Consider the following 72,089-nt stretch of genomic DNA (forward strand, 5'->3'; position numbering starts at 1 on the left):
AGCATAGGGATGGGTAAGGGGAGGCAATACAGAATGAATTCTTTTAAAAAAAACATGTTACAGCCAGGCACAGTGGCACACACCTGTAATCCCAGTGGCTCAGGAGGCTGAGGCCGGAGGATTGCGAGTTCAAAGCCAGCCTCAGCAACAGTGCTAGGTGCTAAGCAACTCAGTGAGACCCTGTCTCTAAATAAAATACTAAAAAGGGCTAGGGACGTGGCTTAGTGGTTGAGTGCCCCTGAATTCAATCCCCAGTACCCGCCCCAGCCAAAAAGTTACATGCATATATAAATATACCACAGGGGACTTCACCTTTATGTATAGGTACAAAGAACCAGTGAAATATAAAAAACTAAATGAGGGGAAGAAAGTCTAGCAGAGTAGAGGAAGGAAAATGGGGAGAGGAGAGAGAACAGGAGGGAGGAGGGGGGATCGTGAACTGAAATATGGAATTCCCTGCATGTACGATGCTGTCGGGATAAACCCAACTACTATGCATAACTATAAACCTCTAATTTAAAAAAAAATCAAAATTACTGGAGTTGCCATACCTATCCATAGATCTTGTTATAGAAATCAATAAATTCATTAATAACAAATAAAAAGAAAAAGAAGCCTAGAGTGGTACCAATATTTACTATATACATTTTTATCTATTTCTCCTATCTTCACTTGGATATCTTGATCTTAATCCAAATCTGGAGTTCCTCTATCAAAAAGCCCTCAATTTAAACACCAGAAAATAAATTTCCAGCCTTCTGCTATTGCATGTGGTAAAGGAGCAACAACCATGAACATGGAGGGCAAGAATAAGGATCTAACTGTGTCTCAGATGTTCAACCAATCTTTCTGGCTTTAGACTCACCTTCGCCTTTGCTTTCAGAAGCATTTGGGTCCGCCACTTCGGAGTCTTTGGGATTCTGCCTTTTTCTGGGTTGTTCTTCACTTTCCCACTGCGAGCCTGAAGGTCCACAGTCTGGGTTAACATTTCCCAGACTGCATTCCCCCTTTCCAGATGGGCTGCTGTGGCCCAACTTCCTTCATGCTCTCTGTCCTTGTAGATTTGTATTTTCCTAAAATATCCCTTTATTTCTATCTTACTGTGGTTTTAGAAGTGGTCGCCAGTGTATGTGTCCAACTTCAACTTGCTTTTTTTTTTTTTTTTGGTACCAGGGATTGAACCCAAGTGCACTTAACCACTGAGTCACATATTCCCAGCCCTTTTTATTTTTTATTTTGAGACAGTCTCACTCAGTTGCTTAGAGTCTCATTGAATTACTGAGACTGACCTTGAATTTGCAATCCTGTTTCAGACTCACTGGGATTATAGGCAAGCACCACTACACCCAGTTCAACCTGCTATCTCTGATGCAAAGTTTCAGTCCAGGTTTTACCAGTAATAAAACTGGTTTATCCATCAGGTTGAGTCAGTGATTTGAGATTTTCTACTTACGTTTTCAATTCTGTTTTTTCCTTGTTTGGTATAATATCTGCTGCATCTGTTTTTCTGTTAGATTGATGTTATATGAAATTAAACCAGTTGATGTTTTAGCAAATTCCCATGAAAATCATTTTAAAAGATAATTTTATGGAGGGGGGGATTGGGAGTGTAGTTCAGTGGTACAGCTCATGCTTAACATGTGCAAGGATCTGGGTTTAAATTCTGACACCAAATAAAATAAACTGATTGAACATGGAAATTTTTTATCCATGACTAAAATTAAAAACTAATACATGCATATAAGTTGCTATGGACTGAATGTTTGTATTCCCCCAAAATTCATATGTTAAATCCTAACCCACATAACCCCCACCTTCCTGGAGCTGGGATGTAACTCAGTGGTAGAACAGCTGCTGAGTTGCCTAGGGCCCTGGGCTCAATCCCCAGCACCACATAAAAACAAAACAAAAACCCAAAACTCTAAATACCAAGATGGTGATATTAAAAAATGAGGTCTTTGAGAGGGCTCTGCCCTAATGAAGGTAATTACTGTCCTTATAAAAGGGGCCAGAGAGACAGAGAGACCCAGAGGTAAGGGGTTACCCCTTCCATATTTGAGGGCACAGGGAGAAGTTGCCATCTATGAGAAGCAGCCTCAGCAGACACCAAATCAGCCTGTGCTTTCATCAGGGACTTCCCAGCTCAGAACTGTAAGAAGTCTATTTCCGTTATCTTGAAGCCACCAAGTCTATGGCATTTTGTTATAGCTGTCTGAAAGGGCTAAGACATACATACATAAAAACGGAAGTGAATATTAAGACATAGAACTAGGGAGTGGGACATCCGGCACACAGAAATGATTAAATTAACCGAAAAGCTTTAATTATTTAAATGCTCAAGTACATAATTACCTCAGCCTTTAACTCGAAGAGAAACCTGACTAGAGCAAATTATAGTTGTCAAACCATATTTTAATAAGATTTCATCAAGTCAAACTGACAGTATTTTTCAGAACAGATAATTACTAGTATTAAAGAACTGTGGACGTTTTTCTCCTATGCAGACTGTGCAGAAATCTTTATCTCTGTGCTAGTCACAGCAGTTTGTAAAACCAAATGTGATCATGGTGTCTGGAGTTTATTGAGAAACAATTGTTTCCTTACTATTAAGAGGGAACTGAGAACGCTGATTGTCCCTCACAAAGGACAAGGCGTATGTCCATAGTCCTTCTGTAAGGAAAGGGATGTGTGAGTCATCTAAATGCTCATGTAATCTCTAGAGTAGAAGAGATACAGAAAAAAAAAGAAAGAGAAGAAGAGAGATTGAGTACTTAAATTACTGAAAGAAAATGAGATTAGAAAAAAATTAAACAGATACAGCGCTGCAGTTTCTGCCAGCTGTGCAAGCACCGTACTCAGGGCTGAATTCTGGGTTCGAAACGGAGGAAGGAAGCTGTCCATCTCGGTTCTCCACACAGGTCAGACCACAGAGGAGGCCAGCAGCCACCATGTTGGAAAACTGACGTCACCATCCCTGTTTTCGACTGACAGCAGCTCATTCAGCCATAGAACAGGTAATTTCAGGCTGCCATTCGCCTGCGGCTTGCAGACAGATTGCTAGGGTTCAGTGCCTGGGGGCTTCTTAGAACCTGATCTTATCGTAGCGAACACCGAGCGCGGGGCAGCCGAGTTCCGGCTCCCGGAACCGCCCTGGCCCAGGGCTGGGGAGCCTGCGGAGGCTGCTTCTTGGACCCTGCTCCTATCAGAGCATACACCAAGCACTAAGCGGCCGAATTCCGGCTCCCGGAACTGAGCCCGTGGGGACTGCTTCTTGGAGCCTACTCTTATCGGAGCATACACCGAGCACGGAGCGGCCGAGTTCCGGCTCCCGGAACTGCCCTGGCCCAGGGCTAGGAGCCCGCGGAAACTGCTTCTCGGTCCGGGTCCTGCTGAGGGCCGGTCAGGACTCACCCGTTGCTTTGGTTGCCCGGCAAGGGAAACGAAATGCTGCCATTCGCATAGGATACCAACATGGCAGAGATCTGATGTCATCAGAAAGCAGCGGAGGAGAGAACTTCATCAATACCAGCGGCGACAGAAACAGTTGGTCTCCTGGTAGGGGGGGTGAGGCACAGACACCCCAGTCTCCTCAATTTGTTGTCGAGCCAGAGGGGAGGAGCCGGGCCGCCACCAGCGCCCGGAGCAGGCCCAGCGGATCGCCAGCGTGGTGACCGCGTGACCCCAATTGGAGAGGGGGCGGGGCGGAGCCGCCACCCGCACCCGCAAGGTGGGCAGACCCGCGACCCAGTGGTACATGGGCGTGGTAGGAGGGGCAGGGCAGAGCCGCCGTTCGCGCTTGCAAGGTAAACAGACCTGTGACAGACTGGCGGGTCAGGCCCAGTGGCCTGCCAGTGTGGTACACACGTCACCCCAACTGGAGTAGGGGCAGAGCAGATCCTTCTCCCACGCCCGGATCAGGCCCTGCCGGTGTGGTGGCCACGTGACCCCAATTGGAGTGGGGGCGGAGCGGAACCGCCACCCGTGACCGCAGGGTGAGCAGACCTGTGACCAACCTGCAGATCAGGCCCAGGGGTCCGCAGGCGTGGTAGGAGGGGCAGGGCAGATCCGCCGCCCGTGCCTCCAAGGTAGGCAGACCTGCGACAGACCGGCGGATCAGGCCCAGGAGCCTGCCGGCGTGGTACACACACCACCCTAATTGGAGTAGGGGCAGAGCAGAGTCGCCGCCCGTGCCAGGAACAGGCCCAGCGACCTGCAGGCGGGGTAGTCATGACACCCCAATTGGAGTAGGAGCAGAGCAGAGCCGCCACCCGTGCCCGAAAGGTGGGCAGATCTGCAACCGACCAGCGGTACAGGCCCAGTGGCCTGCCGGTACGACAGACACGTCACCCCATTTGGAGTAGGGGCAGAGTAGAGCCGCCGCCCGCGCCTGCAGGGTAGGCAAACCTGCAACTGACCGGCGGATCAGGCCCGGTGGCCTGCCGGCATGGTACACTCGTCACCCCAATTGGAGTAGGGGCAGAACAGAGCCGCCGCTAGTGCCCAGAACAGGCCCAGTGACCTGCCGGCGTGGTAGCCACGACACCCCAATTGGAATAAGGAGAGAGCAGAGCCGCCGCCCGCGCCTGCAGGAAAGATACGCAAGCAGTATGAAAAGACAAGGAAAGAAAGGACCACAAGCAATGCAGGTCAACGCAACTTTAGAAGAGGTAACAGCTGCAGCAGATGGAATGTCAGATAAAGAATTCAGGATATACATGCTTCAGATGATCTGGAGTATCAAGGAAGACATTAGACAGCAAAATCAGACAATGAAAGATCACTTCGACAATGAATTACGCAAACAAATCCAGGAAGCAAAGGATCAACTATACAGGGAGATAGAGGTTATAAAAAACAAACAAACAGAAATCCTAGAAATGCAGGAAGCAATAAACCAACTTAAAAACTCAATGGAGAATACTACCAGCAGAGTAGAACACTTAGAAGATAGAACATCAGACAATGAAGACAAAGTATTTCAACTGGAAAAGAACATAGACAGCTCAGCAAGACTGTTAAGAAACCATGAGCAGAACATCCAAGAAATATGGGATAACATTAAGAGACCAAACTTAAGAGTCATTGGGATACAGGAAGGTACAGAGCTCCAAACCAAAGGAATGAGCAGTCTATTCAATGAAATAATATGAGAAAACTTCCCAGACTTGAAGAATGAGACAGAATCCCAAATCCTAGAAGCCTACAGGACGCCGAATGTGCAAAATCATAAGAGATCCACACCTAGACACATTATAATGAAGATGCCCAACATACAGAATAAGGAGAGAATTTTAAAAGCTACAAGAGAAAGGAAGCAGATTACATTTAGGGGTAAGCCAATCAGGATAACAGCTGATCTTTCAACACAGACTCTGAAAGCTAGAAGATCCTGGAATAACATATTTCAAACACTGAAAGAAAATGGGTTCCAACCAAGAATTGTGTATCCAGTGAAATTAAGCTTCAGGATGGAAGATGAAATTAAAACCTTCCACGATAAACAAAAGTGTAAAGAATTTGCAGCTAGAAAAACATCTCTTCAAAATATCCTCGCCAAAACATTACAGGAAGAGGAAATGGAAAATAACAATGGAAACCAACAGTGGGAGGTAGGACAGTAAAGGGGGGGGAAATAATCAAAGAGGAAAACAAACCATGTTTAGTAACAGAAATAAACAAATATGGCTGGAAGAACAACCAATATCTCAATAATAACCCTAAAGGTTAATGGCTTAAACTCACCAATTAAGAGACACAGGCTAGCAGAATGGATCACAAAACAAGACCCAACAATATGCTGCCTACAGGAGACGCATTTGCTAGGAAAAGACATACATAGGCTGAAGGTGAAAGGTTGGGAAAAATCATATCACTCATATGGACTTCGGAAACAAGCAGGAGTGTCCATACTCATATCAAATAAAATAGATTTCAAGCCAAAGTCAATCAAAAGGGATAAAGAGGGACACTACATACTGCTTAAGGGAACCATACACCAACAAGACATAACAATCATAAATATTTATGCCCCAAACAATGGTGCAGCTATGTTCATCAAACAAACTCTTCTCAAGTTCAAGAGTCTAATAGACCACCATACCATAATCATGGGAGACTTCAACACACCTCTCTCGCCACTGGACAGATCTTCCAAACAAAAGTTGAATAAGGAAACTATAGAACTCAATAACACAATTAATAACCTAGACTTAATTGACATATATAGAGTATACCACCCAACATCAAGCAGTTACACTTTTTTCTCAGCAGCACATGGATCCTTCTCAAAAATAGATCATATATTATGTCACAGGGCAACTCTTAGACAATATAAAGGAGTAGAGATAATACCATGCATCTTATCTGATCATAATGGAATGAAACTGAAAATCAACGATAAAAGAAGGAAGGAAAAAGCATACATCACTTGGAGAATGAACAATAGGTTACTGAATGATCAATGGGTTATAGAAGACATCAAGGAGGAAATTAAAAAATTCTTAGAGATAAATGAAAACACAGACACAACATATCGGAATCTATGGGACACATTGAAAGCAGTCCTAAGAGGAAAATTCATTGCTTGGAGTTCATTCCTTAAAAAAAGAAAAAACCAACAAATAAATGATCTCATACTTCATCTCAAAATCCTTGAAAAAGAAGAGCAAAACAACAGCAAAAGAAGTAGAAGGCAAGAAATAATTAAAATCAGAGCTGAAATTAATGAAATCGAAACAAAAGAAACAATTGAAAAAATTGACAAAACTAAAAGTTGGTTCTTTGAAAAAATAAACAAAATCGACAGACCCTTAGCGATGCTAGCAAAGAGAAGAAGAGAGAGAACTCAAATTACTAACATACGGGATGAAAAAGGCAATATCAAAACAGACACTTCAGAAATACAGAAGATAATCAAAAACTATTTTGAATCCTTATACTCCAATAAATTAGAAGATAGTGAAGGCATAGATAAATTTCTTAAGTCATATGATCTGCCCAGATTGAGTCAGGAGGATATAGACAACCTAAACAGACCAATATCAATTGAGGAAATAGAAGAAACCATAAAAAGACTACCAACTAAGAAAAGCCCAGGACCGGATGGGTATACAGCAGAATTTTACAAAACCTTTAAAGAAGAACTAATACCAATACTTTTCAAGCTACTTCAGGAAATAGAAAAAGAGGGAGAACTTCCACATTCATTCTATGAGGCCAACATCACCCTGATACCTAAACCAGACAAAGACACTTCAAAGAAAGAAAACTACAGACCAATATCTCTAATGAACCTAGATGCAAAAATCCTCAATAAAATTCTGGCGAATCGGATACAAAAACATATCAAAAAAAATTGTGCACCATGATCAAGTAGGATTCATCCCTGGGATGCAAGGCTGGTTCAATATACGGAAATCAATAAATGTTATTCACCACATCAATAGACTTAAAAATAAGAACCATATGATCATCTCGATAGATGCGGAAAAAGCATTCGACAAAGTACAGCATCCCTTTATGTTCAAAACTCTAGAAAAACTAGGGATAACAGGAACATACCTCAATATTGTAAAAGCAATCTATGCTAAGCCTCAGGCTAGCATCATTCTGAATGGAGAAAAACTGAAGGCATTCCCTCTAAAATCTGGAACAAGACAGGGATGCCCTCTCTCTCCACTTCTGTTCAACATAGTTCTCGAAACACTGGCCAGAGCAATTAGACAGACGAAAGAAATTAAAGGCATAAAAATAGGAAAAGAAGAACTTAAATTATCACTATTTGCAGATGATATGATTCTATACCTAGCAGACCCAAAAGGCTCTACAAAGAAACTATTAGAGCTAATAAATGAATTCAGCAAAGTGGCAGGATATAAAATCAACACGCATAAATCAAAGGCATTCCTGTATATCAGCGACAAATCCTCTGAAATGGAAATGAGGACAACCACTCCATTCACAATATCTTCAAAAAAAATAAAATACTTGGGAATGAACCTAACAAAAGAGGTGAAAGACTTATACAATGAAAACTACAGAACCCTAAAGAGAGAAATAGAAGAAGATCTTAGAAGATGGAAAAATATACCCTGTTCATGGATAGGCAGAACTAACATCATCAAAATGGCGATATTACCAAAAGTTCTCTATAGGTTTAATGCAATGCCAATCAAAATCCCAACGACATTTCTTGTAGAAATAGAGAAAGCAATCATGAAATTCATATGGAAAAATAAAAGACCCAGAATAGCAAAAACAATGCTAAGCAGGAAGTGTGAATCAGGCGGTATAGCGATACCAGACTTCAAACTATACTACAGAGCAATAGTAACAAAAACAGCATGGTACTGGTACCAAAACAGGCGGGTGGACCAATGGTACAGAATAGAGGACACAGAAACCAATCCACAAAACTACAACTATCTTATATTTGATAAAGGGGCTAAAAGCATGCAATGGAGGAAGGATAGCATCTTCAACAAATGGTGCTGGGAAAACTGGAAATCCATATGCAACAAAATGAAACTGAATCCCTTTCTCTTGCCATGCACAAAAGTTAATTCAAAATGGATCAAGGAGCTTGATATCAAATCAGAGACACGCCGTCTGATAGAAGAAAAAGTTGGCTACGATCTACATTCGGTGGGGTCGGGCTCCAAATTCCTCAATAGGACACCCATAGCACAAAAGTTAATAACTAGAATCAACAAATGGGACTTACTCAAACTAAAAAGTTTTTTCTCAGCAAAAGAAACAATAAGAGAGGTAAATAGGGAGCCTACACCCTGGGAACAAATCTTTACTCCTCACACTTCAGATAGAGCCCTAATATCCAGAGTATAAAAAGAACTCAAAAAATTAGACAATAAGAGAACAAACAACCCAATCAACAAATGGGCCAAGGACCTGAACAGACACTTCTCAGAGGAGGACATACAGTCAATCAACAAGTACATGAAAAAATGCTCACCATCTCTAGCAGTCAGAGAAATGCAAATCAAAACCACCCTAAGATACCATCTCACTCCAGTAAGATTGGCAGCCATTATGAAGTCAAACAACAACAAGTGCTGGCGAGGATGTGGGGAAAAGGGTACACTTGTACATTGCTGGTGGGACTGCAGATTGGTGCAGCCAATTTGGAAAGCAGTACGGAGATTTCTTGGAAAGCTGGGAATGGAGCCACCACTTGACCCAGCTATTCCCCTTCTTGGTCTATTCCCTAAAGACCTAAAAAGAGCATGCTACAGGGACACTGCTACATCGATGTTCATAGCAGCATAATTCACAATAGCAAGACTGTGGAACCAACCTAGATGCCCTTCAATAGACGAATGGATAAAAAAAATGTGGCATTTATACACAATGGAGTATTACTCTGCATTAAAAAATGACAAAATCATAGAATTTGCAGGGAAATGGATGGCATTAGAGCAGATTATGCTAAGTGAAGCTAGCCAATCCCTAAAAAACAAATGCCAAATGTCTTCTTTGATATAAGGAGAGTAACTAAGATCAGAGTAGGGACGAAGAGCAGGAGAAGAAGATTAACATTTAACAGGGATGAGAGGTGGGAGGGAAAGGGAGAGAGAAGGGAAATTGCATGGAAATGGAAGGAGACCCTCAGGGTTATACAGTGGAGGGGGTAGAGAGAGAGGAGGGGAGGGGAGGGGAGAGGTGGGGAGTGGGGAGGGTGGAGGATGGGAAAGGCAGTGGAGCACAACAGACACTAGTATGGCAATATGTAAATCAATGGATGTGTAACTGATGTGATTCTGCAATCTGTGTATGGGGTGAAGGTGGGAGTTCATAACCCACTTGAATCAAAGTGTGGAATATGATATGTCAAGAAATTTGTAATGTTTTGAACAACCAACAATAAAAAATTAAAATTAAAAAAAAAAGAAAAAAATTAAACAGCAATTATAATGAAAAGTCAACAGATTTCCCCCCCTGAATTAAATACTAAGGTATTTTAATAAATTTAAACCAGGAGCAATGGGTGCACACCTGAGGCTGAGGCAAGAGAATCTCAAGTTCAAGGCCAAACTCAACAATTTATTGAGAACCTGAGCAACCCTGGTTTCAATCCCAGTAGCAATAAAGAAAGAAAGACAGAAAGAAAAGAAAAGAAAGAAGTCCAAGCTGTATAGTGGACCTTAAATTATGATTTGTGTGGGTTGGTTGTGTAGCTCAGTGGTAGAGCACTTGCATTAGGCCATGGGTTCAATTACCAACACCACCAAAAATATATAACAAAAAAGAGGGTAGATAGATAGATAGATAGATAGAGGTATGCACAATACACACATACATATAGAAGATTTTTTATATATATATTTATATACATATAAAACTTGTGGGTTATCTTTGATACACAATTCAAGGCTAATATTCTTTTAATAGTGTACCTACAAATGAATTTTCAGTTTTCCCAGCATTATTTGTTAAAGAGGCTACCTTTTCCCCAATGTGTGTTTATGGCGCCTTTGTCTAGTATAAGGTAACTGCATTTATGTGGGTTTGTCTCTGTGTCTTTGTTTTAGTTAGCTTTTCACTGCTGTGACTAAAGGATATGACCAGAACAACTGTAGAGGAGGAAGAGTTTATTTTTGGGTTCACGGTTTCAGAGGTCTTGGTCCATAAGAGGCTGGCTCCATTCCTCATGGTTTGAGATGAAGCTGAACATCATGGTGGGAGGGTGTGGCAGAGAGAAGCATTTCCCATCATGGTGATCAAGAAGCAGAGAGAGATTCCACTCACTGGATACAAATATATACACCAAAGCCACGCCCTAATTCCTAACTCCTCCAGCCATACCCTACCACTTCAGTTACCACTCAGTTAATTCCTATCAGGGGATTAATCCACTAATTGGGTTAAGACTCTCACAAACTATCATTTTTCCTCTGAACAGTCTTGTATTGCCTCACACATGAGCTTGGGGGGACACTTTACATCTAAACCATAAAAGTCTTCTATTCTGTTCAGTTGGTCTTCAGGTCTATTTTGGTGCCAATACCATGCTGTTTTTGTTACTAAAGCTGTGTATCGTAATTTAAGGTCTGATATTGTGATGCCTCCTGCTTCACTTTTCTCACTGAGGATTGTTTTAGTTATTCTGGGCCTCTTATTTTTCCAAATAAATTTATGATTGCTTTTTCTATTTCTATGAAGAACATTATTTGAATTTTAATAGGAATTGTATTAAATCTGTATGGCACTTTTGGTATTATGGCATTTTGACAATGTTAATTCTGCCTACCGAATAACATGGGAGATCTTTCCATCTTCTAAGGTCTTCTTCAATTTCTTTCTTTAGTGTTCTGTAGTTTTCATTGTAGAGGTCTTTCATCATCTATTTTGTTAGATTGATTCTTAACATTTGTTTTTGTTTGTTTGGTTGGTTTTATTTTATTTTATTTTGAGGCTATTGTAAGGAATAGTTTTTCTAATTTCTCTTTCAACTGATTCATCATCGGTGTATAGGAACACAATTGATTTATGGTTGTTAATTTTATATCTTGCTACTATTCTGAATTTGTTTATTTGTTTTTAAAGTTTTATGGTAGATGTTTTTTGGGTCTTCTAAATATAGAATCATGTGATTAGCAAACAGAGATAATTTGAGCTCTTCTTTTCCTATTCATATCCCTTTAATTTCCTTCTTTTGCCTAGTTGCAAATAGTTTCAAGGCTATCTCTCACCCTGCATAAAACTCAACTCAGAATGAGTCAAAGACTTAGGAACTAGAACAGAGACCATGTGCCTAATAGAAGAAAAAGTAGGCCAAATTTTCCTCATATTGGCTTAGGACCTGAGTCCCTGAACAAGACTCATAAAGCACAACAAAGTAAAATCAGGAGTCAATAAATGGGATGGATTCAAACTAAAAAGTTTCTTCTCAGCAAAGAAAACAATCAATAGTGTGAAGAGAGAGCCTACAGAATGGGAGAAAATCTTAACTACACACATCTCAGATAGAGCAATAATCTCTGGGATATATAAAGAACTTGAAAAACTTAACACCAAAAAAAAAAAAAAAAACAAATAACACCATCAACAAATGGGCTAAGGAACTGAACAGACACTTCACAGAAGAATACGTACAATTGATCAACAAATATATGAAAAAATGTTCAACATCTCTAGCAACTAGGGAAATGCAAATCAAAACTACTACTACTACTACTACTACTACTACTACTACTATTTCATCTCCCCCAGTCAGAATGGCAATTATCAAGAATACAAGTAACAATAAATGTTGGTGAGGATATGGGGCAAAGGTACACTCATACATTGCCAGTAGGAGTGAAAACTGGGCAATCACTACGGAAAGCAGTATAGAAATTCCTCAAAAAACTTGGAATGGAACCATAATTTGACCCAGCTATTTCACTCCTTGGTTTATACCCAAAGGACAAATTCAGTACACTACAGTGACACAGCCACATGAATGGTTATAGCAGCCCAATTCACAATAACTAAGCTATAGAACCAAATTAGTTGCCCTTCAACAGATGAATGATTAAGAAAATGTGGTATAGATACACAATAGAATATTACTCAGCCATAAAAAAATAATGACTTTATGATTCTTGCCAATAAATAGATGGACTGGAGACTATCATGCTAAGTGAAATAAGTCAACCCCCCAAAAAGTCAAAGGCCAAATGTTCTCTCTGATATTCATATGCTGACTCACAATATGGGGGAGTGGAGATTAGAAGTCCATTTGATTAGACAAAGGGTAATGAAGGGAAGGGAGGGGAATGGGAATAGGAAAGACAGTAGAATGAATCGGACATGACTTTCCTATGTTCCTATGTGAATACACGACCAATGACACTTCATGTCCAACCACAAGAATGGGATCCTAATTAGAATAAGTTATACTCCATGTTTGTATAACATGTTAGAATGCACTCTGCTGTCATGTATATCTAAGAAAGAACTAATAAAAATAGTGCATCAAGGTCTCCTTTTTAATATTGCTCGGTTCAAGAAGTACAGACATTCCACATTAATGCAGGTAGAATTAGAAATGAGAGATGAGAAGGTGGTAGATCAAAGTAATACCGATGAAAAACAAAAATACCGTGTATCAGGCAGCTTCATTTGGAGCACAATAATCTCCGCAGGGGCTACCCCAACAGACACTCTGGGTTCTGTGGGTTCTGACTTCAAAGGCAAGGCTGAGACAGTGATGTTTCAGAAACATCAGGAATTATGTGGTATTCAGGAAAAGCAAAAACAAAATACCCTGCTAATTCTCCTCAATTCAACACTTTGTGGAGACGTATTTGCTCAGCATGCTAACAGTTTACAGGGCATTGAAGTTTCCAAATGTGAATCTCTTAGGGTTTTGTCCTGTCCCTTCTGATGTGGTTAGGGTGTTCCTCTGATCAAGTAGAAACTGAACACTTGGTGATTGAAGACAGAGCTTTCCTAGGTTCACCAGATCATTTACGCCTGATCAAATACCCAAATCTCTCAGGCAAAAGGACACAATGATGGATGCTTAAGTGGCACCATCGCCTAAAGAGAATAAATGACACTTGTCTTGAAATCTAGTTGTGGCAGGCAAGGGCGGGTGGGGCGGGAGTGCTTGACAACTACACACCATGAGAGGAAAGGGAACACAAGCAGCCCTGGTATTAAATTTTTAATGATCAGAAAGCCTAGTGGGAACTGAAGTACAAGGAATTATTAAAATGAATAATGAGAGTAAATTGGCCGATTTCGTGAATGTAATGAAAATAGGCATAAATAATAGATATTTTAAATTTTCACAAAGGAAGTCCATTAAATTCCAGCTGATCTGCAGAAACGTTCACTGTTGGTGTACTTTGGGTTTATGGACAGCAATGAGTGTACTGATAAAGTCTATTGGCACATTATTTACTCATTCTTTAATCAGCCTTGAAATTAGGCCACTAGAGAAGGGTGACTAACAGTTCAATTTTCTTTGTTAAATTCAGGGAGCTTATCAGGTTTTAGAGAAAAAGTTGAAGTGATTTTATACCTGTATATTGTATTATTACTATATTTTGATTTATTCTTCATAGATGTAAGAGAACCAACCCAGTGATTCATTCTTCAACATGTATTATGAGCTCCACATCGTCCTAGATCAGAAAAAAAAAGGCAAGAAAAACAGTATTTTAAAAAATCATTTATAACATCATGGCACACAGTGAGTGACAAAACATTTGAAGAAAAATAGACTAAAAGGTTGGTGAATAAGAGAGTAGTGCCATGTTGGTGACAGGTTCTACCAGTTCATAAGGGCTCACTAGAACATTTTTAGGAAACTCAGAAACCAGATATAATATACAGCCATTATCAAAAATTAAATTGTATAAAGCTACAAGTTAGTACATTGTGTTAAAAACATAACAAATGCCCCCAAATTCACCATTTTTCTGTTTTGTTTACTACCTGTTAGCATTAACAATACTCTTTATGTTCCAGGCATGTGTTGCATAATGACTAGATAGGTTTGGAGAGATGTGTCTTTAGGTGATTTCATCACTGGGTGAACATCCAAGGATTCACTTATACAAACCTAGATTTTATAGCCTACTCTGCACCCAGACTATAAGGGATAAATATACATATATACACCTAGGGCCATGAAGAGCTTGAAATTAAATCAAGCACAAGAAGAAATGATGCGATCAGGAGTGGAGGTAGACACAAGATTTGTGGGGCTGCTGCCAAAAGAACAAAATGCAGCACAGCTATTTCACCTATTTACAGAAAAAAAAATTGGGGGGATGTGGGATACTGAGGATTGAATCCAGGGATACACTCTACTCTAAGCTACATCCCCACTCCTTATTTATTTATTTATTTATTTATTTATTTATTTATTTATTTATTTATTTGAGACAAGGTCTCTCTATGTTGCTCTTGTGACCCTTCTGCTTCAGTCTCCCAAGTTGCTGGGACTATAGGAATGTGCCACCAAGCTGACTAAACTTTTTTTTTAGTGCTGAGGAGCACTAGGGATTAAACCTAGGGATGCTTTGCCACTAAGCTACTTCCCCAGGTCTTTTTATTTTTTATTTTGAGACAGGGTCTCACTAACTTGCTGAGGCTGGCTTTGAACTTGTGATCCTCCTTCCTCAACTTCCCTAGTTGCTGGGATTACAGATGTGCACTACCATGCCTGGCTACTTTTTTTGCAAGTTGGCGGTAACCAGGGATTGAACTCAGGGGCACTCAACCACTGAGCCACATCCCCAGCCCTATTTTGCACTTTATTTAGAGACAGAGTCTCACTGAGTTGCTTAATGCCTCACCATTGCTGAGGGCTGGCTTTGAACTTGTAATCCTCCTGTCTCAGCCTCCTGAGGTGCTGGGATTATACGCCTGCACTACCGCATCGGGCTTACTTTTTTTTATAATAAGTAAAATGAATATTCTAAAATAATGATAATAGTATAGTAAATACATAAAGCAATTACATAGTTAATATCATTATGAAGTATTTGGTAATTCACATAATTGTATGTGGCAGATGCTTATTTCCAACTGCACAATAACCTGTTCACAGCAGCATAACCACAAACAGGTGAGTAGCATCTGGCACTGTGACATTCAGTGATTATTATGACATGAGGCCAAAGGAATTTTTCAAATCCATTATAATCTTATGAACCCACCACTGTATATGAGATCCATTCTTGATAAATATTGCTGTCATCTATTATATCTCTTTGTTAAAAATATCAGATAATGGTATGACACTCTGATTTTTTGTTTGATGATGTCACACAGTAACTTGAAATCAGCCACGATGGATTCATTTATACCATGGAAATGGGCAGGATTTTTTTTTTTAATCTCAGATAGTCAATTGTTAAACATTTACTAGCACTTTTCGGAAGAGAAGCCTTTATGATTAACTGATATTTAAGCAAAGGCCTGAATGAAATTTGCACATTTGTCACTGGAACATCTGGGGGAGAGCTACGCAGGTCCAGGCCTTAGACCAGCACTTGCTTGACACATGCAATGACTGGACCAGAGAACTTCAGGGCTGATCTCAGTGAGGGAGGGAGAAAAGTGGCAGACAACCAGGTTGGGGGTCATATGTAGTAGAACTGTGAAGCTCAGGGTAGAAGGCACAGATCTTATCCTAAGTGCGTAGTGAAGCCATGAGAAGATTGAAAACAGAGAGGGATGTGGTCTGATCTACATGACTAACAATCATGCCGTTGTATGGAGGAACATAGTTGGTTCTATACATACAGGAGAATGGATTGTTTCATCAAGTGGAGGTTCTAAACTTCAGCTAAGAATTGAAATGACTAATTATTATTCCTGCCAGGTACATTGGTGCATGGCTATAATCCCAGAGACTCAGGAGGCCAAGACAGGAGGATTGAAAGTTCAAAGCCGGCCAGGGAAAATTATCTAGACCCTGTTTCAAAAAATTAAAAATGGGGTTGGTGAGGTGGTGGGGAATAAGATGTGAGTGGCAGTGACATGTGCCACTTCCAGGCAGAAGCTTTTAAGAGACATTTTGTGTCCCCCACACTTTGGTCATTCCACAATGACTGCAGAGGCCACCTGATGGAGGCCTCCTGATCCCTGAGTGGCTGTGTGCAATACATATTGGTCATATAACAGGATTTTCTTTGACTAAATCCTAAAATTTATGGATTAATTTCTTACTTTAGCTTGGCTTAGCCTATCCTAATACAGAATGACAAACCAGTAGCACTTTCCTAATAATACCCAACTTCTATGGGCCACTTACTCTGCCAGACACTGTGTTAAGCCTTTTACATGTACTTTCTCATTTAAGCCACATCACTCCTATAAGGTGGACACACCTATTGCTTCCATTTTTGAAACCAGAAAACTGGGGCCAATAGAGGTTAAATGACTTCCCAGGGTTTCCCAAGAAATCAGGGTAAAACCAACATCAGGTCCCAGATACCTGACATTAGAGTCTTCCATTTCCTATGAGAAAAGAACCAAGAGCTATTCAACTATATTTATCTTTTTAGTCATTTATTGGATACTTACAATGCTAGGCTCTGGATAGACAAAGAAAAACAAGATAGCATTGCTGTCCTCCAAGAGTTCACAGTACAGTGAGGGAAAGACCACAAGAGAGAAATGTAATAAAATGAATTTATAGGAAATACAGGAGAGAGAGAGAGAGGAACAGGCTAAATCAGCAAAATCCAGACTAGAGAAAGCCTACAGGACAGGTGAGCCAGTGTCTTTGACAAGGAAATTGCAAGATAATTGAGCCAGAACATACAGATTAAAGGAGACCTAACAGACTTAGCAACCTGGCTCCTGATTCAAGCAAACTGGAAAAGAAAATCAAGACTCAATAGATAATTGGAAATTTGAACACTAAATAGACAATTGATTATATTAAGGAATTATTAACTTTAATGTTAAAAATTGTATGTGAGATAATGGTCTTGTGATCAGTGTCTTTGCATTTCAGAAATACATGCCAAAATATTAGCTGAGCTGGGTGTGGTGGCACACACCTGTAACCCCAGCGACTTGAGAGGCTGAAGTCCTGACAGAGGATCATAAACTAAAGGCCAGCCTGAGCAACTTTGTGAGACCCTGTCTCAAAATATAAATAAAAAAAAAAGAACTGAGAATGAAGATCAGTGGTAGAGTACCCCTGGGCTCAGTCCCTAGTACCACGCACACAAATCATTCTTGAAAACAAAATATTCGTAGCCAAAATGATGCTATGTCTGGAACCTTCTTCAGAGAAAATACAGGAGGGGCAAATAGATGGATGAAGCAGGACTGGCCATGGATTGATCATTGTTGAGCTGTGTGATGGTTACATGGAGATTGATTTAGTAAATATTTTAAACTTCCCATAATAAAAAGTGTTAGAAGAACTTTCCCTGGGCTGGACACAGAGGAACTAAAGAATTGCTGACAAGGTGTTTGGAAATGTTGGGAAGGCTTCCAAGGATATTGAGACATCCACCTGAAAAAGAGTTCTTAGGCCGCAAGGGAGGCTGCACAAACAAATCTAGTTATTTTGAGCATCAGCTCACATTATCAATGTCAGAGATGGTTAATATTTGCTTTTCATCAAGAGCAGGCTGTTATCACATGGTAACAGACTACAAGAGTTCATGGAACTTCCTTCTATGGACCTGTGTAGAAATGGGCTGAGTAGAGTATTGGATTGAGTATTGGATTAGGAAATCAGGAGACTCAGGGTGAGATTCTGGCTATGTTATTAGCCAGCAATGTGTCTTGGAGATAGGTTCAAATTTTCGGTGAATCTGTACCTCATCTATAAAACAGGAAGTCTGAATTCTTCCCTAAGGATCCTTCCTGGTTTTGTCTACTATTCAATGTGGAATAACTGTGGGGAATCAGCAACTTCAAGATACAATAGGATCATTGTCAGAAACCAAAAAACCTCCATGGTTGGACACCCCCCGAATGTCTCCTGCACGTACAACCCTCGCCCCACCCCAACATGACTTTAGAGAGACTTCTGCTTCACATGGGAAGCAGGTGGCAGTAATTCACTATTGTGCAACATATTTCGGCACAGGGCTTAAGATCTGGGTGCAGTCTCAGTATGGCAGGAAAATTTATTTACAGTCTGGCAACTTCCTTGTTAGAAGTTTCTTGCCGCTTGAAAATCTTACTTGCTTTCTTTTCTTGGTTTGATAAAGAAATATTGAGAAACCTGCCTATTGGTGTCTCTGATGAGGTCTAAACTATTTGATTGGACGTAACTCTGGTCTGCAAATTTCTAATATAACAAGATGTGTTGCCAGGTGCTGTGGCACACACTTTCAATCCCAGCAACCCAAGAGGCTACGGCAAGAGGATTGAGAGTTCAAAACCAGCCTCAGCAGATTAGCAAGGCACTTAGTAACTGAGCAAGACCCTGTCTCTAAATAAAATATAAAAAAGGGCTGGGGATGTGGCTCAGTAGTTAAGCATCCCTGGGTTCACTCCATGGTACCAATAAATAAATTAATTAATTAAATAAAAGATGTCGAAACATCTCCTTGCTACCTGACTCTACACAACTTTTGACCCCTAGCAGAGACTCAGCTGCAACCACTCCATTTATCACGGAGGGACTCATACGCATGCTGAGGCCTGGGACTGCTCATTTTTAGACACCTGACCCCACCCCCACCATGGGAGAAGGTGGGAATCTGAGAGCACTCTGGCAAGTAAATTGTAAGTAGTCCCTGCCTGGTCTTTGTGCCCTACAATTTCTGCCCCAGTGTAACTGAGAAGAACATTGGTCAGGTGCAGAGAAAGCAGAAAGCCCAAGTGGAGCAGACTGCAGAGTGATGGATGGGGAAGCCAAGACTGTCCATTTGCTATAGTTTGAATGTGCTCCCCCAAAGTTCATGTGTTGGAAACATAATTGTCAGAGTAATTTTGATCCTGAACTTGCAAGACTCTGGAACTATGAGTTAAATAGACATCTTTCTAAATTACCTAGCCTCTGGGACTCAGTTATAGCAACAGAAACTGGACTAAGAAAGCCTCTTCTTTTCTTCTTCTCTGTGCAAGGGAATGACCACACTTGCCAGGCTGCCTCCCAGACTTTAACCACATCCTCCTTCTTGTCTCTACTCAAGCTGCAAATGCTCAGAGAAACTTCCTGACCAGGGCAGCCTCTGTCAACCTGGGATCTCCTTGCTTCCTTTCCTGAAATTTTATCAGTTGATTATTATGAATTAACTTCTGACTATATGATTAATATGCCTTTTACATTACACTTAAATGATATTACAGATCCTGGATATATATATATATTTTTTTTTCTTTTTACAGTGTAAGTCGAATAAACAGGAAATGCACTATTCATAAAACTGCAGCTCAGTAAATTACTACACATGAACACACCACTGGGACCTTCACCCAGCTCAAAAAATAGAACAAGTCCAGAATCCGAGAGAGCAGTCTTTCTCTTTGGCTATAGGAAACCTCTCTTGATGGCCATAGACTGCATTTGCCCCCTTTTTCGATTTTAATCTTTTAAAACTTTTAAAAATTGTCATACAACTTAATTCAGTGACATTTACCTTTATAGTGCACAGTTCTGAGTTTTGATCAACCCATGGAGTTGTGCAACCACTACCTCAATCAAACTGCAACATCTCCACCACCCCCAAAATGTCTTTGTGCCCTCTATAGTCAACTCCATCCCCACTCCCAGCTTTTGAAAACCACTGATTTGTTTTCTGACCTTATAATTTCACCTATTCCAGAATTTCATATAAGTTAAATGATTAAAAAATTTTTTGGTGGGGGGTGGAAAGGTAGGGAGGATGGTTTTGTTTCCTCCACTTAACATAATGTTTATGAGATTCATCCATGATGTTGTGTATAACTATATAATTGCTATATAATTGCTGTATAACTATATAATTCAGCCTCCTGAATTACCGTAATTTATTTGTACAACTTGGTATGAATATACCACCATGTATTTATCCATACTATTGTTGGTGGATATTTGGGTTGTGTCTAGGTTGGGGCTTTTATAATTAATGCTGCCAGGAATAGTCCTGCACATGCTTTTTCATGCTGAGATACTGCATCTTTCAGGCTTAGTGATCCTATCATCAGGAAGAGGTACTCCTATGTTGGTTTCTAGAGCTTCATTTTACCTTTCACACCTAAAGTGACACCTGACCTGGAATTCAGCTGTGAGGTGGGTTTGAGTTTCTTTTTTCTTTTTCCTGTGTGGATTTCCAGGTCATCTAGCACTATGAACTGAAGACAGTCCTTTCCCATGCTCTGCAGTGCTGCCTCTGAAATAAACTGCACATGCACAGGTAGCCTCATTTCTGGACCCTCCATTCTGTTCCACCAGTCTACTTTTCTTAACACTGTAATTTTGTTCGTTTTCAAGATTTTTCTACGCTTTGGTTTCTTTTTCTTTCCCTTTCCTATCTTTTCTTTTTTTCCCTATCTTTTCTTTCTCTCTTCTCCTTCTTCCTTCTTCCTTTTTTTTTTTTTTTTGGTATTAGGGATTGAATCCAGGGTGCTTTTCCACTGAGCTACATCCCCAGTCCAGTCCCTTTTATTGATTAATTTATTTTTATTTTGAGACAGTCTTGTTGAGTTGCTGAGGCTGGCCTCTAACTTGTGATTCTCTTGTGTCAGCCTCCTGAATTACTGGAATTACAAGCATATGCCACCCCACCCAGTCATCTGTTCTCAACCTTTTGAATTCCTGTTACCACTGCAGAGCTGAGGCAACCACAGTGGTCAGTTACTGGTTCTTATAATGACACCTAAAAGATTTCAGACATGTAGCTCAGAGTAGCAGGCATAAGTTTATTAGACAGTCTAGGAAAAGGAGAAAAGGGGACACTCTCAAGGGAAAGAGTGGGTCCTCTCGGAAGGAAAAGGACAGTGTGCACCTTCTGCCCTCCAGTTTTCTTGGGGCTCACAGATAAGTTTCCAGGGGGTGCTGCCCAGGTCCACCTCTTGGCTTCTGACAGCAGCATTGTCTTAGATTTCCAAGTTCCCAGGTGTGTGATTTTATCCCATGGAGATTGTACTATTATAATGATGTGCTAAAGATCTAAGGCAACTCTTAGGCCTCCTCTGACCCATTTTGATTGGAAATTGGAGATTCTATGGTTAGGGGGCTTTGCCTAGCTCCCTGACTTCTGGAATCTGGTCTGTGTAAAGATCACAAAACCTCTCCTCTTCAGAGTAACTGTACTTATGGGCAGGGAGGAGAATTGGGGCCTGCATTTCTCTTGCAAACAACGGATTGTTTGCTGAAGAATGCAACAAAGAATTTTTTAAAAGAAAGCATGCTGGGGGTCAGCACAGTCGCCCTGGTTAATAGAATTATCCCCTTACCCTCATGTTCCCACTGTTCACGTCTGTCTTACTTATTGTTTCTATGATTTTTAGGCTCCTATCAGGGTGTACTCATCCGCGTGCCTGGCGCACAGGAGGAACTCAACCTATAGCTACCGCACGAATGCAGGTCTCGGGAGCTCTCAGAGATGATGGCAAAAAAGTTTTCACGCGCCAGCTGCTACCAGAGACCCCCACTCCCAACCCCCGGAGCCGCATCTGCCAACCGCAAGACAAGAAGCTGCATGCAGCATGCTGTGCGTCACTTTCCTCCGGCTGTGCGGCTGGCTGCTCCGCGGTGTCCCCGCCCTCTCCCCGCCCTCCGGCCCCGCCCTCTCCCCGCCCCGCCCCTCCGGAAGGGTCGTCCGGCCTCCAGCAGTCAGCAGTGGCCGCGCAGGAACCTTGGTGGCGACTACACCGGCATTAGGAGGCAGCGGTATAGCCATGGACGCCCGGCTGGAGCAGGAGGCCGCCCAGTGGCTGCGCTGGGACAAGGTGAGAGGTTAGCGGGACTGAGGGCGCCGGAGGGGGTGCTGGTTCCTCCCTAGGCGCGGCGCCGCGTTTCCTGCGGCGAGCGCGGGTGCCCAGCTTCCTTCCTTCCCTCCCCTGCCAGCCCACGCCCCTCCGGTCCCAGGAAAGATACGGATACGGCGGCCACCAAGCCTCCCCGGTTCCTGCTGGCATGTGGCAGCATTCAGATTAGTCCGGTAAAGGTTGTCCCCAAACCAGGCCAGCCATCTGGCCAGCCTGGACTGCAGGATGAGCCCGGGAGGTCCGAATGCCACATGACGTTGAGAAGCGCACGCCTTCTGTCACTCACACCCGCTCATCCTCTGCAGTGAGTGGGCTGTGCAGCCCCAGGGATCCAAAATAGTCCCTCCTATTCCTTTCGACTCTGGGATCTTTGCAGAGTAATGTTCCGATCCGCCTTTCCTTGGGGCTTTCTTACAAACAGGGCCCTCCCGAGTGGACCTGGCTGGCTCAGGAGTTTCCAGACAAGGACCCCTTTGGACATAGCGTCACTTTTTCTGTTTACTCTCTTAGAACCGAGAGTGGGACCCAGCTCTGGACAGCACTTCCTCTTTCCTACTTCAGTCTGTCTTTTGTTATCTGTTCCTTCAGGGTGCTGTTGTTTGCCCAGAACATTTCTCTGCTTTCTTCTGCTGAGCTTGTATCTTCTATTATAAAAGCTGTTTGGGGTCTGGGGCCTTACATTTTTGCTTCTGTTATGTAACTTACATAGAAAGGCTTCCCTAACTCCTAAGAGTAACTTATTTCTAATACTAACTCTAAACTGCCAGTTCTTTTCCATAGTGCTTCCTGCAATTGGAAGCAGCAACAACTAAACAAACAAACAAAAACAAAATAAAAAACACTTGTAGATTTATTTATTTCAGTATCTATGTCCAGGGCTGACTTCAGTGGGTGGTGACACTGTGCACTTGGACAGGATGTGATCCCAGAAGAGCCTGTTCTTAATGTCATGTTCTGCTGTTTTGTCTTCAGATTCTTAATTGTTGAACAGTTTCATTTTTAGTTGTTGAATCATTTTCATTTTGTGCTAGGTTCCTGAAAATTATTTAGCCAGTGCTGGCTGCTCTCACTTCCTGGTTTTAGTGCCTGAACAGAGCCTGGCACACAGTAGATGCCTGACATATTTGTTGAATGAATGAATCCAGGAGACTGCAATCCAGTGAGAGGGACCCTGTCTTTTGCTTTACTCGCCATTCTCTGGCTCCTGTGTATGAAAAGTCAGCAAATCCCATTTCCAGGATGCTATTTACAACTCCTTATAGGAACTTTTCTTTTCTGGAAAAAATAACTTTTTGATTCTTAAGGGAAGGAAAATGTTTCCATTTCTGATAACTTAGTAACTGCAGTATATAGCATTCTTTTAAAGTCAGAATTTGTCATTCATTTTTCCATAAAACTTTCCTTTTGAGGAAAAATAAAATATAATTTCTACAAAATGATGCATCCTGACAGAGATGGTAGCCTTGCTGGGTAGAAGTGAAAGGGATGTTGTCTTTTTATTTATTTATTTTTAAATTTTCACCCGTCCTTGATGCTCTTTTCCTCTCTGTTTCTTCTTTGACTTGACTCAGGCACCTCACCAGCCCATTCATGGAACTCCCACCAGCAAAAAGCATTGCAGCTGCTGGTCTGACACCATGCAAGGCTGGGGAAGCAGCCTCTGCATTTCCATTGTACCTTCATCCCTGTCCTTTTCCTGGATATTAGTTTTGGTCACTCCCAGCGCTGATTCTCATCTCTGCTGCCCTCTGACTTTTCATTATCTCTCTGTCTGCTTTATTTCTCTCAGGCTACTGAGTCCTTTATAGATATCCAAGGCCAATTAAGATTAACTACATCTACACTATGAATGAGAGAATCACTGGATATTGATGTGACTGTGAAGTCTAGGTTTTCTCATCCACTCAACAGATATTTATTGAGCCTCTTTTATGTACCAGTTCTGAGCCCTTCCTTGGGGGCACCTGACAATTTGATGGGTAAGATAATAGTATGTATGGCTTTTAATCAAAAAAGGGGGGTTGTACGCGATTTCTGTTGAATCTGGAACAGTCTGGAAAGATGGGCATAATTCCAGGAAGTCAAGGTTTTATTGCAATAGCATTTCAAAGTTTATGTGGTCACATCTTGCCTAAGTGCTCATCTAAATGGGTAATAACTATAAAATAGAAGTGAAGTGCTATCTCTATATTTCCCGAAACTCTTAATTTAAAAGTCTGATGGGGAATTAATGTGATTGTCATTATTTTTGTCCAGTCTTAACATTTTCTACAACTGTTGTACAAAGAAATAGGGCAATGTATAATGAACTTAAGTTATTCATGGTAGTATCTGTTTGAAGCAATTAATGTAATAGAAAAGGAGCTAGGTTAATGCCCATAATATACTTTAAGCAAGAAACTCAATTTCTGTACTATAAAACATTATGCAAGGTGGGGGGGGGGGGGTTGTAGCTCAGTGGTAGAGCACTTGCCTAGCATGTTTGAGGTGCTAAGTTTGATCCCCAGCACCACATAAAAATAAATAAATAAAATAAAGGTATTGTGTTCATCTACAACTAAAAATAATAAAAAAAAAATTTAAAAACACTTGAAAGTCTTCCATCTCTTGCTTACTTCTAGAAGTTATTACAAGATTCAAATTTAATCAGTTATATGAACACCTTGTACAACTTATAAAGCACTGTAGAATATTTGGTTTTGATTTATATTGTGTACTCTATCACTCCTTGGGAAAATTTGAGGACATTATGGAAGAAAATGAACATTTAGTTATATAAGTGCCAAGTGGAGAAAGACATTTTTCATTAATTTAATTTAAAACCTTAAAAAATTTGTCAGGGAAGTTCTATATTGTTCGAAGGTTAAAGATAGGGAACCTGAGAATTTAAGAAGCTAGATAACCTACCCAAGCACATGGAGTTGGTAAGTGATGTGTCTGGAATCCCACTCTGGGTCTTCCATTTCTCTAAAAATGCTTGCCCTGATAAAGAAAATAATACTTTGTAAACACCAAACCAACTTTCTATTTCAGACTTCGAAATCATCAAAAAATTGGAAAGCCTATATGTATGTATTTTTTCCCCAGAGATTAAAATGGTTGTGGTTTCTTTTTGTTGTTGTTGTTCTTTTTTGTACTGGGGATGGAACCAGGGGCACTTTACCACTGAGCTACATCCCCAGCCCTTTTTATTTTTCATTTTGAGAAAAGGTGTCACTAAGTTGCTGAGGCTGGCTTTGAACTTGTGATCGACCTGCCTCAGCCTCCTGAGTTGTGGGATTTTAGGTGTATACCATCATGCCCAACTGGATTTTTGTTCTTTTTTTGGTTTTTGTTGTTTTGGGGACTTTTTTTTATTGCAGGCTTTTCATTCTTATTCATCTGGATGTATCTTTTATATATATTTCTTTTTTTGCAGAATCCTTTAACTTTGGAGTCAGTGAAACAACTAATTGCAGAAGGTAATATGGAAGAACTTCAGAAATGTTTTGGGGCCCGAATGGAGTTTGGGACAGCTGGCCTTCGAGCTCCCATGGGAGCAGGGATTTCTCATATGAATGATTTGACCATCATTCAGACTACACAGGTACCACGTTTTTATAATTCCTAGTTACTCTTTTTGTGGGGGAGGGGGATACCAGGGATTGAACTCAGGGGCACTTGACCACTAAGCCACACCCCCCGCCCTATTTTGTGTTTTATTTAGAGACAGGGTCTCACTGAGTTGCTTAGTGCCTCGCTTTTGCTGAGGCTGGCTTTGAACTCGTGATCCTCCTGTCTCAGCCTCCCAAGCTGCTGGGATTACAGGCTTGTGCCACTGCACCTGAGTAATTCCTAGTTACTCTTAATGTATCCCCTGGCTCCTTTTGTATTTGACAGACCCAATTTGTTTTACTTGTGGACATGTTTGTGGACTTAGCTAGTGCAAGGAGTCAGCACCATTTACTTTATCAAGTAAGGCTTGTGCAGTTGGTCAAAGCAATTTGTTTTAAAACTCATTTTGCCTTTCATCTATCCATCCATCCATTCACTTAACAGATTTATTGAGTGTACCTACTATGTTCCAAACATTGAGGATGTATTAATGACTAAAACAGATTCCCTCATGGTGATTCTGTTGCAGTACAAGACCACCTACTAAGCTGACTTTCAAGGTCTTATTTTTACCATGGTTAAATAGATGCTAGTGATGAAAAGGTCCTGCTAGAGTTATCAAGAGCCTATTTTATTTAGTTTTAACTTGTATTAAATTGAATGAAATTTTCACTGGTTGAATTTATTACTGAATTCCCTTATCTCGATTTGTGATGTTCATTGTCAAAGTTAAAACCCAACTTTTAGGAATAGAAATGAGGAATGTGACAAAACAGAAGAGCTGCCACTGAGAACTGGGAGAAGGGTTGTTGAGAGAAATGAAGTAGAACAGCTTATTCCATTTCTTCAACTCCTTAGATTTGTTAAGAATGAACATTCCACCTAGCACCAGAAGAAAATAAAATAAATTAAGAAACATTACCTTAATTCTGGGAAAGCCAAGGCTAGAAAAATTGCCTAATGTTGATAACATGTGCCTTACATATATAGCTCTGTGTAAAAGGCAGAGTCGGGCATATTCTAGTGAAATCCCAACGAGGAAAATTTATCTACGGGATAAGCCTTGGGAACCCTGGCCACAAACTTACTAAGCTACAGGCCTCTCTGTGATGTTTTTGGAGGGAAGGCTTAGGAGGTGGTATGCATGGGAATCCTTTTCCAGTGTAGGTATGGCCCCTGAGTGAGATCACTTTTTGTTTCAGTTACTAAGGCTGTAGAATAAATCGTCCAAAATACAGCGGTTTAAAATAACCACCACATTTATCTTGCTCACAGATCTCCAGTTTGGGGAGAGCTCCATGTAGACAGCTCTTCTCTGCTCCTCTTGGCATCATCTGAGCCAGTTTTGGAGTATGGAATAAATTGTGGTATTCTTCACTCACATAACTGAAGCTATTGCTGGTGTAGACTGGGATCACCAGGGCTGGACACCTACATGTAAAAGCCGTATTGACTTTAATGACTAAGTTTGAAAGCCACACAGAATTACTTTCACCATATCCCATTTGTTAAAAGGAAGGCTGCTCATACTCAAGGAGAGGGAATGTAGAAACCTACTTCTCACTGGAAGAAGGTCAATGTCAGATCATGGGCTGGGATATATTGCCTTGATTGGTTGCACCTGCTATTGTGGACATGTTTGTGGACATTGTTAGGAGATCTCAGGATTCTCAATGAACCAAAAGCTTTTCCTCTACTATCCATCATATCTAGTTTTCAAGAATGAGTAAATGCATCCGCAAGTTAGTCTTAGAACTTATCTCACCTCCCTTTCCCCTCGAAGAATTAGTTTTTTCTGAGGATAGATCCTGTTTATAGTTAAGAGTCCTATAAAATCAAGATGAGTAGATATTTTAAAGGTCATCTGATTCAGCCAGTCGCCTCTTGGAACACTCTTTGCAAACTTACCACTCCAAAGTGATCTTCTAGCCATGTGGGAATACTTACAACAGGAGGTGAGGACGACAGGGTTAAGAAAGTTTTATGAGAGCAGCAGGAACATCTTTAACTTCAGGAGTAGTTCTAACCTTGGAGGAAAGAAAATTCCCAGAACAGTCCCCTCAGCCTTCCACCCCAGCTGTAAGGAACATTCCCCAGGGAGAATGCGGATGTACAGCCACATTGGTTCCTTATCCCAGTTCTGTCTTTCATTATGGTGTCGGCACTCTTTGGTTGTGGAGTCCCATCCACATGTTCCTCTAAAATTTGCCTGGTTTGATATATGTGAGTCAAGAACATTTCAAAATCACAGGGCAGAGGCTGGAGGAAAGTTTCTGTGTTACTTGCCTCATTGATAGAGGTTATCGTTTCTTTTGGACAGTTAATTTGTGCCTCTTTTATGCTGCTTGTGATCCTTGAGCTTAAATTAATTAATCTAGCTATGACTTATCAGAGATGGAGAACACACTGCCCTCTGAAATAGCCCAGTCTATCTCTGGAACATTCCCATTAAGAGAAGGTTTCAAGGCGGGGCGTGGTGGCACATGCCTGTAATCCCAGCAGCTGAAAAGGCTGAGTCAGGAGGATCAAGAGTTCAAAACCAGCCTCAGCAACTTAGAGAGGCCCTAAGCAATTCAGTGAGACCCTGTCTCTAAATAAAATATTCCAAAAAAGGACAGGGGAATGTAGCTAAGTGGTTAAGCACCCCTGTGTTCAATCCCTAGTGCCCCCCCCAAAAAAAGGGTGTCATTATTTTGAACCAAAATCTTTCTGTAGCTTGTAAGTATTCATCATAATTCTACTTTTTTTAAAGTCAGAAAAACAAGTTTCCTTCTTGTGTTTTATAACAACTTTTCAATTCTGAAAACCTTCCTCATCCCCAGTGACTCATTTGTCTAGAATAAACATCCATTTCTCTTGGCCATTCCCTCAAATTCTCGTGCTCAGTAGGCCCAGAGATTTTTAGAGAATTTGGAGGTATGAGGATATGGAATAAGGCTGCATGCTTTTTTGCCCGCTTAACCACTGAGGAACAATACGGGGTTGACTAGGAAAAGTGACAGGTGCTATTGCTCTTTAAGCTGTAGAGTATTAGGAGTCTACATGCCTTCTAGGGGCCCATAAAACCAATACCCATGTATCCTAATTTTCTTGAATCACTGAACCTTAGAAGATGTGCCTAATGCAGTATGTCTGTCAGGGGAAACTAAAGGAATCCTACATTGATACTGCTTTAGCAATAGACTGTGAAGTATCTCCTTAACTGAAATAAGAATTATACTTGTATACAAGACTTTCTCTAATTAAAGTGAAGTAAGTAATATGAACCATCATTATTACAAAACCAGAGATCTCTTTGCTCTATAATAATATCCAGTAAATTGCATCTTGAATTCCAAGTTCACTGTTTTTTCAATCTTCTGTATTTGAGAGTAATGTAATATCACTCTATCACTGGGGTGCAGGAGTCGTGTACACTATCAGGTCTGGGTAGGTGGTGAGAGCCCCAAACGACACAATTTTTATTTGTTCTAATTGGTTATGCCCTATATTTGGACCAATTATGGCCTCCTTTAGACTTTGGAAAATAATATCCCAAATAAACAAAACTGATTTTGATCACTTAATTTTCAAAGAGGAAGGAATACAGGCTTTGCAGGAAAATAAGAATTAGAACTATGCTCTTAGTGACACATACTTGGTGTTGGATTCTCCACATTTTGCATTCATTCTTATGACAACCCTGTGTGGTAGGAACTGTTACTCCTGTTTTACAGAAGAGGAACTGAGGTGTCGAGATGTTATAAAACTTGTCAGTTGCTCATTGGTGGCAGAGTGAAGTACAAATCCAGGTTCTGGCTCCAGGCATGTGCTTTAACCCCCTCATTGAACCACCTCTCACCAGACCTCGGGACAAAATCAGGCTGTCTTACTTACATGCCTGAAACTGGGCAAGTCACTGTGCCTCTCTGAACTACCATTTTTCTATCTATGAAATGCAGTTTCTTGGCAGAATTGATTTGGGGTTAGAGATAATAGGTACTAAGTACCTGACACAGTGACTGGTACACATAGATAATAAATAAAGCTATTGATTTCCAGTTGTTCACCTAATTTTTTTTCTCCCTCTGCTAGAATATTCTCCTATAAAAGTAAAAAAAATGTAATTTGGTGCTAACTTTTCTATATCATATGTATGAAAAGGATGTGTTAAAACACATGCTCTTTTGTGTCTTTAGGGATTTTGTAGATACCTGGAAGAGCAGTTCAGTGACCTGAAGCAGAGGGGTGTTGTCATCAGCTTTGACGCCCGAGCTCATCCATCCAGTGGAGGGAGCAGCAGAAGGTACTGTGACATTTTTTAGGAAATAGTCTTTTGATAGTTTACTTTACAGTTTTATTTTTATTTAACATTTCAGTAGCTTGACTTTAAATACATTCATTAGCTACATTGCTTAACGATAAAAGTGATGAGTAAACTTTCTTTGCAACTTTTAAAAATTCTGGCTCCAGATTTGGGTTAAGAAAATAAACGACTTTGACAAGTTAGAAAGTAATACATATCTAAGGGGAAGAAAAATTTTCAAGTGGCAATATTATTTCTCCCTCTTGCTTGCTTGCTTTTATTATATTTTTTTTTCCATTGTTCACAAGCCTCATGGTCCCCTTCCCATTCTTGAACACCTGTCTCAGGCTGCATTTTTGAAACATTCCCTAATCAGTGGGACTCTCTTCTGTAGCTGTAGTGAATAATGATGATAGTAGTGATGATAGGAATAGCAGTCATCATTTCGAGTGCTGGTTGTGCACCAGGCTTTCATGTATTTACTCTTTGAATCCTCACAACAACCTGGAAGGTACTTATGAGATCTCTTGGTCTCCTTGGAGGATTGGTCCCAAGACCCCTTCAGATACCAGAACCTGTGGATGTTCTATAAAATGATGGAGTATTTGCATATACTTAAGTACCACCTCCCATATACGTTAAATGAACTCTCCATTACTACAGTACCTAATCAATGTCAATGCTGTGTAAGTAGTAGTTATACTGCATCATCTGGGGAATAATAACAAGAATGAAAGTGTGCAGGTGTTCAGTACAAACACAGCCATGCTAGGCCTCATCACGTAGCCCTTGTAAGCAACATCATGACATTTTCAATTCACAGTCATTGAAATCTTCCCCCCATGTGACAACTGAAAATGTCTCCATTTCAGATGTCCTGTGGCGGGTGGAATTACTATTCCTCGGTAGGTGTTTGTGGAATCCTTAATGAAGCAGAATCAAAAGAACAGGGCAGCAGGGACCCTGACAGCTGTTGCTTTTAAGTTGACACATGCTCAGATGCTGAGTGACCATTGGGCGTGGGGCACATTGCCTGGCCGTTCTTGGCTTTAGTCTCATTTCTGTAAAACAGTGGAATGGAATGAGATGACTTGTAAGGCTTTACTACTCCATGCCAATGTAAATATTTGGAAGAAACATTTTCCTTGCTCCTTCTGCTGTGTGCAGCCTAAAGAAGGGTTCCAAATTCATTTACTTCACCCACGGCCCTGATGACCGAATTTCCTTTTCTTCCTCATCCCTGTGTTTCTAGGTTTGCGCGACTTGCTGCAACCACCTTTATCAGCCAGGGGATTCCTGTGCACCTCTTTTCTGATATAACCCCAACGCCCTTTGTGGTAAGCACCATTTCCTTTTCTAATTTCCTGTCACAGGATCCGGGATAGGATTTGGCTGAATTTTAGTCTTCAGTGCTTTTGGGATTCAGGTATTTCAGTGACGGAATTGCACCTCTTCTTTTATCAGGCCACCTATTTTATCTCCAGGAAAGTTTACCCAAATCCTAATAATCTTCTAGTATTCAACACTGGATTCATCAGAGTTGATTTTTTTTTAGGTGTGATTTTCCTTTTGTTTGCATTCTAATAATATTTTAGTAAGTAAGCAAAATGGTTTTTGTTGGTCTGGTTTTTAATTTGGTGTAGATCTTTTTCCCCACTATCATAATAAGGAAACTTTTTGGGTCTTGAATTTGAATTCACTTCAAACCCTGTCTTATTTTTTTTATTTTAAATTTGTTTATTTTTTTCTAATTTGTTGTACATGACAGGAGAATGTCAAACCCTGACTTATCATGAATATTTTTGACAAGATGGTGTACAAATGAAATACTAGTCCCGTGTAGATTTGAATGGAATCCTTAATGGAGCAGAATCTAAAGAACAGGGCACCAGGGACTGGGAGAGCTGTTGCTTTTAAGTAGACAGAACTGTAAGAGCTGAGCCAGATGCTGAGAGTATTTTCTTAGAACTCGTGGTTGGATGCAGTTTCTTGCATCAGGTAGAAATGTGAGTGTGTTCGTGCAGAAGTAAGTCTGCTCATTTGTGTTTGCTGGCTCCAGGACACTGACAGATAGCTGCACCTCCTGGGTTGTAAATAACCCACCCAGCAGACACTCGCATATTTCACATCCAGATGTTGTTCACGTTTTGTTGTTTGATGGGAAAATTATACTTCATTAAACATCCTAATTATCTTCTGTAGCAAGTGTTAGTAACTATTATTTTTGTATCAGGCATAAAATAAATGAGTGTCTCCTGTTCGTTTCCCTGATTATGGAGTAGTTCTGACCTTTTCTTCATACCAGGACATCTGAGGGATGTGACATAACTTCTGAGAGCAGACAAATGCAGTGACTCTTGTTGGGAAGGTGGAGGGGGACAGATGATTCGAATCTCAGCTTGCCTGTGGGTAGTCCATCTCATTTGCAGCCATAGGGGGTATAATACAACCCCTCTCCTTTATTTTGGAAGTAGTCTTGTAAAGAAGGAACAGTATTGAAATAGAAGGGAGGGATGTTTAACCCTGGGGTGAGAGAGAAATGAGCAGCCTGTAAGGGCACTGTCCGTTTCCTCAGCCTCTCCCTTAAAAGCAAATGAGAAAGAGGAGGAGAAGGAAATCACTTGAGGGAATAAATTGAATATTTGAACTTATGTCCTGAGCAGAAGCTTTAGAAGAATATGGAATGAGCTTTAGGTGATCTTTTTTTGGGGGGGTAAGGAGTACTGGGGATTGACCCCAGGGCACTCAACCACTGAGATGCATCCCCAGATCACCCCCGCCCCCGCACTTTTAAAAATATTTTATTGAGAGACAGGGTCTTGCTAAGTTGCTTAGGGCCTCTGTAATTTGCTGAGGCTGGCTTTGAACTTGTGATCCTCCTGCCTCAACCTCCCAAGCCACTGGTATTACAGGTGTGCACCACCGTGCCTAGCCTAGACCATCTTTTCTTAGAAGAGTTTTCTAGCTCTACCAAATAGAAGGTGGAAAGAGAAGGCAGATCCTAGGAAAGTACTTAACTTTCTTTTTAGTACACACATCCTGGGATTTTGGGCAGCCAGTTAGTTCCTAAGCTATCTAGTTCCAAGCCAGTTAGTTCTAGTTGGAAGGGGGGGACTTGCATACACTGTTTGGGTATAGAACAAAAATATCTAGTGACACATTCTGATACTTACATTTATTAAATGGGGACTAAATTGGCACAAGTAATATATAATATGCATTTCAAGTCTGTTGAATTTTTTATTAAAAACTGTTCTCGTCTCCTGTTCTCTTATAGCCCTACACAGTATCACATTTGAAGCTTTGTGCTGGAATCATGATCACTGCCTCCCACAATCCAAAGCAGGATAATGGCTATAAGGTGGGTTTTTCTCTCCCCTCATTGTCCTTTATCAGAATCCTAAACCCACGCTGTTCTGGCACTGAGGTGATGGCTCCTCTGTCGGCATTAACCCTCACCCTCCCGAATACATTCCCGGCTTCTCTAGGTTTATTGGGACAACGGAGCCCAGATCATCGCTCCTCACGATAAAGGGATTTCTCAAGCTATTGAAGAAAACCTCGAGCCCTGGCCTCAAGCTTGGGATGACTCCTTAATTGATGACAGTCCCCTCCTTCACAACCCCAGTGCCTCCATCAATACCAGCTACTTTGAAGACCTTAAAAAATACTGTTTTCACAGGTAAGTGGATTGTGTCTTCACTGACCTTAAGAGAGTTAAGTCAATGCAATTCAGCAAATTCTATCAATTTCCACTAAGTTGTTCTCTTGAGTTGCTGCATAACCTATAGCTGTATCCTGTGGGTCAGGGGTTGTCAACTTTTATTAAACGGACAGACAGTAAATACTCTCAGGCTGTGCAGGACACCCAGACTCTCTCAGCTACTCCATATCACTGAGGGAGGAAGCACGCTGCAGACGTCCTTTCAGGGAAGCAGTGCAAATGTGACTGTGTTCCCAAACACTTACAAAATGAGGTGGCCAGCCACCCACAGGCCATAGTCTATTGAGCTGTGACGTAGGTGTGATGTACATGTACATGCATGTGTACAAATATATGTGTGTGTACACATATATATACAAACAAATAGGTACAGTGAACTTTAGACACAGGGTCAGGACATAGACTAACACAAGAAGGTGCCCACAGCAAACTGGGTGGTAAAAGTCACAGAACAAGCTATACATACACTATATTGTGTTTATGATTTTGAAATACCCATGTTTGCATTCATATATACACAGAAATTTTCTCTAAATATATATATATATGTATACACACACACACACATATTTGAAAACTTGCAAAAGAGTTTCACAAAGGAAATACTGACATTTTTATTATCCTTAGAGAAATTTTCTGTGCATAGGCAAGCATATACACATGTATTTCAAAATTATAAATAGCAATATAGTATGTGCTTAGCTTGTTCTGTAACTTTTGCCACCCAGTTAGTTTGCTGTGGGCATCTTTTTGTGTTAGTCCCAGTCTATCCTGACCCTTTGTTCTCAAGGTCATTGCACCCATTCATTTAGCCCTGTAACACAAACTCAATCATTTTAGTTGCTAAGCAATGTAGCTGGGTGGCAGTGTTCTCCTTCATTAGTGTGTTGTAAGTCCCAGTACTCCTGATTCTCCCTCAGCAAGAAATCACTGCTTTAAGAAGCTTTAATCTCTAATATTATACTTTTTGGACATCTGGGTGTGGTGGCTGCAGTGCAGGATGTGGCCCCCCAATCCCATCTGAGGGGAGAAGCCAGACAGTAGAAAGTCACCCTCAGCTGTGACATGTGGGTCCAAGTTGCCAATCATAGCAATATTTTTCTCCCTGAGGGAAAACTGTCAATTTCTAACTTTTGAGGACCATTGTTTCCCTGGTGAATAACCAAGCAAAAGGCATCTGTGAACCTTACCTCTGACCCGCTGATGCAACTTCACAGAGTTTACAGTGTTTTGTTACTCCAGGTAGCATGAAGTGAACCTCGGTGCACATTGCTTGTGTGTGTGTGTGTGTGTGTATCCGTGTATCCATCAAATAACTTTCTGAGGCCAGCCTGGGCAACTCAATGAGACTTCATCTCAAAATAAAATTTATAAAGTTCTGGTAGTAAATCCAGTATCCCCCCCCCTCAACACACACACACACACACACACACACACACAAAATTGTACATGCATTACAAAGTTGATAGTTAACAAATAGCCCTTCAAAAATGTGGTAGCAGTTGACAATTCCACCAACAGTATGTTAAAAGTATATGACCCCATAAAATCTCTTTGTTCTTGATTTGCTAGTTGGGAATGATATCACTTGTATTTGCATTCTTTTATGAATAAACTATTTATTAATCTATATTTTTCTGTGTATTTGTTAATATTTTGTACTTGGAAAGCTGTTTTGTTTATAAAGAAAGCTAGTTTTCTGTTGTTATTTTCGGAATTTTTTTTTCTTTTTTTTTTTGTGGTGCTAGGGATCATCCCAGGGCCTCGCATGTTATCTACCACTGAGACACATTTTCAGCTCTGGAATTTTCTATTGAAATTTTTTGTTGAACTTTAAAAATATTTTTTGTGAATATTATATCCATCTTCTAATATAAAGTTTCTGAGTTTTATGTCATACTTTGAGAAAAAGACTTTCTCCACACCAACATTATAAGAGAATCTCCTTGTTTTTTCCTATAATTTTTGAGTTTACATTTTATAATATTGAGTCTTTGAGTCATTGGTAATTTTTAATTTTGTATGGGATATGAAATAGAAAAGTAGCTGTGGTTTTTGTTTTTATTTTTGTTTTCTGAAAGGTTTGCAGTTATACAAGCCGTAAATTGAAAAATTCATCTTTTTTGGATGGATTGGAAATGTCAATTCTAGGAATCATTTTCCGATGTTAATTGAATGCTTGTTATCTACAGATAATTGTTGTAGTTCCTTCACTTACGATCTCATTTTAAATCTCCCAGCAAAGTGTAAAAGTAGATTCTGGTGTTTTGCAGGGTTATAGATGAAAGAGCTGAGACACAGATGGGTTAAGCAATACTCAGCATTCACACAGCTTAGAAGTGGCAAAACTCCAGGATTTAATTCAGAGTCTCACTCCAGAGCACGTTAACCACTAAACCCTACTGCTTCTCATATGTACACTTTTCCCAGTTGAAACTTAATTAGCTTCTATACTCTTTGTTATGTTCTTTTTTTTTAAGTTGTCAATGGAATTTTATTTTATTTATTGATACGTGGTACTGAGAAACAAACCCAGTGCTTCACACATGCTAGGCAAGTGCTATGCCACTGAGCCACACCCCTAGCCCTGTTCTGTTCTTTTTATCTGCCCTTTATATCTAGTGCCAAACTGTTTAATTACTATAGTTTTGTAATGTACTTTAATATCCAAAAGTTGTTTTCAGCTTTGTCCTCCCTGATCTTTGCATACTTCTTTTTCCAGATGCATTTTTTAAGTATATGCTTATGTTAAGCCACCGTCCTTTTAGAGAAAACCTTGTACATTTATTCATTGCCAAAACAAAACAAACAGATAATAATTTAAGCTTCTAGCAGTCAGAACATCGGAAGTTGTCAACTTCTCTGAAACTTCTGCAAATTTTTATTTTTATAGTTATTCTATCTCTATTGAATTTCTAGGTCATGACACTGTCAAACAGGATTGTTACTTGGCAAAGAAAAAGTTTTTATTTTTTTTACATTTTTACATATGGCATAATTCATCACAATTTGTTGAAAGAGACGTTTTAAAGTCATTTCTGAAGCTAATAAAGAATATATGGAGCCCCTGATCCCAGCTCAGGCACTGCTGTGATCAGCACCCATGGGACCAACTGTGTGTCTCGTCCTGGAAAATGAGCTGAGCTTCTTTCTTGTGTCTTCCTCTGAAAGTGAAAACTGTGCCATAGAATATAATAGTCAGAAAGTAGTCAGATTTGCAGAGTAAAATTTAAATTTGTGTATGTCACGGGGAGATATATGTGTTTAGGGAGAGTGTAGATAAGTTTTGGTTCTTTTTTTAAATGAAAGTGGAGAGTTGTTCACTTTTCTTGTACATCCTAAATTGCATTAATTTCTTACATTCTGAAGAATAAGGCTCCTTGGTATTTGGCAAGCCTTCCAGAGAGTCCTATCTGTAGAGTCATATTTGTATTTTGAGAGTCATATTTGTAGCTTTAACACTTTCCATGATGTGTCTGATCCTAGGAGTATAAACAGGGAGACCAAGGTGAAATTCGTGCACACCTCCGTCCATGGCGTGGGTCATAACTTTGTGCAACTGGCTTTCAAGGCTTTTGACCTTGTTCCTCCTGAGGCTGTTCCTCAGCAGAAAGACCCCGATCCTGAGTTTCCAACCGTCAAATACCCGAATCCTGAAGAGGGTAAAGGTGTCTTGGTAACCTAAATTTTTAAGATTATGAAACCTACCTTTAATCTTCAAAATTATTACTACCAAGTAAAATTAAAATTTTTGTGTGTTTTCATTGTGCTGAAGAAAAATGAATTTCATCATTGGAAATATGTGTGTTTATTAGTCATTAATTTCTTAAAGGAACTTTGAAATTAGACACTTTAGAACCAGAATGTAAAGGGTTGAAATCTAAATATTGTTTTAATTAAATTTAATGTACTCTGTTTCCTTAATGTCAAAAGGTAATCGTAATAGAATGGAGTTTTTGTTGTTGTAATGATTGTTCTTCCTTAATTGTCATTTTTCTGATGTAAAAGAGTATTATTTAAATTATGGTTCTCAACAGATTTAAAGGTTAAGTAACAATGACGTTGAGAATCAGTTTACTTTGGTTTGTTTGTGGTGTTGATCACATAGCATGCCGGGAAATACCAGTCCAGCCACACACATCCTGTCACATGCAGGTTGAGTCACAGGGCAGGGATGGGCCACACACTATCTCCCATTATTTGACCTCTGGTTTAGGAAGATATTATCTGACCCAAGAAAGACCAGCTCCAGAAATAAAACTCAGCCTTAGTTTAAGGAAAGTTCTTTTTAGCTCTTAAAAACTGAACATTTCTAAAAAGTAGGATATGCTTGCTTCTTGATTTCAATAATTTTTAAATTTTCATACTCTTTTTCAGACTTTATCTTTTGCTTTGGCTGACAAGACCAAGGCCAAAATTATTTTAGCCAACGACCCAGATGCCGATAGACTTGCTGTGGCAGAAAAGCAGGACAGGTGAAATGAATTGTGATTATCCATATAATGAAAACTATAAAGGACAACATTTCTGGCAATAATATATTCCTGGGAGGCTAAATCCATGGGAAAACATTTTCCATTTATTTTGCATTTGTTTTGCAAATCATCTCAAGAGAACTTTTTGTGGAGTCCTCTAATTTAGAAAGAGACACCGCTCTCAAGGGCAGGGGGATCACATCATTGACAAGCCTGATGCAGGGAAAATCAACACAGTGTGTATCTGGGATTGAAATTGCTGTTTGTGCTCCTCCCTCATTTTATAATTGATTTTGATGTAACTCTCTCAGTGCCTAACGAGGGCAAAGTACTTTGCTGAGTGCCGGCTTCACGACTCAGTATTTGTCAGTGGGTCTCCTAAGGAACTGTATCTTCAAGGAAATGTTGAATTTAGATGGAACAAATAGAGGGCAATACCTGTGGGGTATTGGCACAGTGTTTAAGACAAGTTTGGCCATTGAGTTTGTACAAAGGAATAGTAAGGAGGTCTATTATGTTTCAAAACCTAAGTTTTTGCAGGTTAAAATAAAGCATTGTGTGTCATCTCTGATACGCTCAATTTGTACAGTCTTCAGAGATGGACTACTTTCCCAGTACACGGTTGCTGCTCACATATTTGTGAAGCGGCAGTCGTTATGTTTCCAATGTGTTTTTTAAGATAGTCTTGCAGAAAGCACAGGGAGGCCTTATCTGCATGATAGTCCTATTCTGCTGGCTTCTAATGCCTTCCTTAAGATCACAAAGTTGAATTTTTATTTCAGTGGTGAATGGAGAGTGTTTTCCGGCAATGAGCTGGGGGCCCTCTTGGGCTGGTGGCTTTTTACTTCTTGGAAAGAGAAGAACCCAGATCGCAATGCCCTGAAAGACATATACATGTTGTCCAGCACCGTCTCCTCCAAAATCTTGCGGGCCATTGCTTTAAAGGAGGGTTTTCATTTTGAGGTAAGGTGTTGGTGGGACTCATCCATGTGTTTTCCTTTCTTTGTCTAATAGAGATCTTAAGACATTTTTTTTTTCTTTTGCATTATCCCTTTAGGAAACATTAACTGGCTTTAAGTGGATGGGAAACAGAGCCAAACAACTCATGGACCAGGGGAAGACTGTCTTATTTGCATTTGAAGAAGCTATTGGTAAGAAGTAGTAATGAGGATCATAGACTCAGTTAATATGTAGGATATAAATAGATGAAAGATTTGAACTTGGGTTCAAAAGATCCATAGTGAAATAAGAGCACACAGTTTACTTTGCTTCTCTGTTGCTCAGATCAAATGTGAAACTGTCCCACTCCAAAATTGGCATCTCATTTTTTTTTAAAAAAAAACAAAGAGGAATATCTTGCAAATAATCAGGCCATCTGCCAACAACTGAAAACAGAACATTATGCACGTGGCTGCGGGTGGCTTGAGAACCCAGCCTAACTGAGTCCACTCCCTTGCAAAAGTGCAAACAAGGATGTTTGCTGAGGCTGTCCAGGGCAAGGGGAAGGCACTGCTCTGGTGCTCCCATCAAAGTCATGGTCACGGGAAACCAAGACCCAGAATGACTGAAGACCCTTGTCCTAATCTGTCAGTATATACAAACAGAAAGGAGAGCTAGTTCTAGAAACACGAACATCAGATGTTTGCACCAGAAATTGTTTAGCTGTTAACTTGGTAAAAGGTTTTGCACATTAGCTTTATTTTTGTTCCTCTGTATATTCCCTGCAGTGCAGCTAATGCACATCATTTATTTAATTGAATGAAGTGCAGTAGCTTAGCCTTTGTATTCTTGTCAGAATTGATTTTCTATAGCTTTTCTTTGTTTTTTTTTTTTTTTAATTGTACATGGACATATGCCTTTATTTGTTTTTTTAATGAGAATTGAACCCAGTGCCTCACACATGCTAGGCAAGCGTTCTGCCACTGAGCCACAAACCCAGCCCCCTATAGTTTTTTTTAAAAATAATATTTTATTAATTGTATATCTGTCACTCAGTGACTCAAAGAAATGGATGACACTGTCCTTGGCCTAGAGCAACTGACAGTTCTAGTTGAGTAATCACACATAGGCATATAGGCCAGGTGTCATGACAATTGTGTGACTATCAAGAGCTGTTGGGTTTGAGAGAAGACAGAGATAGATAATGATTAAAACAATTAGAACCAATTTCATATGATCTGGGAGGACTTGACATGAATCTAATTGATGAGCATCATTTGACGAGGAGGGAAAATCTCACTGGTTATTCCACAAAGACTGCTTGAAGATCTGTTTTGTGCTAGGAACTGGGATAAATTCTTTTTGGGGGGAATGGGGGAATGCCAGGTATTGAACTCAGGGCCGCTTGACCACTGAACCACATCCCCAGCCATATTTTTATGTATTTTACTTAGAGACAGGGTCTCACTGAGTTCCTTAGTGCTTCACTTTTGCTGAGGCTGGCTTTGAACTCACGATCCTCCTGACTCAGCCTCCAGAGGCACCGGGATTGCAGGCATGCACCAGCGCACCCAGCATAAATTCTTAACCATATGGTGGTAAATGTACCACCTCTAATATGCAATAGCCAGGATGCATCCGCATGTGCAGCCTGACGTGGTGTAATAAAGGACTTCACTGCTCAGGGTGTATGTGTGACACGTGTTTCTGCAGGATATATGTGCTGCCCTTTTGTTCTGGACAAAGATGGAGTCAGTGCTGCTGTCATAAGTGCAGAGTTGGCTAGCTTTCTAGCAACCAAGAATTTGTCTCTATCTCAGCAGTTAAAGGCCATCTATGTGGAGTAAGTTTCTATTGACTTTGTTTGACTGGAGTAATATTTTTAAATGTTTTATTGTGTTCTTCTGCATGAGACACTAACATTCTTTCTAATGCTCTTACTTTGGTGATGTGTTCTATTTCTTATGAAAAAAAGATCACCTTTCCTTTTGGTACTTAAGCCACTAATTAATAATTTCATTTGCAATTGCATTTATTCTTAAATGACAACCTTAGTTGAAGAATGTGATTTTAAGTATCCAAGGTCAAAGAAAAATTAAATGTATTCATAATTTATCTTTCCAGTATTTGTAGCAAGTACCAAACTCTGACTATAAGAGTGCAAAAGCAGCCAGAGATATCACACAAAGTAGTGGACGAGGTGTGGCTGTGTTCCAATAAAACAATATTAATTTATAAATATAGTGTGAAGGCCAGGCAGGCATTTGGTGATCCCTGAGACAGATTGTTGGACCTCTTTTTGTGTGTATGTAGCACTGGGGATTGAACCCAGGTTCACTCTACCACTGAGTGACATCCCCAGCACTGCCTGCAAGTTTTTTGAGACAGGATCTCCTAGATTGCCAAGGCTGACCAAATGTATAATTCAAATGTATAATTCTTGTGCCTCAGCCTCCCAGTATCTGGGATTACAGGCTAGTGTCACCATGCCAAACATTGGGCTTCTTTTTAAATACTAGATTATTTCTTTAAAGTTGGTTATGGTTATTTGTTTCATTTATTTTAGAATATACTGGTTGATACATATTCTGTATATGTTCTCCAGAATCATGTGCTGCTCATTTTGTATGACTTTGTAATTTTTTTTGATAGGTATGGCTACCATATTACCAAAGCTTCATATTTTATCTGCCACGATCAAGATACCATTAAAAAATTATTTGGAAACCTGAGAAACTATGATGGGAAGAATAATTATCCCAAAACTTGTGGCAAATTTGAAATTTCTGCCATTAGAGATCTTACAACTGGCTATGATGATAGCCAACCTGATAAAAAAGCTGTGAGTAACATTTACTTTTATCAACTAAAATCTTTTCTATTTATTTTTGGACTCTGGATTTTCAGCTTTTGCTTTCTATCAGCAGTTCTCAGCTGAGGGAGCATCAGAGTCACATAGAGGGCTCCTTCAGACACAGAGTGCTGGGGCCATCCTGGAGTTTCTGATTGAGCAGGTCTAGGATGGGCTAGGATGGGCTAGTAATTTGCATGCGATGAAGATGTTGACACAATCAGTCCATCCTTTGGGAACCACTACTTTTCTTCTTTTTCTTATTTTTTTCTTCTTTTCTTACTTTTTTTTTTTTTTTTTTTTTGTGGTACTGAGATGGAACTCAGGGACAGTCAATCACTGAGCTACACCCCAGGACCTTTTTTTTTTTTTTTCTATTTGTTCTTTTTAGTTACACGTGACAGTGGAATTATTTTGATATCTCATACGAACATAGAGTGCAACTTCCCTTTTTTGTGTTGTACAAGATATGGAGTTACACTGGTTCATATATGAACGTACGAAAGTTATGTCTATTCATTCTACTGTCTTTCCCATTTCCACCTTTCCTTCCTTCACCCCTCCCTCCCTCCCTCAAGCAATCTGGTGAAACTCCACTCCACTCACCACCCCCCACCTATTGGGAGTCAGCATCCACATATCAGTTTAATTTCCCATGTGACTTTGGTTTTAGTGTAATTTTTTTTTTTTTTTTTTTGTGATGCTGGGGATTGAACCCAGGGCCTTGTGCATGCAAGGCAAGCACTCTACCAACTGAGCTATATCCCCAGCCCCAAGCATCCGCATATCAGAGAGAACATTCGGCCTTTGATTTTGGGGGATTGGCTTATTTCACTTATCATGATAGTCTCCAGTTCCATCCATTTACTGGCAAATGCCATAATTTTATTATTCTTTATGGCTGATTAATAGTCCACTGTGTATATACACCACATTTCCTTTATCCATTCATCTGTTGAAGGGCACCTAGGTTGGTTTCATAGCTTAGCTATTGTGAATTGAGCTGCTATGAACATTGATGTGGCCACGTCACTATATTATGCTGATTTTAAGTCTTTTGGCTATATAGCAAGAAGTGGGATAACTGGATCAAATGGTGGTTCCATTCCAAGTTTTCTGAGGAATCTGCATACTGCTTTGCAGTGTAGTTGTACCAATTTGCAGTCCTACCAACAATGTGTGAATATACCATTTTCCCCACATCCTTGCCAACATTTGTTATTACTTGTATCCTTGATAATTGCCATTTGACTGGAGTGAGATGAAATCTCAGCCCAGTACCATTTTTCTACATTATTTTGAGACAGGATCTTTCTAAGTTGCCAAGATTGGCATCAAACTTGGGATCCTCCTGCCTCAGCCTCCCAAGTAGTTGGAATTATAGCCTCCCTTGGTCCCTCCTGGCTTCGACTACTTGCTTTCTAGTTAATTTTACCCTGTTCTCTGAATGTATGGAACTGTGAGCTGAAAAACCTTGAGTTCACCTTCTTTACACCATGTGGCTCCTCCATCGGAGCCAGGAAGAGTTGCTGGCTCTGGCCAGAGGTTGGGAGAAGAAGTGTAAGAATATCCTTATGAGATGTTAGATGTCTTCTTTGATACTTACCTTTGTATGTATCTTATTTTCATCTGCCCACAAAATTTTTTTAAGAGATAAATAATATTAAAATAGTTACGATGAAACATTGGGACAAGCACTTCCCTCTCAGTTGGTATTCCTGGAGTTTATTTCCAAATTTCTAAATAATATGATGTTTTGACTATCGGGGTTAGACTTTATTAATTTTTTTACCATGGAGATAAGGATCTAGTTCTTTCATTTCCCACATTTGATTCTCCCTCTCTCTGTCCTCACAGTAAATTTACATCTCACCCTGCTGGTTAAATCAGATTCTCAGCTTCTATGATTATGACTAGTAACTGCAGTAGCCTGCTTAGCTGAGCAGTGTATTTTTTTATTAGGTTTCCATAATTTATATTAAAAAAATTATGTTCCCTGTAATGAATAGTTGCTCTGTCCCTTTATATGCCTGGATTTCCATGTAATTATTACCAGTTGTTCTCAAATTTTCTGGATACCTCCCAATAGTGTGTGTCACACGTCCCATGGATTCAGCTCTTCTGTGGCTCTGTTTTGTTTCCAGTGGCTTCCTTCCTGGCCTCTCTTGGTCCCTCCATCTGGGCCGACCCAGCTGCTCTCTAGGTCGAGGGCACAGCTGTAGTCCTGGGAATGCAGTTGACAGCGTTGGGTCCCTTGCTCCTGACCTCATGTCTTCCTCTTTCTATATTTATTTTTCTAGATCACATTCACTAATTGTTTCCTGAGAAAAAGTGAATAGGATAGAAATTTTTGGAGGCGATTAGTTCTGAAAATGCCTCACTGCTGCCTGTGCTTGATTGACTCAGTTTTGGAAGCCGGTTGCTGGTTGGCTAGCGGATGTCACAGTGGCACTCACTCATCCCCTCCAAATGGTGGGGGTCCCAGCGTGCTGCACACTGGGTGTTAAGGCCACACTGGGTCACTTCCTTGCAACTTGGGTTTTTGAGGTTTTTTTTCCTCTTTGGGAAGATTTTAGGAACTTTTCTGTAAACTTCATGTTCTAAGATTTCTCAGTGATGCAGGTTTGTTTCTCTGGGTACTTGGTGGTTCTGTTTTGGTCTATGGAATCATTTCTTCTAAGTTTTCTTGGTTATGTGTTGAGGAAGGGGCTTGTTGGTTGTTTGTAAAATAACTTCACTTCCTTGAAGAGTTTCTAGACAGACTCTGGCTCTCCAGGATGCACGTTCTACTTATCTTATTTTTTTTTTCCTTTCCTGTTTTCTGTCTTTATCTTCCTCTACTTTGGGGATGGGGGAAATATTTGAGATTGAACCCAGGGGTTCTTAACCACTGAGCCACATCCCCAGCCCTTTTTTATATTTTATTTGGAGACAGGGTCTCGCTAAGTGGCATAAGACCTTGCTCAGTTGCTGAGGCTGGCTTTGAACTCACCATCCTCCTGCCTCAGCCTCCCGAGCCACTGGGATTACAGGTTTGCCCTACTATACCCAGGCTTCCTCTACTTTTGAGGAGATTTCCTCAACTTTAACTTTCAGTGCTTCTGTTGACTGTTTATTTCAGCCCTTACTCTAACATTCAAAATGGCAGGCTATTATTCTTATTTTATATATGCCATATATAATCTCTCTAAGGATGTTAGTTATAGTTATACCTTTTTAAAAATGTAGATCCCCCTGCCCTATTGTCTTTATTTCCTGAAAGTTCTTTTGGGTTTTTTTTCCCCGTTTGTTTTGGACATTGTCATTTTTCCAGTGTTTTTTCCCAGGTGTCTGCTGGTCCCTAACTATCCTTTGAATGCTTAAAAGCTGATTGGAAGCTCTGTATATGTGTACACCTCAAATGACTTACTTCACTCCAAGGATATTGGGCAGCAAGTCAGCTTTTTTAAGGGGACCCTCATCTGGGGCTGTTTGGCTGCTCCGGGGAAGTCCAAGCCTGGTGTATTGCCTTAAAGCTCTAAGCCAAGGCTCTGGAACATGCTGGGGGAAGGCTGAGGACCTTAATCCCTTTTAACCATATCATCCACTCCATGGTGCCTGGTTCCCCGCTTCTGAGACATTCTGGTTCAGGCCCCAGAGAATTGAAGCATCTTCTGCAGGGATGGAGAAGAGCTGGCTCCCTGGCCCATGTGGGCTGGGGGTACGGAGCTGGGTAGATCCAGTAGGTTCTTTTCAACACTGCCCCCCTTTTCGCCTCCTGCCTCATACTTTGTGTACCTGGTGCCTCTAGTTCTTGAGATTGGCTGGGATTCTGCATAGCATGCACACTCCAACTGCTTCCTGTCTGTGTCTCCTGCTCAGGGACTACGATGTCACTGGCACAGGTCCCATCACCCCAGTTCTGCAACTCCATCTGTTTTCTGACTTCCACAATTGGTTGGCAACCCATCAACTGCTCTCTTCTTTTCCTGCTTGCCCTTATGTGTATGTTTCTGAAAATACTTCCACTCTAATTTTAGTAATTTGGGGAGCTATCAACTATAAATTCATATGCCCAAAACTTTATATTAAAAAAAGAATTGCTGGGCACAGTGCACACACCTTAATCCCAGTGAGTTGGGAGGCTGAGGCAAAAGGATTGCAAGTTCAAGGCCAGCCTCTGCAACTTCCTGAGACCCTAGGGATGTAGTTCAGTGGTAAAGTGCTCCTGGATTCAATCCCCAATACCAAAAAATAAAAATAAAAAATCTTATAGACTTTTTTTGGTAAAATTTCACTTAGCAACAGTGAGATATGGCCTAATTTTTTTGTAGTACATTATTAATATGTTTAAGTTCATTGCCTATGAAATGATATGCTTTAATGTGAATGAAAACTTTGTAACATTAGTAGATCTAGGGCGGTAAAAAGCTGGCACCCTAAATTTCTTACTATGTCTTTCACATGGAGAACATTTTCTGATTTCCCCAAAAATATTCTTTTCTAACCAATATATTGGTTTGGCATTTATTTTCTTGCTTATCCAGGGGAGAATATTAGTTAAACCAGTCTGGTTTGTTACTTGCTAAATGTGCAATGTGTTTAAATTGATTCCTAGGTTCTTCCTACAAGCAAAAGCAGCCAAATGATCACCTTTACCTTTGCTAATGGAGGCGTGGCCACCATGCGGACCAGCGGAACAGAGCCCAAAATCAAGTACTATGCAGAGCTGTGTGCACCCCCTGGAAACAGGTATGACACGGGTAGCAGCTGATGGGACTTTTGTTCCCCAGGCTTCCTAGTTGGTTCAGTTCAAGTATGAAATTAAAATTTTCATCTTTCCAGTGTGTAGTTTAATTGGAAATTGTGGTGATGATGTGATAGTAACAACTGTTTGAGCATCCAGGGATAAGAGTGCTCTTTCTTACCTACTTATTTCTCTCCTACCTTTTATTTGGGGAAATCACATCCCTAATTTCAGCTCTAGTAATAAAACTTCCTTTTTCTGAGTATTTTCATTGGTAACTGCTATCCGTAAATTTTTATTCTTCTTGAAAAAGGGACAGTCTTCCTGTGTCTCTGATATAATTAATTAAAATTTCTTCCACATACTCTCAATAAATACCCTTGAGGATCTATACAGGTTTGAGCCAGGAATAAAGAGTCCCTGCCACCAAAGAGCTGAGGGCTTAGTGGCTTCAGGGTCAGGTTTCTGTGATCTCAGCAAAAAGTTGAAGTGGACACCTTCCAACCAAAGTGTCCTAGGCACAGGTAAATATGGTACTGTGTACCTACTTAATACTGAACTAACTGGCACTTCCCTATTCAGGATATGATGGAGAATCAGCACAATTTTTTTCTAAAGGTTCATTAAGCCACTGCTGCCCAATAGAAATAAAATGGACCATATATGCAGTTAAGAACTTTCTGCTAACCAGATTTTAAAACAATGAAAAAAACAGGTGAAATTAATTCTAATAATATATTGAATTTAATATATGTGCAACATATAATCCACATAAACAATTTTTGAGATGTTTTACATTTTTTTTAAAAAGTACTTGACAGTCTTCAAAATTCATTCAGTATATGCACTTACAGTGTATCTCAACTTGAAGCTCTATTTTTATTGGATATATTTCTTCTGTATTTAGAATTCATAAATTTTGCAATAGAAAGAGTAATTTTGATATCCAGATTATGCCAATAACAGAATCAAGTGTCAGTTTTAATTTTAAATTTTGGGGCAAAAACTCAACCATTAAGCAAACATGTAACAGTTCATTTCCTAACAATTCATGATTATCAACATTTTACTGTAGTATTATATAGGTATCAGTGTTTCCTTGTGGTTAAATAATAAGCTGTCTGTTACTATATTGAGTATGGTCTTCCATAGACATTTCTTTGTAATTCTCATTCCTACTTCAGGTTTTCAAACCCTAGGCATCATTCCAAATGAACATCAGTTCAGTTTAAGGATCTGTTTTCTCCCTGTCTTTGTCTTCTCTTTTTTCAATATCCTTGAAGTGTATTCAATATTTCAGAATATTTTCCTTTAATAACAACAATAATGTTTAAGAGTATAAACTATTTAAACTTTTCACATGGCTTATTGACTGGACTTCAAGTATTTGTTTATAAGTTGATGGAAAAACTGAAAATCTGTCCTTGTATTATATTTATTGAAATGTTGGCCAGTAAGTAGAACATCCTGACTCAAGCAAAACACCAGCCTACCCAGTGTACAACAGCAGTGAATCCATGACCAAGACGCTTAAATATTATTAATATGTTTTATATCATGGATCTCATGTATTCATAGAATTCTGAAGCCTGCTAATCGTTTAGAATAGAAAATCCTTTTCAAGTATAAGTCCTGGTGTTTATTTATTTATTTTTCTTTTTTTTTCTATGTATTTATTTATTTTGCATTACAATTCTTAATATACCATTATACAATAATTTATCATATCTTTGATTATATATAAGGTATGTTGACACCAAGTCCTGGTGTTTAAAAGCGGTTTTGTTAGCAATGATCTTAGTTTTGTCCAACTTTTTATTTCAAATGTGGACCTCTTTCAAAGCTGAATTTGAAAACAGTGGCAGTGTTAAGAAGATAATTTATATGAGTAAAATTAATTTGGTTGCTGAGAGTTCTGAACAAATAGAGCTCAGGTATGTCATTTTGAAGACTGAGACATTAGAGTTTTATCCTTGAGGATAAAATAAACCTTTGACAAAGTTTGTACTTTATATAACAAATGTGTGAATTCTCAGACTGAATAATCTAAGGGACTATACAACAGAGTAGGCATTGGTGGAAACATTTATACCCAGTCAGCTTGAGAATTCTCAAATAAACCCTACTACTGAGAAATCAAGATGGCAGTCCACTATGGGGGATTGAGGAAAATACACCAGAGTGCTGTGATAATATACAACCCAGACAGCAAGAAGTTGAGTTGGTTCTTTTAACAGCAATTCCATGAAAGAATGAAGACATAGGTTTCTTACCCACACAAATGGACTGTGGATTTGACTTTCTCAAGACTTTGAGTATCATTACAACAGTGCATTTTGAGCTTTTTAGAAGAAAAATGGCCTACTAACACAGATGGTAGTTTGTATGCCTGGAATTTTTTGCATTTTGATTTATTTGAGTATAACCTCATGGAAAATTAACTTTAACAAAATTTCTAACACCTAAACATTTTCAGACATGAAAATAGCAAAATAATAATGTAGCAAACCCACATACCCCTCACCTAGGACAGGGGTTGACACACTTCCTGTAAATAGTCAGATAGTGAACACCTCAGGTTTGCTGCCTGGGTGGTTTCTGCTGCAGTTGCTCAGCTGTGCTATCGCAGTGCAGAATCAACTGTATACACAAAGCAATGGATACTATTGTATCCCAATAAAACTTTATTTACAAAAACAGACCATGAGGCGCAGTTTGCTGACCCCAACCTAGACTCAGGCTTTGTTAACATCTTGCGGTATTTGCTGTCTCTCACCATATGTTATATATATATATATTTTTGAGCCATTTGAAAGTATACTTTCAAATGATACTTCATTCCTAAATATTTCAATATGCATCTTCTAGGAACAAGGCCACTCCCTTAATATCTCAATGTTATTAGATGATAATTGTAGTAAGGAGGGTTCCAATAGCCAATAGAATAGAGATTTATTGCAAGGATTTATCTTAGGTCATTTTGGAGGCTGGTGAGGCACATCTGAGATCCATAGGGCAACTCTCCAGAAGGCAGGCTAGTATTCTTAGGCATGGTTCCACGTTGCAGTCACAGGTTAAATTCTTCAGGAAAAGCTTTTAATATCTTTTAGGATCTGACTCATCCAGATAGTCTAGGATACACTCCTTCATTTTAAGTCAACTGGTTATAAAAGGTTAATCACATCTACAAAATACCTTGTATTTTGAATTTGAATAACTGCGGGCAAATTCAAACTTGTTTGAAAGTCCCAAGTGTCATTTAGCTTACATGGTTTTTCATGATTTTAGAGAAAAACAAGTGCCTAATATATGATACTTTGTATACACTTCTATAAAGTGCTCCAGACTTGGATTTTCCAGAAAAGGGGATTCCTCATCCTGGTTTTAGTGGTCATAGATGGTATCCTGTTCTTTTTTAAAATGTTGTGAAATTTTCTCACACTTTAATTTAAAAAATGGAACATTTTAGTGATTAGGATGAGGAATAGTAGACAAATTTTTTTTTTATTTATTTTTTTAGTTTTCGGTGGACACAACATCTTTGTTTGTATGTGGTGCTGAGGATCGAACCCGGGCCTCACGCATGCCAGGCGAGCACGCTACCGCTTGAGCCACATCCCCAGCCCCTAGACAAAATTTAAAAATATATATTTTTTTTTTAGTTGTAGACAGACACAATACCTTTATTTTATTTATTTATTTTTATGTGGTGCTGAGGATACAACCCAGTGTCTCACACGTGCCAGGCAAGTGCTCTACCACTGAGCCACAACCTCAGTCCCAGTAAGACAAAACTTTAGTTTTAGGAATTACAGTATCAGTAAGCCATATGCAGTAGTACTGATTTTTTTTTCCCCTACACAGAAGAAACACAATATCAGAAACATGACAAATCGGTGTGGAAAGGAATCAATATGCATATGTACCATAGCTTTAAAACCAAACTTGATTAATAAATAAGAAGTAGTAAATTCAGTGAGTTTTAGTTTTCAGTTTTGTGGGTTTTTTAAATATAATTATTGTGTACCTTCTTGAGAACTATTATTTTCTTCAAAGCACATTTATGGAGAAGGAAAAAAATTATAATTCATATGCATTTATGAAGCATAATTACTGTATATATTGCCAATAGGGATAAAAATAATTATAATGATAGCTACATTTATTGAGGTCTTTGGACCAGGTTCTGTGCTAATTACTTTATATAATATATCTCAATCTGTACAACAACTCTCCTGAGAAGGTAAAGTCTTTATCTCAATTTTACAAATGAGGAATCTGGGCCTAAGAGAACCTAAGCCACTTGCCCAAGGGCACATAACTAGCACCGGAGTACAGCCAGAATCAATGTCGGCAATGAAATTGATTGCTTTAATCATACTGCCTAGCTATAGCAATGTAAAAATGACTTTACCTAATTACAGAGATTGCCATTTCCACTCAAATAAACTTTGCATATAAATTTTGCAGATAATCAAATATAAAGTAATTGACTGATGGAAAATGTGATGGTTTGAAGGGTTTAGTTTTCACGTTCAGCCTTGTGGTTTTAGGTGTTCAGAGTCACTCACTAGACTCTATAAGCTGCTAGAAACCTGTTTAACTGTGAGTCCATTTTATCTGTTGTATAATATTTCCCACTTGATCCTTGAAAACTTGATTTTCTTAGCATGATCAATTGCCCTAGATTTTTGTTTATACTTTAGTGGTGATGATTTTGTTCTGGAGGTAGATAAATAATAAGAAAACACTGGGGGCCCTTTTCTTGGTATTTGACTGCGGGCACCTGCGAGGAGATTCCCACCCATGTCCATTCTAGGAAGGACATCATCAGGATAAGCATCATCAGGAATATTTGAAGCCTAGGACCCTGAGGACTTCACAGAGCTGTCATTCATAAAAGTTTAGCAGGAGTTAATAGCAATTGGGATCAAGAAGGCTTACACTTTTAGGTATAAACACTATATATCTTTTAGGGATGATAGGCCAAAATTTGTGTTTCTTGAAAAATCTTAGGAGAAGAGCAAGGGCTAGCTTTGTTTATAGTCAAGAACTTAGAAAAACCTTTAGGGAAAATAATACATGTTGTCTCATGGGATTTTTTTTGCCTAAGTCAACAAATGTGTTCCCATGAATAGTCACTGGAGTTCTGTTGTTTTTTTTGTTTTTTTTTTTTCTGATTTAGTCCCTCTCTTAAAGTTAAATTTCAGTGTCACTTGATCTATGAAGGGAGCTTTTAATATGTTCTTAGGAATAATCCATTAATCTGGATTTTTTTCTCCTTATTTTCCAGTGATCCTGAGCAGCTAAAGAAGGAACTGAATGAACTAGTCAATGCTATTGAAGAAAATTTTTTCCAGCCACAAAAGTATAATCTGCAGCCAAAATCAGAGTGAAATATTTCACCCACTTTTACCTCCAACTAAACTGAACTGGATTTTTTTTTCCCCAGTACTGGGGATTGAACCCAGGGCCTTATGTATACTAGGCAAATGCTCTACCACTGAGTTATATCTCCAATACTTTTTAAACTTGATTTCTTTAACCAATATTTTTGAAGACCAAATGAATCACATTATCACTATAAAAGTATTTGTATATTTTAAACAGATCTACATTCCTCATTGCTTCATGTTTGATCCTTAAGGTGACTAAAGAAAACATAACCTAGCAAACTAACATCCCTATTAAAATGTTAAGCTTGGGCATTTTCTGAATTTTTACAATTTTAAAAATAAATAACTTTCAAAAACCAGATTGTAATCAATATGCCTTAATTTGCATAAATGTGTGTTTTCTGTTGAAATAATCAAAAACCTTGTACAATTACTAAATTCTGGGATGTCATATGTAGGATAGCCATGTTTTAGGTATATGTACATATATGTTTCTATCAATTACTTATAAATTAAAATAATAGGTCAAATGTTGTATTCATGTTTGGGAAAATACAATTCATCAAAACCCATAAAGTGAAACAAAATGTACTTTAAAAATATAAGGCTTTTTTTTACGTTTATTTTATTTATTTACTTGTTTGTTTTAGTACTAAGGATTAAACCCAGCGCCTCGTACATGCTAAGCAAGTGCTGTATACTGAACTGAAATACATCTCCAGACCCTTTCTTTTATTAAAGCAAATGGTGCCATTATTATTATTAATGGTTACTAACAGGTTTAGAACAATGAAGATGTATAATACTATTGACAGTCATTTTGCTAAAGTCAGGGGAGAAGATAATTTATATTTTCATGATTCACAGTTTGTGTTCTACCAGAACTCTTAAATCTATATTCAATGTATTCTATCAGTTTTATCGTAGAAGCCATAGTTATTTCTGGCTTATGTTTTCTGGTTTCGGACTATTCTCTAGGGAAAAAAAAAAGTTAGGTCTGTGTTCTCTATAACCCCTTTGAGCACATCCTGAACCGGTTCTCAGAGTTTATGTCTGAAATGATTAAGACCCAGTCCTACTATGCAGCGTTCACAGTCTAATCCAAATTGTGACAAGTAACAACAGAACTTGCAAATTCTATCCAACAGTTATTGGCGAATACTAGGTGTTTGAAGTGCAGAGTTCCCTCTGCCCAGAGAAACCTCACAAAAGGGGCAGTGGGGAGCAGCTTCAGAAGTGGGGAGCAGCTGAAGTTGGGAGGACAGAGCCTTCCCAGTTCAGAGCAGCATCAATACATGCAGAGAAGCTGGCAGGTGGAGGAGAGAGGGACAGGGAAACAGGACCCGATGAATCTTCAGGATGCACCCCACTTCTCTGCCACTCACATGATGAGTGATTCTGTTGGACCAAGGGGGATCCCACCTCCCAACTCAGGTTCTTATCTGTATTACTAAGAAATAGCACACTGTGGATGCTCATTATGTATTTCTTAACTTCTTCCTGTTATGGGATAGAAGGTAGTGCCCACTACCTGGTCCATAAAGCTCAAAGCAAAAATACCCCTGGGTTTTATTGGCCTGCAGGGAGCCAGCCCTGTGACCTTGGTCAACTCACTTAACCTTACAAAGTCTCAGTTTTATCATTTTTAAAGACTTTCTTTTAAGGATAGTTTTAGTTAGTTTTATAGAAAAATTGAAAGGAAGGTACAAAGATACCCCCATATACTCCTTACCCCTACACAGGTATAATAAGCTCCCCCTTTCTCAGCATCCCCTGCTGGAGTGTACATTTGTTACAATGAATCTACACACATCATTATCAAGCAAACGATGGAGACAGTAAAGATCAGTGAGTACCAGGTATTGAGGGCAGGTGGGATGAACAGACAGCACAGAGGATTTTTAGGGCAGTGAAAGATCATTCTATGCTATTATAGTGGAAGATACATGTCATTAAACATTTGTCCAAACCGATAAAAGGTACAACACCAAGAGTGAACCCTAATGTAAATGATGAACTCTGGGTGATAATTTTGTCATTTTTAAAATGAAGAAATTTCACTACATGGTCTCTGAGGTCATTTCATGCTGCAGGTCTTTAAATTATGTAGAAATCCATAAGAGCAACTATCAGCACCAATAAATCACTGGCAATTCCCTCTGGCAAAATGCTAAGCTAGCCCTCTTATAAGACCTAACATCTCAAAGAGGGGAAAATATTCTGTACCAAAATAGGATGATGGCCTTGTGCTCACACCTTCTCTTGCCTTGCAGCCTGGAGGATGTGTGTGGTCAGACTGGAGACAGGTGAGACAGGGTCACATGGCATGCAGATGTCTCGCAAAGTTGTTGCAAGAGTCAGTGGTCACCAGCCTCTACTCAGGACTGAACTGCCACAGAGCCCAATCTTCATCCTAATCACTAAACTTGCCTGGAGAGATTACCTAACTTGAGCACAGAGGTGGCAGTCCGTTTTCTCTTGGTGCTTAGAAAGATCAAGTCCCAAGTTACCTAAGAGTCTGACTTGCAGGAGGAAATGCAGGCCAACTGTTTTTACTTTTATTCTTTGTGGTCTCTGAAGTAACAGCTGTTCCTCTTTAAGAACCATTGGGATTGTCTCATTGATCTATCTCAAATCATGATGCTATTAAGGGAAAGTATTGTTATTTCATTGGCATCAGAAGATTGTGTGGTTTTTAAAAATACATTCTTTAAGGGACAGAATAAATATGTATATCCTGCTTTGAAGAGATTTTGAAAGAAGAACATCTAAATTATATATATATATATGATTTCTACATCCCAAAGACAGCTTCCTCAGAGTTAATTGTGCTCTCATTCATGTTATCGTTTGGTTCTGGAATGTTCCCAAAGTCTCATATGTTGAAGGCTTGGTCCTCAATGCAGTGATGTTCAGAGGTAGGACCTTGGGAAGTGACTGGATCATGAGGGCTCTGGCCTCATGAGTGGATTAGCCCATTGATACCTGAGTGGGATGCTGGGAGGTGGTGGAAACTATAGGTGGAAGGGCATTGAAGAAGAAAGTAGGTTAGTGGGGGTGTGCCCTGGAAAGGTATTTCTTGTCCCCAAGCCTTTCTCTCTCTTCTGCTTCCTGGCTGCCATGAGCTGAGCCACACCCTTTCCTCTGCAGCACCCTTCCACCATGATGCTCTGCCTCACCTCAAGTCCAGAGCAATGGAGCCAGTCGGCCATGGACTGAGACCTCTGAAGGTGGGTGAGCAAAAAGGAATCTTTCTTCCTCTAAGTTGTTCATGTCAGGCATTTTATTCACATCAGTTCACATGTTCACTAATTGGGCCATATTTGAATTCTGCCAGACACTTTTCTGGATTCTGATACAAACAGTGTCCTGATCTCAAATGTAGGCTAGCAAGAGAAATGCACAGGTACGCAAATAACATCCCATAACATGCTGCCCTGCAATAAGAAGGCCCTTGAATTATCAGCAAACAGGTCTGTAACGCCCCTTCTTGAACTTGTGTCTTTCAAGTTCAAACACCTGACATTTGTGTTTAAAGCAAAATGACTCTGTGAAGCCATTGGCATATCATTTTTCTGCATCATTCCTTTTTTTCCATTCTTACTACAAGAGTAGTTGTAGAGACTAACTCAATCATTAGAAGCAAGATTTCATGCTCTTGGGCAGATGAGAATCAAAGTTTAAAATAACATTACTTGTTCTATAGAGTGCTCCCTGAAAGCAAAGCATACTCAGATTAATTGGACAAGAAGGAAGACTGTCTGGGGAGATGAAGAGCTCCAGCTGACTGGGGCCCTGTCCGTTGTCATCTGGATGAAGAGCAGGGTTGAGGGATATGGGCTTTTTTGACCTGGCTCCCTTGTAGTCCCTCAAAAATAAAATTTGAGAAACAAAGCTGTCATCCACCTCCCATGTAGGTTCAGCTACACCACTGTATGTAGGTTTGGCCCAACTTTGGTACAGAATGGAGTTGGACGTACAAACTGAAGAGCCAGCTCCTGGTCTAACCAGCTTTTGAAACCCTTGCAAAATGGTGTTATGTAACTTGTAAAGGGAAGTGAGGAAGGCAAGTTATAGATGACAGAGCCTGATAATGTCCTTAAAGTACACTGTTCTGAACTCTCACCTTCACTGGGAAAGGGCAGTTTTGTAAAAATCTCTAGGTGGCAAGAGTGGAACGTCGCTCTCTATTTTATTAGCGTTCCCTGGTTTAGTGAAGCACAAGTGAACTGTGGGGGAGGCTGGTCATCTCCTCCATGAGCTTCGCAGGCTTCCTTCTTTCCCTTCCTAGCCCTGGGTGGGCTCATTCCCTATGGTGTTATTGTCCTCTGCCCCCTGAGAGCTTCTGTATCATCTTGGCTATGGTGGGACCACAGACATCCCTACTATGCTCTGACCTTATGGTATAAGTACTTTCATGCTTGGACTCTTCTCAGTCAGATGTCCTCAAGCTGCATCAAAAGTAGCCTGGACCCAAATCAGTTTTCCCCACTCCATTGCCCAAGGCCATTTCCTATGACGTACTCTGCACGGACCCCTGCCCAGAATCTTCAGTGCTTCTCATGTCTGATTTTCACCTGTCTTTCTTATTGTGAGAATTTACTCTTGTTTATTCTTATTATGGCCCATTTAAAACTTACACAAAGAATGATACCTGTCACCCAGCTATAACAAAACTTCTATTCATGGCCAATATTGTTACATCTATTTCTCCCTCTATCCCCATCTTACCAAGGATCAATTCTTACTTGGGACAAGCAAATCCCAGACTTGTCATTGTAATATTTCAGTATGTGTCCCTAAAAGATATGATCTTGTTCACATATACATACACATAATCACACTACTATTGACACGCCAAAATATATTGACAATTAATACCAAATACTTTGTCAATGTGTACATTTCCCCATTTGTGACCCATTCTATTTAAACTGCTAGGATCAGGGTTCAAATAGTGTCCACTTGTTGTATTTGACTCATCAGCCTCTTTAATCTCTTTCAGTCTAGAAGTTCCTTATTCCTTTTCTTTTTCTTATAATTAATCCTAAAGTACCTAATTTGTCCCTAGGGTCTCCCACATTTTTTGTTCTGCTCATTCTCTGCTCATGGGTGTAGCATGTTCTTCTGTGCCCTATATTTCCTGCCAACTGGTCCAGTTAGACTGAGAAACATGATCTATGTACACACATGGCTATGTGCACAGGCGCACAGCTTTATCAGGCGAGGCCTTGAGTTTGGCACCTTCTCCCAGAAATAGAGAATTCTGAGCAAAAGAAGATGACCCTAATGTCTCGCCATTCCTGCATCCTTTAGATTGCCTGCTTTGCTGAAACTTTCCCACAATTAACCTTTTGATAAAAACCTATGTTATAAACTTGCTGAGCTAGCTCTTATCCAGGCTTGATTACTTACCTGGCCCCAGCTTTTTACTGTATGTGTGTCTGTTTGTCTTTTCTTCATCCCCCATCACTCCTGCGTGTCCAGTTATCTCCTTAACTAACAGCCAGAATCCGAGAGAGATGAGAGGGCCTCAGCACTCGATGGAAGCACATAGTGTGGCACTCACCACATTCCTAGTTGTTTTCATAGCCCTAAAGATTAGAAATCACCAGCAACTGTGTCCATTCCTGCTCTGCCCTGCATAATGAAAGGGTGATCAGTCAAAGGCAATGGGATTCAATTAAAAAGAGAAGATGGATCAATGTGTCTGGTGTCACTCATACAATGTATAGAATAATGCCAGCCTGGCAGGCTCCCCAAGCAGGGGCAGGCGGAGCTGATGGACTGTTTCATGCAGGTTAGTAATTTCTAACGACCCTCATGAAAGGACTTGAAGCATTGAGAGCTCTACTGGGTTTCAGTCTTTCGAAGTTTCCTTTTGATGACTCATCTATTCTAGAACAAAATTACACCGTTTTACTGTTATGAAGACCAACAGAGAAGGAAAACATGAGCAAGGTGTTGAGAATCTCAGAGATCTGGCGAAGACTGCTCAAGTGGATCAGCCACATCCTAGATACCACCAGAAGTCAGAGGGAAGATGAGACTCCTCCTTTGGAGGGCTTGTGCTCTGATGTGAAACCCAGAATGAGAACCCCAGTCTTTGTTTGTAAGGCATGCAAGAGATTTAAATGAGGATGAGTTTGTGCTGCTTTGTGAGAAGGGGGTAGTCATTAGAGATCTATGTTGGTCAGAATAGAGAGCAGGCATGTGGTACTTGTTGTGCAGAAAATACAGAAAACTGTTGAACTGTGTGATGGCCTTGAACTTTGCCCTGGACTGTGCGTTTCTGTGTCAAGCAATAGGTTGAATGGACCCCACGAAGTTATACAAAGGCAAAGCTTCTGAGAGAAGTCTATGAAGTCACACAGAGATTGGTCAGTGTCATTCCCTATCAGCTGTGCTCTATCACAATATCTTCCCTATCATCTCTAACAACTAGATCTGGGGGTTTGGTTTTTTCCAGAATCACCAGCTGGCAACACAGAGGCAGGCTGATGAGCAGAAACCTAAAATAGAGAACTGAACCTACAGTTGAATGGTCAGATCTTGTGCATGAAACAGACTCAGAATTTATGGCCAATGTATTCATTTTATTTGGGAAATATTGACTATCTGTGAGGAAACATAAAGTGAATATGTCACTTTCTGAATTTAGAACTCAAAGAAATGGAGAAATATTAAGTTTTTGCTCATAAATGGTACTAAACTCTACATGCTGTAGAGTCACTTCTTTTTAGCCTTAGGTGGACATCCCCAATCTGGGCATAGTGGCACACACATGTAATCCCAGCAATTCAGGAAGTTCAGGCAGGAGGATCACATGTTCAAGGCCAGCTTGGGCAACTTCACCAGACCCTGTCTCACAATAGAATAAAAAGGGCTGAGGATGTAGCTCAGTGGTAGAGCTTTTGACTAGCATGAGCTACACCCTGGCTTCAATACCTAGCACTATTAAATAAGTAATTAAATAAAAATGGGCATTCTAGCTGTTTCTAATTTTTATTAATATAATATTGCAATTAATAACATTTTATATCCACTTTCCTCCCATTCTAGTATGGGATAAATTCTGTTGCAATAGCTAACATATCTTTTTGTTGCAAAGATGGCAGGAGATGATCTAGGTGAAAATATTTTATAAATTGCAAGTGTTAAGTATGCCTATCATTGTACAAATGGACAAATTAGATTTATAAACTACTCTCATAACTACCTATTTAATGTGTACAGTTCTGTTTTAGAAAAATCTTTCTACTGTCCTGTTTCCCAGGAGTTGACAGTAATCATTAAAAAGAAAACAATCAGTATCATTTCTAATATTTGCAAACCATATACATGTTGGGGCTTAATATATAAGGAACTCATACAATTCAATATCAAAAAAATCAAATTTAAAAATTATGAATAGACATTCCCAAAGAAGAATACAGATGGCCAAAAACTATATAAAAAGATGCTCAACATCACTAATTATGAGGGAAATGAAAATCAAAACCCACCAAGAGACATCACCTATTATGGCAATTATCAAAATGATGAGCTAAGTATTTGTGGGGCTACAGACAAAAGGGAACCCTTGTATACCCGTTGGTGGAAATGTAAATTTGTATAGCCATTAGAGAAAACTGATGAAGATTCCTCAAGAAATTAAAAACAGAATTACCATATGATTCAGCAATCCCACTTAAAGGAATATATCTGAAAGAAATGAAAATAGAACAGGTGTCTGCACTCCCATGTTTATTACAGCATTATTCACAATGGACAAGACATGGAAGCAACGTGTCTGTTGGGAGATGAACAAATGGACAAAGAAATTGTGGAGTATCTATATATACAGAGGAACTTTACTCAGCTTTAAAGAAAAAAGTCTTGCCATTCATAACCACATGGATGAATCTAGAGGACACTGTAGTAAGTAAATACCAACCAGAGGCTAACAGACAAAAACTGCATAGTGACACCTATGTACTGACTCCAAAAATATCAAACTGATATAAAGGTTGGGTGGGCAAGGGAATCAAAGGAAATGTCAGTTATACAATATATAAGCTCTGGGGATCTAATATACAGCATGGTGCTATGATTACCAATACAGTATTGTATACTAGAAGTAGATCTGAAAAGTTTTCACCACACATGCAAAAAAAAAAAAAAAGAAAGAAAGAAAAAAACAAGATTGATAGGTACATTAATTTGATTATGGAAATCATTTCATAATATTTAAGTATATCAAATCATCCTATTGTACATCTTAAATTTATACCATTATGCTGTACAATTATACCTTAATTAAGCTGGAAAAAGAAATATCATTTCTATGTGACTCACATCAACACCCGTAGGAGTTGAGATTGGGTTTCAGGTGCGACTTCACTGCTTTCTGTGTGATATCAACATGCTACTTGATGTCTCTAAACCTCATTTTTGGGCTGGGGAGGTAAATCATGGTTAGAACACTTGCCTAGCATGTGCAAGGCCCTGGCTTTCTTTAAAAAATAAAAAATGTAATTCTCATTTTCCTCTTCTTTATTAGGAATGGAATCAAAAAAAGATTTTCTTTTTTTTTGAAGTGGAGGTCCTGGGGATTAAGCCCAGAAGCACTTTACCACTGAGCTACATCCCCAACCCTTTTTATTTTTAATTTTTAAGACAGGGTCTCACTAAATTGCTTAGGGCCTTGCTAAGTTGCTAAGGTGGGCCTTGCTAAGTTGCTGAGGCTGACCTTGAACTTTCGATCCTCCAGCCTCAGCCTCCCAAGCCCCTGGGATTATAGGCATGTGCCACTGTACCCAGCTCAAATTATTCTTCTCAAAATAGTTTTTAAAAACATTTTTCAATTGCCTTAAATAATGTACAATACTAATCAGTAACTAAGGAGGAAATGAAGATCATCCAAAGAAATTTTTTATTTCTTGTAACCTATGAGGCATCAGGCCCCTTGTATGGCATAGAGGTGTAGCCATTTTTGTTCCTCCCTAGATAAAAGTTTGTCTGGGAAAAAATGATAATCTCCCTAAGGAAGAATTGGGGGGAAATACAGATTTATATAAAATATAAAATTGTTTTACAATTCTGGAGTGATAAAGATCTTTCTAACCATGACTCAAGTAATGAGAGTAAGGACTTAAAAATTTGCCTATGTTAAATAAAAATATTCTGCAACAAACTGGAGAAAATGTTTGCAATTTGTATCACAAAGAGCTTGTCTCCCTAATGTAAAAAAGATCCCCTAGGTATCAATGACACAAAGAATTAAGAAAAAGGGCAAAGGATACATATAGTTCACAGAAGAGGAAACACAAATGATTCTGAAATATGTTAGCCAATCCCAAAAAACCAAATACTGAATGTTTTCTGTGATATAAGGAGGCTGATTCAAAGTGGTGTAGGGAGGGGGAGTGTGGGAGGAATAGACCAACTCTAGATAGGGCAGAGGGGTGGGAGGGGAAGGGAGGGGGCATGGGGTTAGAAATGATGATGGAATGTGATGGACATTATTATCCACAGTACATGTGTGAAGACACAAATTGGTGAAATATGCTTTATACAACCAGAGATATGAAAAATTGTGCTATATATGTGTAATAAAAATTGTAATGCATTTATAAATAAAAATTAATTAAAAAAGAGAATTGTTTTACTCTTAGCTTCCTGTGCCATTTTAGTTGTACATTTCATTTCCATTCTTTCTGAATTTACTTTTAAAGTCCTAACATATATACCTGTTTAATCAAGTCCAAAGTTAATAATATTCCTATCCTTCACCCAAACAATACAGGAATTTAATTTTTGCTTAGATAGTATTGAAATGGTGCAAAACTCAAAAGTGAAAATATAGTGAAAAATATCTCCCTTGTTTCACATGCACCCAGTTCCCATGAATTAAGGCAATCATCTTTGCCAATTTCAAGTGTATTCCTACAGAGATCTTGTATACAAAACAATGATGTCATGGATTCTCGTCTTGATTTATTTTATCCAAACTGTAGGACACTATACACATTGTTCTACACTCAACATTCTTTTTAACTTTATAATTATGAAATTGTGTTTAATGTTTGCAATTATTCACTCCCTCCTGCCCTGTAGATGGAGAATACTGAGAAATCTATGTTCGTTGTTCTAACCTGCTCAGAAAATTCTACCCAGACAAAAATACATTTATCTAACTCAAATAAGTTCTTTTATTGATGAATATGAAGGTTGTTTCTAATTTGTGCTACTTTTTTAAAGAGAGAGAGAGAGAGAATTTTAATATACAACATCTTTGTTTGTATGTGGTGCTGAGGCTCAAACCCGGGCCACACGCATGCCAGGTGAGCTCGCTACCGCTTGAGCCACATCCCCAGCCTAAATTTGTGCTATGTCAAACAATACTGCAGTGAATAATCTTGCCGGGTATCATTTTAATACCGTGTGTGCGAATGCGCGCGCAAGATAACCCATTTAATTTTAAAAGTCTCTCAAAAATAATTGTTTTTGAAAGTTAATGCTTAGGTAGATACCTCAACCTGTTTGCTATTATTGATTCACCCACTGTATATCTTCTTGCTAGAGCCCATATTTTATAGGTTGTTTTAATATTAGTCTAAAAATGTCTTTAGTTACTCTCATTAATCCATGTTCTATTAGGTAAAGAATTCTAAGCTGACATTTATTTTCCCTGGCACTTTTTTTTAAATTTATTTTTTACTTATAGGTGGACACAATATCTTTATTTTATTTTTATGTATTGCTGAGGATCAAACCCAGTGCCTCACGCATGCTAGGCTGCTACCTCTGAGCCACAACCCCAGCCCTTCCCTGGCACTTTGAAGTCATTCTTGAATCATATTCTGAACTTTTCATTTCTGACCTGAAGTGAGCAGCTAATCCTTTTGTAAGTTTTTTCTTTTTTCTTTCTGACTCCATTTTTAAAGAAGCATTTGAGGTATAATGTACGCAGAATCCTGAATGAATAGCTCAGAGACTTTTTACTTTGTATAGGGCCCTGTGACCATGAAGGTCTGAAACATTACAACATCTCAAAGGGGACCCAGTGTTCTTTCCTAGCTGACACCCTCCCCTTGCTGCCAGAGAAAGCAGCACTCCTGACAGTTAACACCATGGATTAGTTTTGCCTGATCCTGAACTTTACATAAGTGAGGATAGGTCATTTGCTCACTATCTGACTGCTTTTAATACACCTCTGTCCCTGGTGCTCTGCAGTTTCACCATGATATGAATGTTTCTGGCTCTCTATCTCTGTGCCACTGTCTTGGTGACCCTCAGAACCGGCATCCAGTTTGCTAATTTCTCTTGAGATGTTTCTTATCTGCTGTTTAACTTTTCTTTGAAATTTCAAATTTCAATGATTTTTAAACAAATTTCCAAGAGTCCTATCTGTTCTTTTCTCATATCTTTTTTTCTTGTCCATGAGTGTCCCGTTTCATCCTGTTTCCCATTTTTGCAATGGTCCATTTTTGCATATATGTAAATAATCTTAGCAATATTTTTAAAAGATTTTTTTTAAAGATGGGTACAATATCTTTATTTATTTTTATGAGGTGCTGAGGCTCAAACTTAGTGCCTCACTTGTGCGAAGCAAGTGCTCTATCGCTGAGCTATAACCCCAGCTCCCTTAGTAATATATATTTTTTTAAAGAGAGAGTGCGAGAGAGAGAGAATTTTTAATATTTTTTAGTTATCAGCAGACACAACATCTTCGTTTGTATGTGGTGCTGAGGATCGAACCCGGGCCGCACGCATGCCAGGCGAGTGAGCTACCGCCTGAGCCATATCCCCAGCCCAATATTTTTTATTCTCCCTTTTAAATTGTTATTTAAACTAAAGTTTTTGAATGCTACTTTCTCCGTTTGTTGTGTTGGCTGTTCCTCTGGTGGACTGTTTACTAGTGTGTTTCTTGTTTTGTCTTTGGCAGAGATTTTTTTTTTTTTTAATGTATAAGACTCTTGTACCCTGATAGTAGAAATACTATTACAAAGTAATTTTGTGTTTGCATCTTCAAGGTCCTAAAGACTTCATTTTTAAAAAACAGTTTGGTTGTTGTTTTATTTTTTTTTTTAGCTTTTCATTTTGGTTATTTTTAAATTAATTGCTTTGCACACCTACAATTACAGGTGTTGATTATAAGACACTATTTACCCGTTGTAAAGAAGACATATTGAAATGATTCAAATATGTAACTTAAATAACAAATTTATATTTAGAAACATAATGCTACCCCCAAACTAATTATATACAGTGATCTTAATTTTCATATGAAGAAGTGGGATGTGGTGGCACGTGCCTATAAACTCAGCAGCTCAGGAGGCTGAGGTAGGAGAATCACAAGTTCAAAGCCAGTCTCAACAACTTAGCGAGGCCCCAAGCAATTTAGTGGGACCCTGTCTCAAAACTAAAAAAAAAAAAAAAAAAAAAATGGGGATGTGGTTCAGTAGTTATGCACCACTGGGTTTAATACCCAGTACCAAAAATAAAAGTCTTATGGAAGGGCAAAAGGCCAACATGGCAAAATAATACTAGAGGAGAATTAAGAGTTGAGAGAGAGCGTGACTGGGGGCTTGCATTTGGGTGCATGTTCTGAACAGAGGTGCCAGCAACTTTTCTTCATGGACTATTTTTTCAGGGATGTTTATACAAAAAACAACTTGGAAGAAAGAGATACTGTCCCCTCCAGGGCAATGGGCAGATTTGTTTGATGTTTAAAATGATGAAGAAATGTGTCCCTCTGATGTAGAGGCCAGGCAGGCTTGCTGCTAGCTCCCCAACTGTTTCTAAAGCTGGGGTTCTTTCTTTTTTTTCCTTGTTAAATTTTAATTTGTTATATATGACAGCAAAATGCATTACAATTCATATTATACATATAGAGCACAATTTTTCGTATCTCTGGTTGTACACAAAGTAGAATCACACCATTCGTGTCTTCATACATGTACTTCGGGTAATAATTTCATTCCACCATCTTTCCTACCCCCATACCCCCTCCTTTCCCCTCCCTCCCCTTTGCCCTACTAAGAGGTCATCTAATCCTCCCATCCTCCCCACCCCCATTATGAGTCAGCATCCTTAAATCAGAGAAAACATTTGTTTTGGGGGATTGGCTAACTTCACTAAGCATTATATTCTCCAACTCCATCCAAAGCTTGGGTTCTTCTTGGTGATGCATACGGCATTCACCTCAGCCCTCCTGGGGCACTTGTGGAACTTGAGTGCAAGGGTGATCAAGGTGAACATGAAGCTCAGCCTGCCCGCTGCACCATGGGCAACAAAGTCCTTTCCTCTGACTCACCAGCCTCAGGTCTTCTGCCTGTATCCATGAAACTTTGGCAGGCTGACATGGTAGCTTGCAAAGAGGACAAAAATCTCAGACCTTCCCAGTTCTTAACAATGAGAAGTGGGGAATCTTATCACCCAACAGCAAAATTTATTATAAAAATATAGAGAGTAAAATTGGTGGAAAGGAATAATAAATAGGCACATGGATATAAAAGACAATGTTATATGGCGAAGATGACATCGCAGGGCTATAGGGAAATAAGAACTACTGAATCAAAGATTCAGGGGACATCAGTTATTCAAAAGGAAAAAACTAAAATTAGATCCCTGACTCAAACCGTACCCAAAAGCATACTTAGAAATAAATTCCAGTAAGATTTAAGGTCTAAATGTGAACATCCAAACTTTAAGTATTTTAGAAGAAATTGTAGATTATCTTTCTGATATCATAGTATAGAATCATTGATTGGTTGTTTTGTTCTCTTTGTGGGCTGAGGATTGAACCCACATGCAAGCTAGGTAAGCCCTCTATAACTGAGCTGTTTTCTCCAGCCTCCAAGGAGATTTCTTTCTTTCTTTCTTTCTTTTCTTGTTTTAGTTGTGTATGGACAGATTGCCTTTATTTTAATTATTTACTTTTATGTGGTGCTGAGGATTGAACCCAGGGCCTCACGTGTGCTAGGCAAGCACCTTGCCACTGAGCCCCAGACTCAGCCCCCCAAGGAGATTTCTTAAGACACAGAAATACCAAACCATAAATTGAAAGATAGAACCAAATTAGAATTAAAAGCTTCCATATACAAGAGCTGGGCTGTGGCTCAATGGTAGAGTGCTTGCCCATTGTTTTAAAAAAATGAAAGCCTGGGCTAGGGATGTGGCTCAAGCAGCCTGCGTGCGGCCTGGATTCGATCCTCAGCACCACATACAAAGATGTTGTGTCCGCCGAAAACTAAGAAATAAATATTTAAAAATTCTCTCAATTCTCTCTCTCTCTCTCTCTCTCTCTCTCTCTCTCTCTCTCTCTCTTTCTCTCTCTCTCTCTCAAAAACAAACAAACAAAAAAACCACCATAGATAATCTAAGAGGAGCATTTTATAGCCTTTCTCTCCAAATTTCTAATGACCTTTTTTAGGGGGGTGGTAGGTCACTGGCATTTGAATCCAGGGGTGTTTCCCCACTCAGTCACATCCCCAGCCCTTTTTGTTTTTTATTTTGCAACAGGGTCTCACTAAGTTGCTTAGGGCCTCACTGAGTTCCTAAGGCTGGACTTGAACTTGTAATCCTCCTGTCTTCAGTCTCCTGAATTGCTGGGACTACAGGTGTGGCCACTGTGCCGGGCTTCTGATGACTCTTCATATTATTTTTATTGGCTTTAAACCCCAGCACCAATTTGTGAACATAAACTCACATTCCTACTCCTGTGTGGACACAGGCTTGGAATTTTCTCTTTTGTTGGTGAACTCTCCCCAGCTCCTCCCCGCCCTGCACCAGTGGCCTGCTTTCAGCCCCAGTCTGGAGTCTCAGGCACACTACAAGTCCCTCTGATCTGGCAGGGAGGAAATTCTTTTAGTCTTTTTCTACATCTTTTTCATAGAGCCAACAGTGCTTTCAGGTTTCTGGTACTCCAGGGGTGCGGATAGAACACCATGGACAAGAACAGGAAGCGCTCAATAGAACCGTCAAAGGACAAAAGCAAAGAGCCCTGCTCCCTGCCTCCTAGCAGCCCAGGAGGGGTCCAGCCAGTGTGGATGCTACACCCTCAGCCCTGGAAACCATCCCTGATCTATTCCTCCTGCAGGCCACAGGCAATCAGCAGCTGCTTCTGTCTGCCTTAAAAAAAAAAAAAAAAAAAGGAAGAAAGAAAGAAAAAAATTCACCCATATTTTAAGTACCTGGGACTGTCCCTTTATTTCTTTAGAACTCAATTGCGTGGGTATTTTAGAACTTTTTGATCTAGTAAAAATTTATGAAATTCAACAAGTGTGCTTGTTGAAGAACTGCCCAATCCCGACTATACTTCCTGTGCCACCCTATTTGCTTCCAAGAAAACCTCATTTGAAGAGAATAGGGCTTGAAAGGCTTCTTCAATCATTCAATTTTAAGTTAAAAAAAAATGTTACTGACTTTGGAGAAGCTCTCCTGCCCTCATTGGCAAAATTCTGGCCAGTTAGAGGGGTACTGTTTCAAACTTCCTTACAGCAATCTGACAGCAGGAATGCAGTCAAAACCTTTCCAAACAATAGGAATTATCAGAATTTTCATCTGAAAGAAAACAGTCTCTGGGAGGAGCCTTCTGTTCTCCCTGGAGAGAGAGAGAGAGAGAGAGAGAGAGAGAGAGAGAGAGAAGAAGAAGAAGGAGGAGGAGGAGGAGGAGGAGGAGGAGGAGGAGGAGGAGAAGAAAAAGAAGTAGACGACGAGTATACAAAAACTGACAAAATCCAAAGAAGAAAGAAAAGAAATTGCATCACTGAATAATAGTCATGATAATCACATGCTTTTAGTACATGCTAGATTCTGTTATGATGTTTTCTAACTCATTCACCCTAACTACAACATTGCAAGGTGAGTAGTGTTATTTTTATCTACAGGCCCCTGTAGATAAATGTCCCTCATTTAGACAAAACATAGGCCAATCAACTCCATCAGGTGACACAGCCAAGAGTGTCCTTGACCACTTGATGCTGGACAGTGGCACAGGTGTGGACTTTTCCTTCCAAGGAGTGTTCAAGCAAAGGGTGCATTAGCCTTTTGTGGTCCTGGAACATTAAAGAGGAATTTAGCACAGATTTAGGGAACCTTGTCACTAACTTTTCAGGGATTCTTAACCTGAGGTCAAAGGTTTTCCAACAACTCTGGGCATAGAATCCAAGAAGTCACGGGATTTGAATGGAGAGTAAAAATACACTTTTTAAGTTACTTGTGGCAATTCTTATCACAACTTAGGATTTTTCATTATTTATGTTGAGGAAAAAAAAACAATAATATTATCAATTTTTGTGATGTTGTCCTCAATAGAAACCACAGATTTTCATGTCACATTTTGGTTGTCACATGTAATTCAAAATATCATACATCCTCATCACTATCTCAAAATCATGGTAGTTGTTAGACCAATGGCCATATCTTATTTACCGTGTTAAAAATGAAGCTCTAGAGGGGGTAGAGAGAGAGAGAAGAGGGGAGGGGAGGGGAGGGGAGGGGGGATAGTAGAGGATAGGAAAGGCAGCAGAATACAACAGACACTAGTATGGCAATATGTAAATCAATGGATGTGTAACTGATGTGATTCTGCAATCTGTATACAGGGTAAAAATGGGAGTTCATAACCCACTTGAATCAAAGTGTGAAATATGATATATCAAGAACTATGTAATGTTTTGAACAACCAACAATAAAAATTTTAAAAAAAGAAAATATTTTCAGACCAAATATCCAATAACAGACTATTATGTAGACTATGTTAGGCTCATTCAAAACTCAAAAATAAGGAAGAGAGCATTTCAATGTGACCATGGGCAGAAGACATGAATAGACATTTCACTGATGAAAATACACAGATGACAATATCACAAGAAGAGTTATTCAATATCATCAGCCATGAAAGTAAGGAAAATAAGACCTTGGTGAGATGTCACCACATACCTATCAGAAAGGCTTTTTAAAAAGTCACATCACCAAATGCTGGTGAGAGTGGAGAGATACTGGATGACTCATATTTTGCTGACGAGAATGTAAATAGTTATCTACTCTGAAAACGATTTGGAAGTTTCTTGAAAAGCTAAACATATAACTACCATATGACCTAGCAATTACACTTCTGGGAACTTATTCCAGAGAAATGAAGACAAATATTCACATAAAAACCTGTGCACTAATGATCAGAGCATCTTCACTTAAAATAGCCCAAACCTCAAAAGAAACCATATGTCCTTCAATGTGTGAATGGCTGAGCAAACTGTGGTACCTTCATGCCATAGAATAATAGCAGTAAAAAAGAGGGCTGGGGTTGTGGCTCCATGGTAGAGCACTTGCCTAGCTTGTGTGAGCACTGGGTTGGATTCTCAGCACCGCATATAAATAAATGAATAAAATAAAGGTCCATCAACATCTAAAAAAATATTTTAAAAAACCAGCATGTCACTCTATATAGTATCTTCAGCATTGACAGTATTTGGGTGACACCTTGAACTTGGTAAGAGCTTCTCTGAAAACCACTCACTGACACTATTAATCAAATATAAGATACTAAATGTAAGGGAAAGAATACATTTTTTTTTAAAAAAAAAAAAAGGAGTGGCCGATCAGTATACACAAGAAACTGTATGCATCCAAAGAATTAAGCTGAGTGGTAAAAAAGAGCCCCCATAAATTTATAATAATAAAAATAATAAGCCAATCAAAAAAGGATGTATGCAATACAATTTTACAAATGTCAAATTTTAGAAAAGGAGAGTAGATCAGAGGTTGCCAAGTGTATATAAAATGATAACATGAGGGATATTTGTGGTGTTGAAAATGGTCTGTTTCTTAACTTTAGAGTTCTGCAAAATATTGCCAATGGGGAAAACTGGGTAAGGGATACATGGAATCTCAGTATCAGTCTTTACTATTGCATGAATATATGTGACCTCCAAATACAAGTTTAAGGTAAAAAAGTCTGCATATGGAATCATCCCGTTTATAGGACATTCTTGAAAAGAACACAATGTAGATACAGCATAAATCCAGCAGTTAGGAGTGGGTGAGGTGTGGAGACAGTGTGAGGGGGTTTTTCTGGTATGATAGAACTTTTCTCTATCTTTTTTTGTGGCAATAGTTACATGAATCTATACATGTATTAAAATTCAAAGACCCTTACACCATAAAGAGAGGCAATTTTAATGTACAATCACTAAAAATAAAGAGATACTAATAACATAAAAAAATGAAGCTCATATAACACAATATCATATTTTAAGATATATATTGATATCCACATTTCCATTACTTTTGTAATCCTATGTATTTTATTTTAGGCATTTAAAAAAATTATTTTGAGAAGGGTCCATAATCTTCATCACACTGGCAAAGGGGTCTATAAGAAGCCTTGATCCAGAGAAGGGGTCAGCAGCTGTGGATCAAATCCATCTGCTTGGTTTTGTCTGATCTGTGAACTATGAATAGTTTTTACATCTATAAATGGTTGGGTAAATTTTTTTAAAGGATAATGTTTCATGACATGTGAAAATTTATAAAATTCAATTCAAATTTCAACATCATGTATATCAGAACACAGCCATGCACATTTGTTTACTATCACTTAGGGCTACTTTTGCACTCTGACAGAGTTAAAAGTTGGAGCAGGGATTGAATGGCCTGCAAAACCTAAAATATTTTCTAAATGAGCCTTTGGGGAAAAGTTGTCATTCTGAATTAGAGAAGTATTAGATGCTGAAGACATGGAGGAGGTCTCCATTTCTTTGCGTGACTTATGAATTCCCTCAGGCCTGTGGACGTTATAACTCATTACCGGGGTTCTGCTACATCCTTTATGGTACCTACCCACTAATTTGGGAATCTTACTGAATTCTCCCTCCCTCTTTTTTTTTTTTTATTTTTCTTTAAGCTTCCCAGTCAAGAACTTGCATTCCCTGGAATAAAGGAGAGCTTCACCCTACATTTATTTAGCAACAGGAAAATGAGAAGAGGGATAAATGTGTCCAGCTAAGCTTTAATGTTAAAGGAAATTACTAAGTAATGAAGCAAGATCCCGCTACAATGCTGTTGCACAACGTGAATTATTATGCAATAGAAAAAGTGATCAAAAGGAGGCTACCTCGCAGTGTAGTTTTCCAATACGTGCTGATTGAGGGGAACTTGGCCCCATGGATGATCCCCTTGAAGTTACAGCCCAGCCATGCACAGTCCTATGAGAAAGACCTGGAAACAAGGAAGCCTATTTGGAAAGCCAAGGAAGTAACCTTGTTAATTCCTTATTGACAAAACAATTCTGTAAAATAGTACTATCAAGAACAGTAATTTAGCCAGGTGCAATGGCACATGACTATAATCCCAGCGACTCAGGCAGGAGGATCACAAGTCTGCATCAGCCTCAGCACCTTAGCAAGGCTCTAAGCAATTTAGCAGAACCCTATCTCAAATTAAAAACTGTTGGGGATATGGCTCAATGTTTAAGTGCACATAGTTTAAATCTTGGTACCACAAAACAAAACAAAAAGACAGTAATTTAAAAGGCAGTAATGTGGTTTAGAGGAAAAGAATGAAGCTTACAGGCAAAACCTCTAGGTTAAAATTTCAACCTCTTCCCTACAGGTTTTCTGCCTAAGACAACTCATTTAAACTCCAGAGGCCTAGAGAACAAGGGAAAGGGGAAGACACACTTTTCTGAGAGCTGATGAAAGGACT

At 39.4% G+C, this 72,089-nt stretch overlaps 1 protein-coding gene across 2 annotated transcripts; it reads left to right on the forward strand.

Annotated features, from left to right (window-relative positions):
• The first annotated feature begins 22,220 nt into the window (after positions 1–22,220).
• On the forward strand, positions 22,221–52,756 carry Pgm2 (phosphoglucomutase 2). 2 transcript variants are annotated; one of them, XM_027938865.2, is made up of 14 exons: positions 22,221–22,368; positions 25,826–25,993; positions 30,180–30,286; positions 31,539–31,623; positions 33,564–33,647; positions 33,775–33,968; positions 37,497–37,686; positions 38,388–38,485; positions 39,268–39,448; positions 39,543–39,636; positions 41,138–41,267; positions 42,077–42,266; positions 46,873–47,006; positions 52,295–52,756. In XM_027938865.2, exons 1-14 carry the CDS (start codon positions 22,318–22,320, stop codon positions 52,395–52,397), a joined length of 1,809 nt encoding a protein of 602 aa, XP_027794666.1. In that variant the 5' UTR covers positions 22,221–22,317; the 3' UTR covers positions 52,398–52,756. The 2 variants fall into 2 exon arrangements, with proteins under 2 accessions (XP_027794666.1, XP_027794660.1); XM_027938859.3 differs by lacking the exon at positions 22,221–22,368 and adding an exon at positions 24,197–24,386.
• The last annotated feature ends 19,333 nt before the right edge of the window (positions 52,757–72,089 follow it).

Source organism: Marmota flaviventris, chromosome 7 (genome assembly GCF_047511675.1).
Source record: "Marmota flaviventris isolate mMarFla1 chromosome 7, mMarFla1.hap1, whole genome shotgun sequence".
Classification (NCBI taxonomy): Eukaryota; Metazoa; Chordata; class Mammalia; order Rodentia; family Sciuridae; genus Marmota; species Marmota flaviventris.

Bases quoted from the DNA above. Each gene is read 5' to 3' on its own strand.
- Pgm2 (XM_027938865.2), top strand. From the start codon at position 22,318: ATGGACGCCCGGCTGGAGCAGGAGGCCGCCCAGTGGCTGCGCTGGGAC. The intron at 38,486-39,267 runs GTGAAATGAATT...TTTTTATTTCAG, and splicing joins GTGGCAGAAAAGCAGGACAG to TGGTGAATGGAGAGTGTTTT. The intron at 47,007-52,294 runs GTATGACACGGG...CTTATTTTCCAG, and splicing joins TGTGCACCCCCTGGAAACAG to TGATCCTGAGCAGCTAAAGA.